Below are 72,089 nucleotides of genomic sequence, written 5' to 3' on the forward strand. Positions count from 1 at the left end.
GAAAATTACTAAGTGGTTCCTTGTAAATGGACTCTCTCTGAATTTTGATAAGACACAGTACATACAGTTTCGTACAGTGAATGGTATGACGCCATTAATAAATACCGACCTTAATCAGAAGCATATAGCTAAGGTAGAATATTCCAAATTTTTAGGTATGTCCATTGATGAGAGATTAAATTGGAAGAAACACATTGATGATCTACTGAAACGTTTGAGTTCAGCTACTTATGCAATAAGGGTCATTGCTAATTTTGGTGATAAACATCTTAGTAAATTAGCTTACTACGCCTATTTTCACTCATTGCTTTCATATGGCATCATATTTTGGGGTAATTCATCACTGAGGAATAAAGTATTTATTGCACAAAAGCGTGTAATCAGAATAATAGCTGGAGTCCACCCAAGATCATCCTGCAGACATTTATTTAAGGATCTAGGGATATTCACAGTAGCTTCTCAGTATATATACTCTCTTATGAAATTTGTTATTAACAACCAAACCCAATTCAAAAGTAATAGCAGTGTGCATAACTACAATACTAGGAGAAAGGACGATCTTCACTATTCAAGATGAAATCTAACTTTGGCACAGAAAGGGGTGAATTATACTGGCACTAAAGTCTTTGGTCACTTACCAAATAGTATCAAAAGTCTGACAGATAACCAACAAGTATTTAAGAAGAAATTAAAAGAATTTCTGAATGACAACTCCTTCTACTCCATAGAGGAATTTTTAGATATAAATTAAGAAAAAAAACAAAACAAAAATATTAAAAAATAAAAAAATAAAAATAAAAAATAAAGAAAAACAAAAAAAACACAAAAAAATAAAGTTGTTATATTAACTTAAGTATGTTGTTAAATTAACCTAATTGTGTCATGTATTGGAAAATTCGACTCGTTCAACATCATTACGAAATATCGTATTCATGATCCATGGAACTAGTATTAATCTAATCTAATCTAATCATCTACATCTGTACTCAGCAAGCCACCATACAGCGTCTCTCGGTAGTTACTTCATGTGTCACTGTTTCCTGTTCAAACCCAATATTTTGGCATTCCTGTACGTCTGCCTTCAGTATACCAATACGTCGTGTTTCCCATTATTCTGTCAATGAAAAGCAAACCTCAAATCTCTGCCCAAATTATTCTGCACCCTCCAGCATCCACCGACTCATATTCGTATTTTATGGCTGGAATGTACATGTTTCGGCTGCAGCTTTGTGTGTGCACGGTCAAAAAATACGGGAAATCAGCGAACTAAATAACATCTTCTGTACAGAAAATAATGGTTTTATTGAAAGCTGAAGAAACTCTGTTCTCATACGATTTCGTACACCTTCATTTAATGGGAAACAATAAAATAAGTTTGTTACTGAACAACATCGACATTGGGTTCGGTTCTATGTCATTTCTTGTTGTAAATAAAGTGTTATGTCTATATTAACTTAAAACAGATGGTCCGGTAGATCAGCCAAAAAGGCACCCATTTAAAAATGCGTATCGATACACCGGGAGACAGTTCATTTTGCGTCCGTTACAACCGCGTTTGAGATCGCGACAGCTGCATTAAGAACTTTAAGCTAAACATACCCACACTCCTGCGGATTAGTTCTTACAACAGTACATTGATTTTCATTTCTGGTCAAGAGAGAACAGCACAAGTCATTACTTCTCAGAATGCTTTACAAGATTCTCAAGAATTTCACTAATTTTTCTCGAGATTTGAGTAAGACAATTCCTGATGTCTAGACCTATGTTATCTGTGCATGTCTCTGTGGCATAGGAATAACAGATTTGTATAAAAAGATATTATAAATGACTCGTATCCATACGTAATCTCGATCATAAACACGTTGTCACTTTGAGTGCGATCCAACCAGGATTTAGGACGATAATAGCAACCATGATATCGGGATGAGATGTTACAATTTTGGCATCACATGGTGTCCACGTCAGTCGGACCATAGGACTCCTGTAGGGACGCTGCATCGTCTCCCTGTAACTCATTTACTTGTCCACACACTGCAATCACCATTATGCTCCTCACAGCATTCAACTGAAAGCGTTGCACGTTAGGAGACACTGATAAACACATAGCAATCAGAAAAAAGTTGGGAGTGGATGAGTTCTGTCACGAGCCCTTACGGAGTCCACACAGATCTTGTGATCAAGATCTTTAAGATAAAAAAATCACGTAGCTCCTGGCTGTAGCAGCAGTCTGGTGGTTTGTCCTGTTGTTGGAAAACAGATCTCCGTTTAACTGGACGACTCCAGTTGTACTGTCTGGAAATTGGCCTTGTCCATTAATATCAGGTTGGTGCATAAGTTCGTAGCGTTTTGCTTTTGCATGGTTCGTAACGTTTTAGTTTTGCAAGTTGGTATTCCGCTTGCTATGGGTATATTTATCGATTGTCATTTTTTATTTGTACTTCGCTATTGCTATTTCAGTTTACATACTGTCATTTGGAGACTGTGAGTGAAACTGTGGATGCATGAAAATTAAGTGCCACGTGGAGAGATCGGAACATTTCTTAACCAATTCTTCTGTTTGAGTTCGGTAGAGGGGTGATACCTGTGGAGGCAGCCAGAAACATTTGCGCCGTGTATGGGGACAATGCCATAGAACAGAGCATGGTAATAAAATGGTTTTCTCGTTTTAAGGAGGATCTTTTTGACATTAGTGACTTTCCATGTTCAGGAAGACCTTCAGGGTTTGAAGAAGATCGTTTAAGAGCATTAATCCACAATGACCGACGTCAGTGTACTCGAAAACTGGCAAATGTGATCATTCCACCTTCGTGTGACGTTTGCGTGCATTGGGAAACGTTCAAAAATCGGGTGTATGGGTACCACATATTCTGAGCCGAAATCACTGGGTACATCTCTGCTTGCTCGTCATCAGTTGACTCATGAATAACACTGTTCCTATCCTGTGTCCTTGCTGGTGACGAGAAATGGTGTATTTTATGCTAATATAAGGAAAAGAAAGGAATGGTTAAGCCTAGACAAAGCAGCATCCCCAAAAGATAAAGAACAACGACCAAGAGGACTGCGTGTAGTGATGCTACTCCACGTTAACGTCCGCCCGCATTCTGCTAGTGACAAAAAACACTATACAGGAGCTGGGCTGGGAAGTCATTCCGCACCCACCTTTTTCACATATTCTTGCGCCCTCAGATTTTCACCTACTCCGCTCTCTTCAGACAACCTTCAAGTAGCTTACTTTCCGAATGAAAATGCTCTCCGACCATGGCTTGACGAGTTCTTCGCTTCAAAACCACTTATTTTCTACAGTCGCGGAAGCGAAAAGTAACCCCTGCGTTGGCGGTTCATTGTAAATAGTGAAGGACAATATGTTATTGATTACTAAAGCCTCTGTTATGTGTGTCTATTATCTATTCCTTTGATACTAACGACCTGCCTAGTGTTTGCTTGCAGTTGCTCTGCTTACAATATGAAACCAGAGCTTATGCTACTGCTTACACATGAGTTAGTGCACTACTTATAGGGTGACAATTATTGAACTGTACGGAAAAAACGTAAAATAATTACAGTCTACAGCATGCACACACTTTATTAAATATGTAAACGCCACTACAGATATTCGCTTCGATATGCCTGCCATCATTGACGATGATATTGCGCAGACGAATAGTGAAATTCTGTATGAACTGCTGAAGTGTCGGAACATCGATAATGCCAATGACTTCCTGAATGGCTGTTTTCAGCTCAGCAATAGTTTAGGGTTATTGCTGAACACCTTGTCTTTAATATAGCCCCACAAAAAGGCGGCCATTCGAGGCCCGTGCCAGTGGCCTCTGCATACCCCAGAGCTAGAATGCGGTCCCAACAGTGCTCCTCCAGGACATCACTCTCCTGCTTCGATGGGGTCGAGCTCTGTCTTGCATGAACCACATCTTGTCGAAATCAGGGTCACTTTGGATAACGGGGATGAAATCATCTTCGAAAACCTTCACATACCGTTCAGTAGTCAACATGCCATCAAGGAATATCACACCGATTATTCAGTGACTGGATATTGCACACCACACAGTCACCCATTGAGGATGAAGAGACTTCTCGATCAAAAAATGCGGATTCTCATTCCCCCAAATGCGCCAGTTTTGCTTATTGAGGAACTCATCCAAATGAAAATGGGCTTCATCGTTAAACCAAACCATACAGTGCATACTAATTTCCATCACGCACTGCAGCTAATCATGCATGTTGAACATCCTAACACAAACCATTCAGAAGTTATAACGATTTTATTTCATATAGTTCAATAATTGTCACCCTGTATATTAACCTAGCTCAGATCTGTTGGACCTCGTTCACTTTTACTTTGTTTGCCAACATTGTATTGTAATGAATTGTAGATGTTTGTGAACTGGATACCGATGGGAGAGAGTTAAAATATTTTCACTGATCTTCACGTTTTCCTCCTTTTCATTCTGTCTAGTTGCTGAAATCAACAAGTTGACACTCTGGTTTCTCAACATTAAGAGGGTGCATCCAAAAGTAAAGCCTCCTGTGCAATAAAAATTGTTTATAGTGAACATATAATACCGGAATTCGTACAAAACATTGCCTGAATTGTCGTCTATACAACACTACCGTTCAACATAGTCACACTATGCATTTATACACACTTGCGCCATCGTTGAACCAGTTTGCAAAAATACAGGATTTTGCTTCTTGACACATGATTTTTAAAAACCACGTTTTGCTGTTGATTGCAACCTCTTAACGCGTCTCTCTCCGCGTCATGTTCTCGATTGGCGTCTATAACAGATGACAGCCACCGCAGTGTGATTTATTTGCAGTGTAGGTTTCTCCGTTGTAAACTTCTTCAACCATCGCCGCACATTGCTGATGTCTATTACAGCATCCCCATACACTTTTTTTCATGGATGAGGGGAAAAAGGCTTTAAAATCAAGGGGGCTAGAAGCGAAAACCTGTGTTTTTCCAAACTGATTTTGATGCCTGGGTTCAACGATGGCGCAAATGTGTACAAATGCATGGTGACTATGTTGAACGGTAGTGTTGGGTGGAGGACAGTTCAAGCTCTTATCATTTCGCTGTTTAATGATACAGGAGGCATTACTTTTAAGTCCACCCTCATAAAATTAGCTGGGTCTTGAAAATGGCCCAGCATTATAGCATGAGCTTGTGAGTCGCCCAGCAATGTACTCAATGACTCCCTATTACCACATTATATGGAGTCAAACCGAGGCTATGTAAACTGATGTGACGAAAGTGATTGGATACCTCCTAACATCGTGTCGGACCTCTAGCCCGGCGCAGAGCTGCAGCTCGGTTTGGCATGGACTCAACATGTCACTGAAAGTCCCTTGAAGAAATAGTGAGCTATTCTGCTTCTATAGCCGTCCACAATTGCGGACGTGTTGCCAGTGCAAGCTTTTGTGAACGAACTGACCTCTCGATTATATCCCATAAATGTTTGAAGGAACTCATGTCGGGCGATCTGGGCGGCCATATCATTCGCTTGAATTGTCCAGAATTTCGCTTCACTAATGGATACGTTCGTCGTATGTCCCACATTGATTTCTGCAGTTATTTCACGCAATGTTGCTTGTCTGTTAGCACTAACAACGCAACCACCGCTGCTCTTGGTCGTCACGTGAAAGCTGTCGGCCACTGCGTTATCCGTGGTAATACCTGGAATTTGGTATTCTCGCCACACTCTTGACACTGTGTATCTCGGAATATTGAATTCCCTCAAGATTTCCGACATGGAATGTCCCATACGCGTAACTCCAACTACCATTCTGTGTCCAAAGTCCGTTAATCCCCGCCGTGCGGTCATAATCAAGTCGGAAGCCTTTTCACATGAATCTTCATATGACAGCCCCGCCAGTGCACTGCCCTTATATACCTTGTGTACACGATAATGCCGTCATGTGTTATGAGCATATAGCTATCCCATGACTTGTCATCTTACTGCATTCGCTGTGCATGTCCTCCGATGAGGGACCTGACAAGTACTGCCGTCGCTGGCTACTTACAGCGTGGCACTACCCACTGCTTTCCATTAACTGCATTTTCTCGTCAGTCAATCAAAACAATGAAACCACCAGATTTAATACAAACAACAGGTGCTACCATCTGTCCCTGTAGCAGTGTCACTTTGCTCCTAGTTCTGTTCGATGAAATAATGGCGGAAGTCCAGAATCTTCACAACCTGTTTTCAACTGTCGTATATCCGTTCTGTTGCTTCAAGCCGCAATGTTCAAAAAATAGCAATGTAGCCGACTGGTGAAGTTTTGTTTGTACACTTGTGATCCCATGTTTTCGAAAATCTCAACATGAATTTTCTAGAAATGTAACTGTCTGATTAAAATATTTCATTAACTACCATGTTCTAGTGACACAGTACTCGCCCCACGACCCTGCTCATCGCTTCACGTTGGCCGATTATCACGTTCACTGCCGCCAGCGCAGCAGTTACGTTGCGATTAAATACCCGTGTACTGTTTTAAATCTCTGGTGCTGGCTTATTCAAGTGAGAGGAAGAAAGAAAAAAAAAAAAACAACAACCCCTGGGATATGACGAAATTAAGCCCTGGGTGTTCTGCTAGCTCTCAGTTATTAGTTTCATTTGGATACATCCATAATCAAATTCCACCTGAGCAATTTTCCGGCCCCAACAGTTGAGGTTTGTAAAGCAATCATCCCTCTTCGACATAAATCTCTTACAAGTTTCATGACTAGCAGCCAATTTTTTTTTAGATAGGTTAAACCTTTCATTTTCCTCACTACATTTCACACAATACAGTAACAATACACATGTAGTGTTTGTCTGTACAGATATCACAACATATGTATCACAACTGCTACATAATATTCCTTATTTGAAGGCTCACTTCTGTTAAGGGATGGCTCATCACATAAGTCCAATATTAAAAATATTTATGACTTTGTTCAATTTCCTCTGAACTAAGAACACCAGGCAGGTTTAGTTTTTATTTTCCAACAATTTGGTATAAAATGTGCCCAGTACCTGATAAATTGTGTGTACATTCTGTCCAGCCCTTTAGTTCATATTTTGTAGTTTTTTTAATCCTAATTCTTTTTTTTCTCACCCAGCAGCTATGCAATCATCTCTTGATTCAGTATCCATAATGACCAAATTAGCTGTGATCCCAACAGATGAAATCTGTAACTGATTCTTGTAAAGCAGTCTTAGAATTTCATGGATAGTTCAGGTAACTCACTTATTGGTTGTCTTTATACAGAGGATTGCAGGCTGCTGAAATTTGGCAGTTTTTTTTCCGGGCTTGGGAGCTTTTGGCATGATTTTGGTAACCATAACTTGCATAATACATTGACATGCCTTTGTAAGTGTAGTGCTTTCTGGTTCAAATCTTAAGTCTGCACATGGAAAAAACAGATTCTGCTAATTCTAATTATAGCCTTGACATGCTTATGCTTAATTTGTCTTTCCCCCTATCACATATCAAAGTATTTTTATTTCCTGTACTGGAACTACTTTGTGAGAAATTACTCGTTTTGCATTCTACAGTAAGCTCATTTACATCAAGCCACAAAATTCTCTCTCTATGGCATTTGGGATTGTTGGTCACTGCACTGTGGAGGATGTGTGTGTACACCTAGTTCTGCCATCCAAACAAAACTTACCTGTTTGAAAGAATTTCACTCAATTTGCCACACAACTGCTTGTACTGCATCCAGTGAAGAAGCCTGATGACATGCTGTTTCTATGGGCCACAACTGTAAGCTTTACTCTGTGCTGCCCACAAAATGCTGGTGGCCCCCTTACAAAACACTTCCACAACAGGAAAGCTGGTAGCGATACTCAGAATGGCAGGATTAATTTGGAGTTACAAAAATATATGTATGTTGTCTTGTGTCACATGTCCATGACGTGGAAATATTTATAATTTGTCATCAAACAGGTGCATGACACAAACCTAGACAAAACACACATTCCCCTTCCTCCTTTCGGGCTGACACTGGCTCTGTTAGAAGTGTGCATTTCTGTCAAGTGTTGTTTTAACTCAAATTATTACATATTACTTTTTACACAAAATACTGAATTCATTTGACATTCAGAAAACAAGTGCATTTTTTAACATCTTTCTGAGAAAGAACAAACTGCTTTTTCCATTTTTGTGGTGGATAGTAGTCATACTTTCTGCATTATTTATGATACTCAGCATTATATATGTCATTACATTATTGTAAAATTTACTGTACCTACAATTTTATTACATTATCATTCAACAGTCTAGGAACAAAAAACTAACAAACATGATTGTTTTAATGAAGGTATGAGTATTTACTAGAAACACATGAGCAGAAAATGAAATGAAAGAAATATTTACTGGCTAGGTTAAATTTTTCATTTTTATAGCTCTATACTGATGACACTGAACAGCTTAAAAATTTTGTGTTGATTCCCTAGATGGGACTCGCACTGATAATTCTGCAGTATGATATGCCCTGTAGAGGACATGTTCTCAGTGATCCATAATGTCTTTAATATTGCTGTTAAAGTATAAACACTAGTTTATTCACTGTACTTGTTGCCTAGATCATTAACTCCATGCACAAGGACTCTGGTGGAGGTGCCAACAAAAACCATTATTCTTCCAGAATGAGATTTTCACTCTGCAGCAGAGTGTGTGCTGATATGAAACTTCCTGGCAGATTAAAACTGCGTGCCAGACAGATTCGAACTCGGGACCTTTGCCTTTCGCGGGCAAGTGCTCTACCACTTGCTTGTGAAAGGCAAAGGTCCTGAGTTCAAGTCTCAGTCTGGCGCACAGTTCTAATCTGCTAGGAAGTTTCACCACTATTCTTATTTCATCAAAAAATTCATAGGTCTTATTCACCAACCTACAGAAGTAACCACTGTCTACAACTACATGCAGTCAGCACAGCAGAACAAGAGTGCTCAACCAACATGTCTGCACCGCAATCGACATAGTGACTACTTAGAGGCAATATTTAGTGTTTTGGGATGAGTCCCACTTCAGCCTGTCCTATATGCTCTAGTGGAGGCTACAAATTGACAAGCTATATTGTTTCACAGCACAGGGACAGAAGCAGTGAGGCGATTTGAGATTCTAACATAAAAAAGGCAATATGAACAGTAACTACTCAGTGATGTGGTAGAGTCAAAATACAGACTCCTTCAAACATATCCTCATGCCATAGTTAAAAAACATGCCTAACAACATTAAATAAATGCTCAAGCTTTCTTCAAATGAAGTTAGGTGCCACACCCCAAATCCACATATTCACCTGATACGTTGCCATTAACCATGTCTACAAAATTATCAGTTAACCTGTCAATAACAACTGCTGACTCGTTTGTGTATTCACATAGAAACTTTGGAAATTCCCACCGTAGCATACCTATGCTGTTACATTTCAGTATCTATGATTGCAAATTTTGTCAGAACAGTTACACCTCCATAATCTCAATAATTTGTGTATTGATGTGTATTATATGATGTGAAGTTTATATTAGTCACATGTGTCCTATGTGAAAATTTTCACAAATGTTAGTGTTTACATACTATGAATACTCTAATGCAATGTTGAAAATTACAGAATTTAAAAACTGCTTGTTATTCTCTATTTTTAACGTACTAAATACAAAAAGACGTTCAACAAACAGGCTGTTCTTTCTACAAAACTGTATCACTTCTTTTTTAAAATGCATGTATGAATACTAATTTTCAAAATAGTCACTATAGAAATTAAAAATACAGATGGGGTTTCTGGATAAACAAAGTGCTTGATCCAGCATACTATTTTATGCAAGACTAACTTCCCTCTTTATCAACACTTGCAGAAAGGATCAGTCTGTCAAACCTCACTACTAATTTAAGACACATTTGGGATATCCGTATTTCTGTCAGAAACAGAACTGCCAAACACCACTGTTGGCCTTTTCCTGTGCAGTTAAGCATTGTTTATTTGGTTACCACATTTGACCAATATCTGTCATGGGCTACTTCCATTCTGTGACCCAGATACAATCATCTTATAGTTTTAATTTAATTTCTAGGCGCGCGCGCGCGCCTAGAAATTAAATTAAAACTATAAGATGATTGTATCTGGGTCACAGAATGGAAGTAGCCCATGACAGATATTGGTCAAATGTGGTAACCAAATAAACAATGCTTAACTGCACAGGAAAAGGCCAACAGTGGTGTTTGGCAGTTCTGTTTCTGACAGAAATACGGATATCCCAAATGTGTCTTAAATTAGTAGTGAGGTTTGACAGACACACACACACACACACACACACACACACACACACACACACACACACACAACTGCTGAAAAATTTACTACTCTGACTTTCATGGTTTCTACTGTCTGAATCAGAAACCTCTCTACAAACACACTTGGCAACACCAAGTCGCTATATGCAACAACTTGTCTAATATACTTGCATTCTCAGTTTAGGTCAGCAAAGCATGGCGTTTGTGTGATCACAAACTAGACAATATGGCTAGTGTACACTGATCAATACACCTCTAACAGTAATTTAAGAACTAGATCATGCACGCATCGTCACTTTATAAGTAGGGTTGTCTGCACAGCAAGATACCCACTGTTTTAGCGTACTCCACGGTGATGGCATTAAAACATTCAGTCACTATAACAAGACAAAAAATTTAAGATTTCTTTCAATGCCAAGACCAACTGATGATCACTACTCAAGTTGTATCTTGTTGATACCTTAAAGATAATGCAACAAATGTGTCCACCTGGACAGTATGCAACTGTCTCCCATAATAGATTTGACCTCTAGGCATACATTATAAACAATACTAAAACACCCAGCACCATGGTGTATTGAAGTAGGCAAGGGGAAACACCTGGAATGGGCTCAATGTAGTCTAGTGTCCTTCACTGACAGGTGGATGATTTGTCTGAACCTGATCATTGAAGCTACTAATACATGCAGTTCCACCAAATGAGTGAATTGGGTCAAACCTGTTTTGGGCTCGTATCATGAATGAATGAAGCCTGTCATCACTATTGAGGATAATGTAATGACTAGTGTGACACCCCTCCCCTGCACTACATGATCCAAACAGTTCTGCCATTCAATATTAGTACCAGCTTTAGCAGCAATATTTGCATCACCTTGTGGACACCATGCTCGAGATGACTAACACATAATGTCCAAGACAAAATAGTACTGACTGCTATCCACCAGCAAATTTTTGTGCTACAAATGTGCACTTATGGACAGATTGCCTTTTTTAGTTTTATTTTTCAGCAAAGTTATCTTTTGTTTCATAAGGCTTGCTTTCCATCTCTGTGCGGCCTTGAATCTAAACACCCACACATTCAGATGTGCAAGACAAAACTTTTACTGCTTATATGCTACCAGAGTACATTTACACATTCCATGCTGCCAGAGTAATGAAAATTACACAACACAGATCTCTCAAATAAAATTTTTTAGTAGAGATCATCAACTCTACAAACTTCCAATATATTTTAAGTATTATTTCAATTCAAGTGACACTAAAATTCCATAATGTTATAGTGTCTCAGTTCATTGTGTAAAATTTGTTATATGTTGGTTGGTTGGTGTTGGGGGAAGGAGACCAGACAGCGAGGTCATTGGTCTCATCGGATCAGGGAAGGACGGGGAAGGAAGTCGGCCGTGCTCTTTGAAAGGAACCATCCCGGCATTTGCCTGGAGCAATTTAGGGAAATCACGGAAAACCTAAATCAGGATGGCCGGACGCGGGATTGAACCGTCGTCCTCCTGAATGCGAGTCCAGTGTCTAACCACTGCGCCACCTCGCTCGGTTCTTGTTTATGTCCTTTCATACATAGATTTGTCATTGGGGCATCAAATAGTCAATTGTGCGATTATGAAACTGGATGATTATTATTAATCAGTTTGGCTGACAACATTAACAGTACCAACATAGATTTAATGACCACAAAATATGATTAAATCTTAACACCTTTGGACTGTGTAAATGTTTCCCTAGTCACAAACTAATATTGCTGTATTGTACCAAGCTACATGACGAGAAGGAAAAGTCAGTTATCTGAGACTGTCATTTAACATGTTGACTGCCAGAAGGCCACTGTCAGACAGCGGAGGTTTATGCCTGACACCGTGTGACCACAGCCTCCACTGTTTAGTATAGTATATCTTTGGATGGTGTGTAAAATGCCCAAAAAATCAAAATGTTGGACAAGATGCTGCACCCCATTTCCTGCAGACCTGCATCAACTCAAGAAATACAAGTAAGTATCTCTTGTGATCATTGCCAGCCGCATGACATCAGGCTTTCAGTTCTGTGGGCCATGGTGGCCATATGGCAGTTGACAAGTTTAATTGTCAATTTGAGGGTTGGGGACAGCACCTCATTTGCAATTAAATATTTATCACCACCATTAAAGAGGGGATGTATTGTTTTAGCAAAAATAAATGGGGCTTCATATATTATAGTTTTTTCCATGTGGAAGTATACAAGCCAGGGATTTAATTTTCAAGACAAAGTCCTGACACTCAGACAATAGCTTTTAAGCTCCTATGTGGCATTAACAGTACTGATACAAAGCAAACCTCAAACAGATCAACTGCCACTTAAAGAGACAAATTTGAAAGAGCAAACTGCTTAAGTTTACTATATCACTCAAAAGTAGTACTTGTTAATTTTCAACAATACCGTAAAAATTGAGCAAAATACCTCCCTGTATGCAATAACTGATCTCACCATATCTTATACCATAGTATGGAAAGTTCCACCACTGAAATCCAACACTGACAAATGTCAATCTTTTGGCAACAGCCGCGCGGGATTAGCAGAGTGGTTTAAGGCACTGCAGTCATGGACTGTGCGGCTGGTCCCGGCGGAGGTTCGAGTCCTCCTCCGGGCGCGCGCGCGCGCGCGCGCGCGCGCGTGCGTGTGTGTGTGTGTGTGTGTGTGTGTGTGTGTGTGTGTGTGTGTGTGTGTGTGTGTTATTGTTCTTAGGATAATTAAGGTTAAGTAGTGTATTCACTTAGGGACTGATGCCCTTAGCAGCTAAGTCCCACAAGATTTCACATACATTTGAACATGTTTTGGCAACACCGTGTCTGACCTAATATAATAATTTTATAAAAAAATTCATTGAACTGAATTTTTCTGTTAAACATTCAGTACAATTTTAATTCCTCAGTCACTAGCTGGTATTGCATGCGCAGTGTCAACTGCTCAAGCACCAGGCATTTGCCCACCTAACAGCAGACACCCAGCTGCCTGAATGCTCACTTGATTAGACTGCCGACCCCAGCTTATGCACACTCATCTGTCTATCTGCTGGCACAATGTGGTAAGCCATGGTGCAATGTGTGGAATTTGAGATACTTCAGAATATGACTGAAGGGTCAGACTCACAACTGAAATATTTAAGGCAGTCTTAATACAGATCACGTCTTTACACAATAATATTCTAAGATTACCCTCCAGCAGTCCCCCACAAGAGGAAATACACATAGTTAGGGCACCCACACAATAATTATCTTAGAAACATTTCACTGAAGTTAAAACACTACCTTTTGAATGGGAAGAAAATACAAGACAACTGTTAACATGAAGAAACATGCCAGTTAAATACTCAAAGAATAAAAATGTTTTATCTTTATTAACTGTTGTAATATCCATTTAATGCCGTTACATTTTTGGCTTTAGAGTTTACCATTCCATTCTTTACAGCTTTGTTGCATTGCCAATTGTTTGTACATCACTAACTACTTAAATTAAACAGTGTAACAAAACTAGTAACAAGATAATATAAAAATAAAAATGAAAACAGGAATAATTTAGTTGGTAAGTTTACAAAATGCAGTTGACACTTGCTCACGAATTTTCTACAAATTTTAACACTGATAAAGTCATTACATTACAATACCCCTATAATTTATTAAAGCTACATTTCCAATATGATTCATAGTTTCATTTAGAATCTCTCTTTGCTGTCACAGATCATCAATGGTGCAGGGGTGAAAGGTGGACACACACACACACACACACACACACACACACACACACACACACAAGAGAGAGAGAGAGAGAGAGAGAGAGAGAGATTTGTGTGTCAGCACAGTGTATGCATTCAGTTACAGTGGAGAACCAACTTTATTGGCAGAACATCCCACAATAATGATACACACTTCTGTGACAACATATTAACATGCTTAAAGTAATGAAAAACTGTCCAGAACACCATAGGCTGGCTCTTCTCTCTAGGCACTTGTTTCTCCAACTTCAAAATCAAAGTAACTTCTTATATTCAGTGGTGCTTACAGCATTTTACAATAAGTGTCCTGTCATTTTCATATAACTGTTGCCTTAAGAGTGTAAAGAAATTGAACCGATAAGCATATCTGTACCTAATTTACACTGTAACAAATGGATACCAAACAGTAACATGGCTCCACTGAGAAATAAGCTGTGGTGAACTACACTTCCAGAGGTTACAATTTTTTTCACTGTATGCCAGCATGCTGGTCTCAAAAGAAAATTTACTAATAGTACACTAACTACATTACAGATCTGCAAGTCCAACTGTTTTCCTTCATCACTGACTTACTTACCTTTATCTACATGCTACTCTTGTTTGAAGATAATATGCAATCGCAGAGTTATTACTGGAAGTCTTTCTGATTAAATTATACAATCCTTTGCTGTAAGACAGCTTTATGTAATGATGACCCTGTGAAATAAGTATAGATGAAACTGTGGTATCCCAAATTCAACCCATTATTAAAACAACTATGTAACTAGTGGAGGCTGGCTGGCTTGTGTTTTGATAAAGATACACCCACCCTTCTAATTCAATAGATTTTTACTGAAACTACTGGTGTTCATTTATTTATGGATTTTAAAAAATAATGAATAGATAGCCTCTGTATCTACAACAGGAATTCTAGCTCTTGAGCAAAAGGTGACCAAACTTTTAAGCAACCTTTTATATAAAATTTCATTTTATCACTTTAAATACCATCTTTTTCTTTTTTAAAAAAAGAGTTCATCCACACTTAATGAGTATATCACGGCAGTAACAAAGATACTAATACATATTATACCCATGCTGAAATAAGGATTATTAACTTCCTCAAAATTTGTTATATAGAAATTTATTGCTTAACTGGAAATTATTCCTCTTCATTTACAGCCAGTGCAGGTCAGTTCGAGGTAGAAATATTTCTTACATACATGAGTAACCACATGTATATTTCAAAATTACTTAGCAAAATGTCTTAATTATTAGATATTTAAAATGTGTGCGCAAAAGGAGATGGCGCACACACAGGTGTGCTCCAAAGAGTGTGATAAGCCAGATTATTAAGAATAAATGACTCCTGAACTCTGTACAACACTGGCTTGTAACTACACACAACTTTCGTAGCAATCCAGGTACTTTTATTTCAGTAGTAATGTAACAGTGTCAGCTTGGCACTTAAGTTCAATAACGCCAATAAATTTGTACATTAACAGCATACTTTCCATCCGATCACCTTTTAAATTACTTAACAAAAATCCACCTTTTCTGTGCAAGTAAAATATACATGGCTATTTAAAACTTTGCAACACTTGGAAAAATCTTGGAGGTTAATAGCCTGAGTTAAAAACTTCAATGGGCTGACTGTATAATTTCAAAATAAATAAGCTTTAAAAGCTTAAATGAAATGTAATATTGAAATACTGAAGATATTTTTAATATGGATTTATTTACAAACAATGTCATATGAAGTAATATCAATGGTAACAGTAATAGCAACAAACTGGACCTGACAGTCGTTTGCTTTGGAATGTGGTAGACAAGAATGTTACAAGGAGACAAAGATAATCCAGCAAGACATGTCACATCCAGGATTCGTGCATATACAGCAACTGATCTTCTGCCAAACTCACATTTATAACGAAACAAACATCTTTCAGATTTTGCAATTTCCTTATGAGTTATTTTTCCTGCATCAGCCACATTTAGAAATGCCAAACAAATATATTTTATTTGTTCTGCAGTACTCAACATTAAAATTGAAAAGATTCTTGCAAAGTTCAATAAAACAGAATTTAAGACTGAAGTAGTTAAAGCTGATGATACTCTCATTAAGATAGAAAATTTTTTAACTGACAATTTTCTTGATTTATATAACATCCAGTCAAAGGATAACAAGAATTTAACACCAGCTCATCAATACCTATTAATATATTAAATGTATTTTCAGAACTGCAAATCTGTGCATCAAAGTTACTCATATTCCATTTCAGAATCTTATTAAAGTCACAAGACTTATTTTGAAGCAGACAAAGCCCTTTGTGAGGAAAAGCAGTTAACTTGCGAATATGAAAAAACAGTGAATGACTTATTTTCCATAGCATGAATAACTTCGAAACCAGTTTCCATTTTTCATAATAAAGAATAAGTCCTTGAATTACAGTAGTTTGTTTCATTGCTATCAGCACATCACTATAAAAAGATCACAGTTGACCGTATTACCTGAAAGAGAGAGAGAGAGAGAGAGAGAGAGAGAGAGAGAGAGAGAGAGAGAGAGAGAGAGAGTGTGTGTGTGTGTGTGTGTGTGTGTGTGTGTGTGTGTGTGTGCGCGCGCGCGCGCATTGTTACACCAATTAAGTTTTTATATCAACTGCTGATTCATAGCTTTGAATAAACTACGAAAGTCTAAAATTTTGTTGAATAACTTTATCCAGATTGAAAATAACACTTTAGTGTTAAAAACAAGTGTCTACAAAAATTTCAAAATATCACAGCACTAACATTGAATTTAGATGTATTAGCTGCCTTGATTGTTTCACAAACTTCGTAACACATGGGCAGCCCAATTATACTCCAGAAGGTGGAATAAAACACAAAACACAGTTATGTCAAGAGCCACATTTCTCCCATTCCTTTGAAACACTTCAGTCACCACAAGTGATCGTACCACTTATTTTTTTGCACAATACCCACTTAAGATTGTGAAAAAACAGAAAAATTTTCATTCTGAAATAAAATCTCTTGTTCTGATCTAATACTGGCTCTCTACCAATAGATTCAAAATTTTTGTGCTCACTGAATGCAAGTATTAATATTTTAGTCAAACCTGCTATTAAGTCTATTAAATTTTGTACCCCATGAAGTTGCAAGTAGCAATTACAAACACACATTTGTATTTTCCACTGTAATATTCAGGAATCAGTAATTCATATTAAATAAAAAGTCATAAGCATAAACAATGTACAAAAAGTAAATACTTGTACTAACTTTGTGTTAATTGCTGCATATTCCAGATTTAATAAATCTGCATGTACAATGGAATGCTTCATAATATTCAAGCATTGTTCTACAAAATAATTTTGTTATACCGTATGAATCACTCACTAAACAATTATTCTATTATTGACAAAAACTGCAAATGTTTCCAAAGAAAGAAGTTACACTTTTCAACAAAAATTAGTTCATACAGTAATTTGGACTTTTTCTTTAAAACACAAGAAACTTACTTTCAACAGTCAACATATTACTAAAGCCTCAAAAACAAAACTTTAGCTCTTTCCACAATGCAAATTTTTATCAGTTTGATACAAATGTTCGTAACTGCACATTCATGCTGTTGCTATGCCCCAAATTATGACCAATTATTTAACAGTAACAGGTTTTTAAAGCCAAAAATTGTAATATCACAGTTTCTCATTTTTAGCACACAGTGAGGACTTTAACAATCAGAACAGTTCAGGTAGTTCTCAACAATAAACAAGTGCTTTAAAGCCTGCAATTATGCACACTATGATCACCCAACACATGAAATTTTCAACAAGTTAAGAAGTAAAATTTCCACATTTTTAAAAATATTGCAGAATATATATTTTACACAGTTTCAAGTACTAAACGCATATTTGAGAGTACCTATGAGGATCAGTTGAGTTTGTTACACATGCAAATTCTGAGCACAGTATATGTGATTAATTTCTGTTTGAACTTCAACACAAAATGAAGAATTACACAAATTTGGAAGCAAAAAGCAGTTTTCTTACATTTGTCACAGGTGCTTAACTTTTTCTGGATAAAGTTAATACTTTATGATAACCAACAAAATTTTGAACATTATAACCGTTTTCAAAAATTTACAAAATGTGAATTACTCAGTACCAAATATACCGCAATTAACAGTGCCATTTAAAAAATTACTGTTTATACTCTTATCAATGCTTCAATGTTTTTGTAATGAACACATCAGGTCACAAAACGGGAACTAAGTGAACTGTAGAAACTAGAAATTTACAATTCATATGAAACATTAAGGTACATTTAACTTTTGTGGAAAGATGAGAATGATGGCAACTACTGTTCTGTATACAAGGATCAAACTGTGTTGAACGCAAGTCTTAACACTGGCAAATAAGTTATCCTTCAAGATATACTGAACTATAAAACTGTGGTCATTCAATAAAAGAATTTATTGTAGTGGTTTTGTCAGTAGCCCACTTCAATTCCACCCATAGTAGTTACAAATGAAACTGGTCCTGGGCACATCACTTTCTACTGTAAACATCAGGTTACAATGTAAGATCAATCCTCATCACACCACCTACCACAGAAACCTGATTCTGTGAGTGTCTATGGGGTTAAACACTTGCAATAATGGGCTGAAGCATCATCTAACAGCAACACTCATTTTTTCCTGAGGGGGGAGTCCAAAAACTTCTGTAAAAATCATTAAAGCTGTATAGGTACAAAACTTGACATAATGGATACATAAATGTTAAAAGGATAACTTTCAATATTTAAATTCATTTATGTGATTTCCTTACATGAATGTCTCCCAGCAAATTCAATTTTACACACAAAGGATTACTTAGCACCAAACATTAAAACACTTTGGACAAAGTTGCAAATGCTGTTTGGGTGACCATATCCAATGAAGACACTAACATAAACCAAACAGCATAAAAATGAAAATAAAAATTTGGCGCTGAATTCTAGTATAGACTACAATTAAGATGTAGTATATACTAAATAGCATAGCAACATTCTGGCTAAATACAACAATTCTTTTACATATACAAAGCACATTAATTTGGGGCTTAGTCTTGTGCACTGTAATGCACATTTATAAACAACCTGTTTAATTAAGCAAAGAAGTTTTACAGTCTTAACTGAACACTGTTAACTTGCAGAAATAAAATTCCCCCCCCCTCTCTCTCTCTCTATTCCCCCCCCCCCCCCAGACACACACACACACACACACACACACACACACACACACACACACACACACACACACACACACCCCTTCCGAATATGAAATTTGTTGACTTAGCTAAATGTTTGTAACTGACACACTGTAGGCCTCAATGTATCTTAGTATACATCACAAAAAATTTACACTAATGAACAGCATCACTCCTTATCAGTCACCTTTTCATGTTCCTACTGTGGGCTTACATCTTTTTGTTCACTTTATTAATGTGATTTATACCAAGAGAAATGACCTACAAACTTACATATCACCACAACTAACAATCCACACTGTCAAATTCCTTTTTGCAAGTATGTGCCAGGCCAACCTCCAATTTGCAAAAATTAGACTGCATAAACTACAAATGAACTTAAAACATTTCAAAAATGGTATGAATGATTATTAAATCTAAGAATTTCAATCATCCATTTGTCAATTTCTTTTTGTCCTCTGGCTTAGGTACATACATGAAAAACCTTTTCATTTTTTACATTATTTCCAGTAATCAAGCACACTACTGTCACCCATATCTCATTCAGCAACTTTTATCATCAGACAGAAATCAGAAGTCAGAAGTCAGCAAATATTTAAATAAAAATTTATCATAGACTTCATTTGACAGGCAAAACTACTGTGCAACTGAAATGAAAGTTTTGACAGCAAAATGTTTACTAATTAATGCTGGTGTGAAACAAAGGTTCTCCACCTGCACATTTTGAAATGTTTACTTTTTCATTCCCTCTCTCCATTTCTTTTTTTTGTTTTTGCCTACCTGCTCTGTGTTGCTAGTCCTACCAAAAAGTATAACCTCCTTCACTTCCACCAGCTAGAAATGAGCCTTTCTTTTGAGAAAGGGCAACATTGTGACCAGCCATGGCAGCAAGTTGAGCAGCATTAGCAGGCACACCAGGTGGTGCTGGAGGTAGTACAGGCTGAGCTATGCCATCAAAACGAGCACCAGCATCAAATCCATTCTGAGAAAGAGAACAATTAATAAAACACACATATCAATTAGTGTACTATACAAAACAGTTTTCATTTACAGTAGATGACAATAACTTTTCCATTTCGCGTTCATCTGTGGGTAACTTATTCCATTGGATTCTCTCTCCAATTGGTGCTAATCCAATATAATTTAGTCCAAACCACAGGCTCAGTAATAAAGCGAAGAAATTCAATCTAATCTGTTACACAAGCACTGACAACTGACTAGTAAAACCCATACTGAAACATGAAATCAAAACTACAAGATGAACTGTATCTTCACAAGCTTATTTTCAATCAACCCACAGTGCTCATCACAACTAAATCATAATATTTACAGCTGCTAAAAAATACTACAACCATAAGAAGTCTATGAGTGTAGGAAGGAGTCATTTCATTATTACAAATTGAAGGTTTCTTCTCTAATGTGTGTGGTCTTTACAAAAAAAAAAAAAAAAAAAAAAAAAAAAAAAACAGTCAATGGAGTTTGATAATTTCAACCATTTTAACAGACCCAGAGAAATGGGTGTGCATGTTTTTCATGCTAAATTAACTTCTGCTGGTCCTGAAAAGTGTGAAACTGAACAGAACTGAGCATGCTCTCACAGTGTCAGACCCTGAACAGTCAATACACTACACAAAGGAAGCGGCTACTCTGGTAGGAGAGTACTTGCACATGGGGGTTTTTTAGGCTAGGCAGTAGTGCGAGGTGTCCTGATGAACACACCAGTCGACGTGCAGGCAGGGAAATCAGGACACACTCAGTGTAAAGACACTTCTTCAGCTATTAACATATTAACAGTAAATTTTCAGAGTGTTCGGAATAAAGTTCCTGAATTTACTGCCCCCCAGGAAGCATGTGGCACGCAAATTATTCTCGGAACTGAGACCTGGCTGAACCCTGAGATAGGAAGTTCTGAAATATTTAGTGAGAGTTGGAACTTGTATCAGAAAGACAGATTAGACACCGTAGGAGGTGGTGTCTTCATTGCAGTTGACAAAAATATTGTGTCTACTGAAGTCGAAGTAGAGTGTGATTGTGAAGTTATCTGGACACATTTAACAGGGCTAGGAGAAATAAAGTTAATTGTTGGGTGTTATTACCAGCCACCAGGTTCCACTGCAACAGTTCTAGAATCATTCAAAGGGAGTCTACACTGTATCGCAGAAGTACCCAGATCATGCTATATTAGTCAGAGGCGACTTCAACCTACCTAGTATAGACTGGGATGTCTATGGATTCATTACAGGTGGTGCAGACAAGCCATCGTGTGAATTACTTTTGAACACAATACCCGAAAACTGTCTTGAGCAGCTAAATCGACAGCCAACCCATAATGGAAATATTTTAGATCTGGTAGCCACGAACAGACCAGACCTCATCGACAGCGTCAGTATTGAGACAGGGATTAGTGATCATGATGTTGACATTACGACTATGGTTACAAATTTTAGAAAGTCTGTCAAGAAGGCTAGGAGAGTATTCTTACTAGAAAGAGCAGATAAGCAGTTGTTAGCATCCCACTAAGTAAATGAATCGACTTAATTTACTTTTGGTATGATGGACGTGGAAAAATTATGGGCAAAGTTTAAACACATTGTAAATCACGCATTGGAGAAGTATGTGCCGAAAAAGTGGGTTACGGACAGAAAAGACCAACCGTGGTTGAACAGCGCAATTCGGAGAATGCTCAGGAAGCAAAGACAGTTGCACTCGCGATACAAGAAAGATCAGGAGAATGACGACAGGCAAAAGTTATAGATTCGTGCTGCTGTAAAAAGGGCGATGCGCGAAGCATTCAACCACTACCACCGTCATACCTTAGCAAAAGATCTTGCTGAAAACCCAAGGAAATTCTGGTCTTATGTAAAATCGGTAAGCAGGTCGAAGGTTTCCATCCAGTCACTCACTGATCAGTCTGGCCTGGCAATGGAAGACAGCAAAATCAAAGCTGAAATTTTAAATTTAGCATTTGAGAGATCTTTCACGCAGGAGGATTGTACAAACATACCACAGATTCCCGTATGGAGGACATGGGGTTGTGAAGCAGCTGAATGGGTTGAAAATAAATAAATCATCAGGTCCTGATGGGATTCCAATTCGGTTTTACAGAGAGTACTCTACTGCATTGGCTCCTTACTTAGCTTGCATTTATCATGAATCTCTTGCCAACGTAAAGTCCCGAGCGACTGGAAAAGTGCAGGTGACGCCTGTATATAAGGAGGACAGATCCTCAAAATTACAGACCAATATTCTTAACATCGGTTTGTTGCAGGATTCTCGAACATATTCTCAGTTCAAATATAATGAATTTCCTTGAGACAGGGAAGTTGCTGCCCATGCATCAGCACGGCTTTAGAAAGCATCACTCCTGCGAAACGCAACTCGCCCTTATTTCACATGATATCTTGTGAACCATGGATGAAGGGTATCAGACGGATGCCATATTCCTTGACTTCCGGAAATTGTGACTGTGCCCCACTGCAGACTCCTAACTAAGGTACCAGCATATGGGATTGGTTCCCAAATAAGTGAGTGGCTCTAAGACTAAGTAATAGAACCCAGTACAGTGTCCTTGATGGTGAGTTCATCAGATGTGAGGGTATCATCTGGAGTGCCCCAGGGAAGTGTGGTAGGTCCACTGTTTTCTATCTACATAAATGATCTTTTGGATAGGGTCGATAGCAATGTGCGGCTGTTTGCTGCTGATGCTGTGGTGTACGGGAAGGTGTCATTGAGTGACTGTAGGAGGATACAAGATGACTTGGACAGGATTTGTGATTGGTGTAAAGAATGGCAGCTAACTCTAAATATAGATAAATGTAAATTAATGCACATGAATAGGAAAAAGAATCCCGTAATGTTTGAATACTCCATTAGTAGTGTAGCGCTTGACACAGTCAAGTCGATTAAATACTTGGGCGTAACATTGCAGAGCGATATGAAATGGGACAAGCATGTATTGGCAGTTGTGGGGAAGGCGGATAGTTGTCTTCGGTTCATTGGTAGAATTTTGGGAAGATGTGGTTCATCTGTAAAGGAGACCGCTTATAAAACACTAATACGACCTATTCTTGAGTACTGCTCGAGCATTTGGGATCCCTATCAAGTCAGATTGAGGGAGGACATAGAAGCGGTTCAGAGGCAGGCTGCTAGATTTGTTACTGGTAGGTTTGATCATCACGCGAGTGTTACGGAGATGCTTCAGGAACTCTGGTGTGAGTCTCTAGAGGAAAGGAGGCGTTTTCATGAATCGCTACTGAGGAAATTTAGAGAACCAGCATTTGAGGCTGACTGCAGTACAACTTTACTGCTGCCAACTTATATTTCACAGAAAGACCACAAAGATAACATAAGAGAGATTAGGGCTCATACAGAGGCATATAGGCAGTTATTTTTCCCTTGTTGTGTTTGGGAGTGGAACAGGGACAGAAGATGCTAGTTGTGGTACGAGGTACCCTCCGCCACACACTGTATGGTGGATTGTGGAGTATGTATGTAGATGTAGAATGGCAAGATGACCTACACTGAATTTTACAGACCACTGGGAAGAACTGAAGGAAGACACTGAAGCAATTCGAAAGTGGGCTCCTACATTTGCTACCAGTAGGTTCGAACAACACTAAGGTAATACAGGATGCTTCGGGAACGCATATGGGAATACCTGCAGGCAAGGCAATGTTCTTTCAGAGTAATATCACTGAGAAACTTTAGAGAAGCAGCATCTGAAGCTGACAGCAAAACAATTCAATTGTCAACATAGGTTTGCATAAGGACCACAAGGATATGAGAAATTAGTTCTCATGTGGAGGCATATAGATAGTCCTTTTTACATTGTTCTCTTTACAAGTGGAAAAGGATAACCTCAGGTACCGTTCATTAAGCGCCTTATGGTGGCTTGTGGAGTATGTAAGTACTTTCAAAACCAATGCAGGTGCTTACAGTATGATTTCTGCATAAAATGTTAGAGGGCAGAAACTTATCAGTGTTTCAATTCAATAAATGTATGAGTAAGTTATCTGTCCAATAAAATTTGAACACTGGCTTATTCCCATTCAAAACTTAACATTCATGAAAATTTTGTTCTGAACTGTACACCTTTCCATCATATATGAGCATCATACAGCATTGCAAGCAGTGTGACAACGTTATTTTCTTTCAGTATGGTTCCCCAGATTCTACAATTTTTTTTAAAAGGACTCCATCTTACTTTCAGCTGTTAGAATTTTGTTTTGCAATTGCAGTTGCAGTTTTGGCATCAAGCCATTGTCAAGCATCTACAAAACATATTAAAATGTAAAGAAATCAATTTACAGAGAGATGAACAGCTGGCACAACCAGTTTGTAGATTGAGATTCATATATTGTACTTTCAAGATTTTGACTTAAGTAGAGAATGTAATATGTACAATTGTAGAAAGAGCAACTAGTCAGAAATACTAGTCAATATTCCATTTTATGCACTGCAATTCTGAGTGGATTGTATATAACACACAACTACAAGTGTGTACTTCCAATACATTAGAGTAAAATTTCAAAAACAGTCACAAAAATTTTTGTTTGTGGTCTATTTGTTCAGTGAGTAAGAATTGTGGTTCTTTGAAGGTGCTTAAATTTCAATTCCTTCTAGAGCATTCATTAATCTGCCTTTCTCTACCTTGTGTAGTACCTTTAGCGATTTCTCAATGCTGCTGGTTTTATTGTTTCATAGATGTGCATTAAATGAAGATTTACAGTTTTCACTATTTTCTTGCATGCTCAATCTGTCCCCCACACAAATTTTCCAATTCAACACATTTGATTTTACAGATCCCTGATCATGTAAGTGGTTTTTTGTGGGTTGTGTGTGATTATTGTCGCTACTTTGTTCATGTGGAGCCAGATTCCTACATTAGCTCTACAAAAATTATTGGCTATTCTGTCTGTTAGAACAGCTGGCCTGGTGACTATTGGTTTGGAGCATACATAACAGGACTTCCTTGATACATTAAGTAAATATGTGATAATTGAAAAAGGCTTTACACAATAAAACTTTATTAATGTAACACAGGCAAGAAATAATATAATACACACTGCGAATCACATGCTCGTTCGACTGAAGTCGAAGTTAGGGCCTTTTTAGCTTCCTGCAGAAAGTCTTGAGAAAGTTTTGTCATAACAGTAATCAGAACTCATGGTCTTCAAAGTAGACTCCATTGATTCATTGGACATGGATGATCTGAACACACTTCTATTTTCCTTCACAAGGTTGAAAACACATTCTGGGGTATGGTGAGAATAGACAGCATTACTCGACAAGTTCAGTTATATATATGAAGTCCAGCAGCTCCATAAATTGTTGATATTTGTGCCTAACTGGAATCACTTGCAGCATCTTTATTTGCAGCCAAAGTGTCCTCTACCCTGAAGAGCTGTGAACTGCCTCTGAAGCTCACCACCACATTTGTTTCATTCTCTTCCTTGCATAACATGATAGGAAACTTTGCAGAAAAACTAATGGAAGAAAACTGTGCATCTTCAATTTTGTCTACCCTAGCAATTTGAGTACACTGTAACACATCATCCTTGAGTGGAAACTTAATTATGTACTGACAAACAGTGCAAAAGTAGTTTCTCACTGATGAAAAGAAAAGGAATTTATCTGTATCCTGGATATCATCCATTATGTTCGAAATCTGAATGCTAATAACTAACGTATCATCACTTCTTTGATTTTGAATCAAGTTTTACTCAACTTCAAGCAATGATGAGCTTTGGACAATTTTTGGCTTAAACTTGGCGAAGAACTGTTTTTGCAAATCCATTAGAAGTTCTAATAAAAAGTGACTTCAATATTAATTGTATAAGTGATTGTGCAAGGAAGACGGTGCTGGTAGACCACCTTAATTCATATAATCTTATGCAAACTGTATTCTTTCCAACGAGAGTGCAAGGGAACAGTAGAACAACCATATACAACATTTTTGTTCATTCCTCATTACTAGAAGGGCATTCTGTTAGCAAAAAGTTGAATGGCCTTTCAGATCATGATGCACAAATTTTAACTCTAAAATATAGTTATCAACTGTTTAGGAAAGCTGATCCAGTTGCTGTAGAGACCTTTGTAAACCTTATCAAGGAACAAGAGTGGCAAGATGTTTATAGCGCTAATCCAGTAGACAATAAATATAATGCTTTCCTCAAGACTTTTCTCGTGCTCTTTGAAAGTTGCTTTCCGTTAGAATATTCAAAACAGGGTACTAGCACAAACAGGCAGCCTGGGTGGCTGACTAGAGGGATAAGAATATCTTGTAGAACAAAGAGGCAATTATATCAAAACGTTAGAAACAGTCAAAATCTAAATGCAGCAGCCCATTACAAACAGTATTGTAAGGTGCTTAAAAATGTTATTAGGAAGGCAAAAAGTATGTGGTATGCAGATAGAATAGCTAAGTCTCAGGATAAAATTAAAACCATATGGTCAGTCGTAAAGGAAGTGGCTGGTCTGCAGAGACTGGTCGAGGATATAGAATCAGTGCGTAGTGGGAATGTCCGTGTTACTGATAAGTCACGTATATGTACAGTATTTAATAATCACTTTCTGAATATAGCAGGTGAACTAAATAGAAACCTAGTCCCAACAGGGAATCACATAGCGCTCTTAGAAAAGTGTTCCGAGACTGTTACCTGAAATGCTCCTCCATGATACGGACAAGAGGGAGATTGAGTTAATAATTAAATCACTAAAGACCAAGAACTCTCATGGATATGACGGGGTATCTAGCAGAATATTGAAGTATTGTTCTATATATGTTAGCCCAGTACTTAGCCATATCTGTAACTTTTTCTTTAGGAGTGGTCAGTTTCCTGTCCAATGAAAGTACTCTGTAGTGAAGCCACTTTATAAAAAGTGAGACATTGATGATTTTGACAATTTTAGACCTATTTCTATGCCATCGGTGTTTGCTAAAGTTATCGAGAAGGTTGTATATACAAGGTTACTGGAGCATTTAAATTCACATAATTTGCTGTCAAATGTACAGTTTGGTTTTAGAAATGGTTTAACAATTGAAAACGTTATATTCTCTTTTCTCTGTGAGGTTTTGACGGATGAAATAAAAGGTTGCGAACGCTAGGTGTTTTCTTTGATTTGACGAAGGCTTTTGACTGTGTTGACCACAAAATATTACTGCAGAAGTTGGACCATTATGGAGTAAGGGGAGTAGCTTACAATTGGTTCGCCTCTTACTTTAAGAACAGAAAACAGAAGGTAATTCTCCGCAATATTGAGAGTGGTAGTGATGTTCAGTTCCAATGGGTCACTGTTAAGTGGGGCGTTCCCCAAGGGTCAGTGCTGGGGCCACTGCTGTTTCTTATTTATATAAATGACATGCCTTCCAGTATTACAGGTGAATCAAAAATATTTCTGTTTGCTGATGACACCAGCTTGGTAGTGAAGGATCTTGTGTGTAATACTGAAACAGTATGAAACAATGTAGTTCATGAAATAAGTATGTGGCTTGTGGAAAATAATTTGATGCTAAATCACAGTAAGACTCAGTTTTTACAGTTTCTAACTCACAATTCAACAAGAACCGATGTTTTGATCAGACAGAATGGGCATATTATAAGCGAGACAGAACAGTTCAAGTTCCTAGGCATTCGGATAGATAGTAAGCTGTTGTGGAAAGCCCATGTCCAGGATCTTGTTCAGAAACTAAATGCTGCTCTATTTACCATTAGAAAAGTATCTGAAATAAGTGACAGCTCAACACGAAAAGTAGTCTATTTTGCATATTTTCATACGCTTATGTCTTATGGTATTATTTTTTGGGGTAATTCTTCCGATTCAAAAAGGGTATTTTTGGCCCAAAAACAGGCTGTTCGAGCTATATGTGGTGTAAGTTCGAGAACCTCTTGTCGGCCCCTATTCAACAGCCTGGGAATTCTGACATTGCCCTCACAATATATATTTTGTTTCATGTCAGTTTGTTGTTAGCAATATTAGCCTATTCCCAAGAGTTAGCAGCTTTCACTCAGTTAATACTAGGCAGAAATCAAATCTGCATGTGGAATGCACTTCCTTGACTCTTGTGCAGAAAGGAGTGCAGTATTCTGCTGCATCCATTTTCAATAAGCTACCACAAGAACTCAATCCTAGCAGTAGCCCAAACTCTGAAGTCTAAACTGAAGAGTTTCCTCATGGCTCACTCCTATTCTGTCGAGGAGCTCCTGGAAGAGCTAAAAAATTAAGTAAATTCCAGTGTTACATTGTTGATTTTCTTTATTTAAACTTACGACTTGTCATCTGAATATGTTTCTTTATATTCCATTTTATCTGTTTCTAATATGTTATAATTTTATGTATTGACTTGTTCCATGACCATGGAGACTTCTCCTTAATTTGGTCCCACAGAACAATAAATAAAGTGAACTTGTGGCAAAGTAGTCTTAAGAGCAACATTCAATTTTTCAAATACAGCAAGTCACATGAAGGAAAGTGCAAAAGGCCTTGTTCAAGTTTGAGGACAGGAACAAACAATTTTTCCTCACATGCAGCAGAAGTCTTACTTTTCAGGGTCAGTTTGTTACATTTGGAAGCACATGGTCTCTCTCAGGGAAACATATAGTAGCGAATCAAGAATTCTCTTCTCTTACTCTGGATCCCTTCTGTTCAACTCTAGGTATTCTTTTTTGAGTATATAATAATACTTAATTGAAAAAAGGAAAGAAGTAGACACCACTGGTTAAGAATTCTAGCCAAACATCTGCCTGAAGATAAGCACCTAATACATACATGCTTCAGAATTTTATATTTCTTTATTGTGCAAGTTCCGAGGTTTCCGACGGTAGTGGTTTCTTCTGACACTGCTCAAAGAAATAAAATGTATTAACAAGCATCTCATGCACTCTACGTGTTAATATTTCAGCAACTTTTTCAGCTCCTAGATTAATCAGATGGCACAGGTAACCTATGTTGCACCCAACTGGGATGAAGCATGGACCAAAATACTTGCATTTCGAAGTTATTTGTTTCACAACCCCAAGGGTATCTACTTCTAAATTACTCATGATGGCAACTGTTCTCTGTTCAAAGTCTCTATTATTTACAGCAACATCTTTCATGAAAGTAATTTGGAAAACCAGATTTATGAACTCTGCTTTAATGACACTATTTTTGGTAACATTACATTCATACAGTGAAGGTATTTACTGAGTTTTGCCACTGGTGTACTTTATTTAGGACCAGAAAATCTGGATTTTCTCACAGACTTCCACACAGCATTTCTTTGTGAAAACTATTAAAAGCATTTTTGCATCTAAGTCCATGATAAGTTTTGAGCTTCTGTAAAGCACTGCAAATCTGAGATAATGCGTTCTTTGAATTGGCATACTGCTTTCACTACCCCTGCAACAGAATCCTAACCTGTTTTGTGTACTCAATTTACTTGGTATGAATATCAATTACCATTGACAAACCTTTGAACTGAAGCTCCATCTAGTTGTTGCTTATGTGGTCTGGATGTAAAGGTGATTGTCTTTGGTTGAGATCATCAGAATTTTAATCTGCTGTTTTAAACACATATCTGGCATTTATTTTGGTGATTCTGACCTTACAATATGCAATGTCACTAGACCACACTTGTGGTCACTAATCCCTCGATCCGTCAACGCTTCCTATTTGCTCATGACTGTCACTATGAGATCTAGTGTTACCCCAAACATGTATACTTCATATGGGCTCCTAAATAAATTGATCAAAATAATTTTCAAAGAAAGCATTTAGTATAGCTTCAGCTGATGTTTGATGCTTGCACTGACTTTAAACATGTATTTTACCAACATATCAAAGGTGAATTTAAGTGGCCAACTGCAATTGCACGAGTCACCTTCCTATTTGAAATGATCCCTTCCCCATCCTCCATCCAGAACACCAAGCGTTGTGTCTAAGTTTTGATCATAAGAATAAACTGTGTAAACAAACAAATGGGATGATTGGTCAGCAGCTGTAGCATACGTACACTGGTGTTATGCTCTTGGCCATAGGTCCTATTTACACATTGGATATCTTGTAACTACGTTACAAGAAATGAAACCAAAATAAAAATGGCACAAATGGCTCTGAGCACTATGGGACTTAACATCTGTGGTCATCAGTCCCCTAGAACTACTTAAACCTAACTAACCTAAGGACATCACAAACATCCATGCCCAGGCAGGATTCGAACCTGCAACCGTAGCGGTCGCAGAGTTCCAGACTGTAGCGCCTAGAACCGCTCCGTCACTTCAGCCGGCTGAAACCAAAATAGTCTAATGTTTTAACAGTCGCCATTTTTCCTTTATCATACTTTGCCTCTGTAGTTTATTTCAGAATTTGTGTAGTCACATTTCTGTACTGTAGTGCTATTACTGTCATGCTGTTTAATACACACATCAAAAAAAGTTTGGAATCACCTCAGTTCAGAGAGTTCCAGAACCTGGACAGAAAATTGGAAGAGAGATCAACATGAACATAATTTTCACCCTTTTGTTGCTCATGAAAACCATACATTGCATGTTGTACAACCATACAGTGAGACCTTCAGAGGTGGTGGTCCAGATTGCTGTACACACCGGTACCTCTAACACCCAGTAGCACATCCTCTTGCACTGATGCATGCCTGTATTAGTCGTGGCATACTATCTACACATTCATCAAAGCACTTTTGGTCCAGATTGTCCTACTCCTCAACAGCGATTCAGTGTAGGTCCCTCAGAGTGGTTGGTGGGTCACATTGTCCATACACAGCCCTTGTCAATCTATCCCAGGCATGTTCGATAGGGTTCATGTCTGGAGAACATGCTGGCCAGTAGCCAAGCGATATTCTGAAGGAAGCCATTCACAAGATGTGCACGAATTGTCATCCATGAAGACTAATGCCTCGCCAATATGCTGGCAATATGGTTGCACTATCAGTAGGAGGCTGGCATTCACTTATCTTACAGCTGTCATGGCACCTTCCATGACCACCAGTGATTTACGTCAGCCCCACAATGTTACCCAAAAAACAGCATGGAACCTCCACCTTGCTGCACTCAATGGACAGTGTGTCTAAAGCATTCAACCTGACCAGGTTGCCTCCAAACACGTCTCTGACAATTGTCTGGTTGAAGTCATATGCGACACTCATCCGTGGAAAGAATGTGATGCTAATCCTGAGCAGTCCATACAGCATGTTGTTGGACCCATCTGTACCATGCTGCATGGTGGTGTTGCAAAGACAGACCTCGCCATGGATGTCAGGAGTGAAGTTTAGCATCATGCAGCCTACTGCGCACAGTTTGAGTCCTAACACGACATCCTGTAGCTGCACGATAAGTATTATTCAATATGGTGGCATTACTGTCAGGGTTCCCTGAGCCATAATCTGTAGGTAAAAGTCACCCACAGCAGTAGTGGCCCTTGGGCAACCTGAGCAAGGCATGTCATCGACAGTTCCTGTCTATGTATCTCCTCCATGTCCAAACAACATCACTTCGCTTCCTTCCGAGACACCTGGACACTTCCCATGTTGAGAGCCATTCCTCGCACTAAGTAACAATGCGGATGCTATCAAACTGCAGTACTGACCGTCTAGGCATGGTTGAACGACAGACAACACGAGCCGTGTACCTCCTTCCTGCTGGAATGAAGTGATGGGCTGTCTGACCACCAATGTCGAATAGGTGCTGCTCATGCATTGTTTACATCTTTGCATAGGTTTAGTGTCACCTCTGAACAGAGAAATGGACTGTGTGATACAATATCCACAGTCAACGACTATCTTTAGGAGTTCTGGGTGATGCAAAACTGTTTTTGATGTGTGTATGTAGTGTGAAAAATGGCCAATGCTGCTTCCTGCTCCCTATTGAAAAAACATGAGAATGCAGTTAAAAAGTGGCTTCAATATTTTACTGTATGTCAATATCTCAAATATGCTTTTACATCACACACAGCTAAGGCAGAAAAATTAACCTGTATTTAAGTCAGGAATTATAATCAGTCTTTTTAAATTACGATACTGACAGCTAAGAACAAGAGCATATTATGCTTCAAACCTGGTCCCTTAAGAAGCTTGCAGTATTGCTAGAGCTTTGCTGAAATCTGTTAAATGTCCTTGTTTCTCTGCTCCTCTCTTTTTATATCTTAACTGCAACTATTCACATCATTGCAGTTTAGTTGGACCAGCTGGCTGGCATGTGCTGTCCAAATTAAATATGCTTGTAAAGCTGTCCCATATCACTGTCAATGTGCACAAAATGCACAGCATAGAACGTCTCTAATCTTGTACTTACACAGCTTGGCTTCAGCTTTATGTGAAGCATAATTCAATGAGATTCTAGCAAACCCGCAAGAATATGTGGTGTAATGTTTACATGTTTATTCTTGTGATGAACACAATATACAATCACAGCTTCCTGTCTGACAGCAGTCTTCAACTCCACACAAGAATATCAAGTTTCACTTTTAATACGATGTTATGTCATCCCCTTGTTTTCTGCCTTAAATGAGCCTTCCTTAGTACTAGCCTGAAACTTTCAGTAGTTCTCTACTGATTTTACAATCATCTTTTCTGTTTTCCTGTCATTCCAGTCAGTTCTTTTAATTCACGTCTAACCGAATTTATTTGTCCTTTCTCAACACTGTTAGATCCTTGGTAAAAACTTCAGCCACACTTTGGCTTAAGACAGCATTCAGTACCTGTAACTTCCTGTTCCAGTGTTTTCTACAAGCACTTAGTGATCCGTTTCTTTCTGAACATACGTATCAGAATTTAGAATTATAATGCCAATGTTTCCTACATTTACCCTCACCCTATGCTTGACCTACATCCCTAGAGGCTGAGATTTTTAGTTTTCTTAGATCATCTAGCTTCGAAAACCATCCAGTATACTCCACACAATCCTTATTACCTGTATAGCCACCTATTGTGTGCAATGGATCCCCAATCGAAAGTAGACCCTGATACATTAACCACAAAACTGAGCTTTTGAGTTAATTCAGCTCTATGCTGAAGGTCCACTATCAGTCCTGTCTATGCTGAGCGCTACCTTTATCTTGCAAGCAATACTGGCAGTCCTTATACCACATATAGCAGCAGGAAACTAGAGAATCTGTTCTGATCCAAAGTGACCCATATTGTTCACACTTATATAAGCCATCACCTACAAGTTGGCTACAGCCTGAGTGAGCTCTACATGGTACCCAGAAGAAACCATTCCACATCTGGACTCCCCAATATGCACACAAGTATAGACAATTTATTTCTTTCCCTCCATGGAACACATTTCTATGGGGCTCCTTCATGAGTTAAACACTAGAACTCCCAACCACCAATAATTCCACTGTCTGAATGTCTGGACCCTTGAAGGGTCCTCTTAAACAAAAAGAACTGCAGCTGACTCAGAACCTCAGCCACAGACAACACGAGACCTGAGTCAGACAACCAAGGGACGCATTTAGATCAACCCCACGAAGTATTTCACTGTCTGTCATACCTCTAAACAACCTCCTGTGATAAGGGTCAGCCTCCAACACAGACAATAATCAGGCCAACCATAGCAACAGCAACAGATCAGGGGGGGGGGGGGGGGGGGGTGTCCACATGGAACATGCGGGATATCCCTCTGATTCGAAGTCTGGCTATCCAATGATGTCCACTGACTACAGCCTCCAGCTGTGTGATCAAAACCAGCACATGTGGAGCTGTGTGCTAATGAATTCCCATCTCACCTCACATCTTAACACAACATTCACAATCTCAATTTATGGGAAGTATACTACACAAACACACAATATTTTAGATTAAACTACAAAAAGCAAACAGACAAAGCTAAATAAGCAATATGCATCTATTGAGAAGCTTTGGATATAATACACAAAGAATGTATGCTTCTGGTGTTGATTGAATGCTGCCTTCAGTTGTTTGTTCACTTCAAACTGAAGTGCAGCACGAATTTGAACCTGTGCCAAAACAATAATATTTGGAAATTTACAGTCATAGAATTTTGTAAAAGACCTCTCCCCTCATTTATTTGACCTTATTTCGGTGCTCAAACAGCTAAATATATCTTCTGTGAAATGCAAACAGCAACTGATTTGACAGATTTCTTTTATCTCTAAATAAGACAATACCATAGCCTTGAATTACAAAAGAACAATGTACATAAAAATTTAAGTTTATTCAATTTCACACACTTCTGTTGGAGGTAAGGAAGACTGGGTTTAACAACCTCTTGCCATTGAAGTCAGAATAGAGGGAAGGAAAATTGGCCATGTCCTTTCAAGAGAACCATCCCAGCATTTGCCAAGAGCGATTTTAGGGAGGTCACGAAGAACCTAAATCCAGGTGGCCAGACATGGATTTGAACTGTCATCCTGACACATGCGAGTCCAGTAGGCTAACCACTGCACCACCTCTCCTGGTACTTTTGTTAGAGAACTGAAGTATCAGTTTGTCTTCCTCAGCAACAGCAGAGGCTGTACTAAAGAAAAAACAAACAGTACAGAGCAGCAGATTGTTAATGCAGTGACGTGCAATTTTTTCTTGTAGGGCACTGTGTGGAATGCAGAAAAAAGTTCTATGGCCATACACAAAAATTTGGATGAATGTATCTTCAATAACTATGGGCATATCTGGAAAATATGCAAAGCAAAATGACTGTATCCAGAATGAATTTTAACTCTGGAGCGGAGTGTGCACCGATTTGATACGTCTTGGCAGATAGCTCTGACAGACTGGGACTATAACCTGGGACCTTGGCTTTAGCTGGATCAAGTATTCTATGGACAGTTATACGAGCAGAGCTCACAATCTACCCCCACTGCTTTACATCTATCAGTACTTCATCTCCTACCTTTCAAACTTCACAGCAGTTCTGCATACCTTGTGGGACTAGAATCCTTAGAAGAAAGAGTACTGCAGAAAGATAACTTTCCCACAGCCTGGAGAACTGTTTCCAGAATGAATTCACTGTACCCTTATCTCTTACAAAATACTTACATATTGAGCAATAACAGTTGGAGGCTTTAGTTATATTAACCTGACAAATGTCGCCATAAAGTACAGTTGATGTAATAAACATTTATAGTCCTTTCTTTTATATGAACACATTCACACAGTGTATTTAAATTGTAAAATTACTGCCAATCACATATCAGTATGTCACATTAACTTCATGTTTGTATCCACAACACTAAGCACAGTTTTAGGAACATCACTATGAAACCCTTTCACCTGTATCACCACGAACACTGAACTGGTCTCACCTGTTCTTAGACAGGACCACAAATTGCAACATTTTTATTGTAATGCACCTTACATTTATTAGACTTACCGGCACCATTATTGTTGGCCTTAACTGAGCTGGCTGCATTCCTGGATATGAATATGCAGCAAGAGATGGGTAGTATGCCTGCATGGGACTATATGCCGGATACCCTAAGTAGCCAGGATACCCTTGAGCATACATCTGTGCAGCTGCAGCACTCTGTGCATACATCTGTAATTAATAAAATAGTGCTCCAGCAACAATGAACAGGAAATGGGCTTAAAATATTTACAATGAGCTTGTATGCTGTATAAAATGATCTTCATGAAGATCTGACATCCATATAAACTTGCAAGAATTCAACATTATCCTTAGTTGCCATTGTTAGGAAAATAACTTCATGGAGCCAAAACTAATGTAAATGATGTTCTGTATTCCAGGATAGTAAATTACCATTAAGTAAATGCAAGTATTTCATTTTGGAGAGAAGTCAGTATGACAACTAGTCAATATCTGACACTGGAGAGTGCTTCGGTCACAGATTGAATATGCATGCATGTACCTTGTGATCATTTCTGAACAGCCACCAACCACACTGTAAACAATACCCACTTCATTAAATAACACATCTCATGTGATGGCAACATGGGGCCAACAGAATTATCACATTAATTGTGCAGGAAAGAATTTAATTTACTTTTGCAAGTTCATTTACATAGAGGCTTGCAACATTATGTTACACGACTTTTATGGAATCAGTCTATGTCCAATAAGCAGTTTGTGTAGCCCTTACCAACCATCACAGTATACAACACTGTTTCCTATGATACACATCAGTCATTTTGAAAGATGAGTCCAAACTTTCCTGAAGAAAATTTTGTTCATACAGCAAATTAGACATAAAACACTACAAACCCACCAATAATTTAGAGCAAATGTATTAGTTGTTTCAATATGTTACTTTATGATATACTACTTTATAAACTACAATTGGACATGGCACCCATAAAACACTAACAAACGGCTTATTACAAATCCATAAACATTAACAGAGATTAACAGCAATGTTACCTGCTGATTAACTGCTGCAGGGTGTGCCAAAGACTGGTCATATGTGGGTGGTGGCCCTTGTGCAGCTGCTGCTGCAGCATACAAATGGGCTTGTGATGGAAAAACACCATAGGGAGCTGCTCCAGGCACTTCAACAGAAATTATAATAAAATAATTAGTCTCATTCAATAACAAGGTAACAATTAACTTTCATTGGATTTCAATACTACCTTCTGACTGTTCACTGAGCATCATAATAATGGGATGCAACCACGATCAATGATCTACAGATAATATAAATGATAAATCACATGATAGTAACTGAAGTACTTAGTACTGTCATTTGGTTCTTTCTACCAATTTAGTGAACAAATCACCCTGTAAACCACATTTAGATTAACAATGCCATGAAGAATGATAAGTGAAGATGATACATGATGAAGGCAAACATGTTGACCCCTGATCTCCAAATTACAGAACTAGAGTTTACCATTTAAACATCCTTCCCTGATGTTACTCTATTTTAAGTCACTTTTCTGGCAAATTATATAGAAGAAAGCCCCCTCCATTTTCTCAATGTCATCAAGTTTTTACTGACCGCTTATTTGACTAACTTGACTGGTAAGGTTAACTAGCTTAATAAATTCTGGATCAAAATAAGACACCAACTGTTAATTTTCATAAAATCCAGTTCTGTAGACAATCACTTTGCTTAAGTTAATGAAATACTTTGCAATAAAGTTGTTAGCTGCACAAATTTGAAAGCAAATCAGACAAGTCATTCACAGTGGTCGCAGAACTCACAAAGTTATGTTTCTGCATACACTATGTAATTTTTCCACAGACAATGATGAAACGTTAACAGTTAAGATTAACGTGCAATAAACCCTGATATTGCGAAATTTTATAATAAGCAAACATCTTACAAGTGCACTTCTATGACATACTATCAGTCTGACAGTTGTCTCTCAAGACCGAATATAATACTAACACTTTCACTGCTACATACATGCTCTCAGCATTCCTTGCTAATAGAAAGCATTCCAGCCAATATCAAATACTTATAATCCAATTTTTCAGAAACAATTAGGTGAAAAACAATTTTATTTTTGCTAATCTTACAGCTCAATATCTTCACTCAAAGAACTGTCTTGTTATTTGTCATACTTAATTGCATCAAAATAAAACATTGCACAAAATTTTGAAGAGTGTAGAGATAAAAATGCAGACCATCAACTTTGCGTATGGTCGACATGAGATTTATTTAAAATTGAGGCCCGCATCTCGTGGTCGTGCGGTAGCGTTCTCGCTTCCCACGCCCGGGTTCCCGGGTTCGATTCCCAGCGGGGTCAGAGATTTTCTCTGCCTCGTTATGGCTGGGTGCTGTGTGCTGTCCTTAGGTTAGTTAGGTTTAAGTAGTTCTAAGTTCTAGGGGACTGATGAGATTTTCTCTGCCTCGTTATGGCTGGGTGTTGTGTGCTGTCCTTAGGTTAGTTAGGTTTAAGTAGTTCTAAGTTCTTGGGGACTGATGACCATAGCTGTTAAGTCCCATAGTGCTCAGAGCCATTTGAGCCATTTTTAAAATTGAGCGTACAATGAAACCTCATTTCATTCTGCATTTTATATATGACGGACACACAAGACACTTATTCACGCCCTCACGCATCATGAATCATGTGGTCATAATTGTCATCTCTAACTATTCAAAGAGTTGAAATTAGGTTTTTTGCAAACATTTAATACAAAGTGAGGTGCATATGTTGTACGATAAATACTCTCAACTTCTTCATTCATCGCAATACGGAAGTAACTCGCCTGGAGCAATTAGAGGTTGGTGGCTTAATCCATAGAACTGTAGGGTAACACAAACAGCACACCTACCGAAGTCCACAGCAACTGGGGAAATGTGCAGCAGGACGTAAATACACATCCACAGCAGTGAAAGGTTAATTAAACTAGTATCGTAAGACTATTGTCTGCTTGACCAGACATTTGTTGCACTGATATAAATCTGAATGTTTATCACTTAATATTAAAATTTTGATTCCAAATTTTCCATATTATGAGTGGGCAATAAAGAAACCTGAAAGATGTCATCTTTCTGTGTACTGCACAACTTCACCAATGTTTACAATAACTTCTTAGCACTCAACAGTTATCTCACTGTCTTAAGTAACGACAACCCCCCATAGAACACCGGTAACTACCAATAATCATTTCTATTACGTGCACTGAATTTTTAACAGGTAGCTGCTGAAGTTCAGTATAATATATAAAGGAAGGATACAGTTTTTAATATCTCAACTGAAACACCTAAGCATAAGTCCAGACTAACATGCTGAAGCGAGTCAGCTACAGCCTTTCGGAACTAACACAGGATTTGCCTTCAGTGATTTAGGGAAAATCAAATGATTGTACACAGGTGGGTATTTTAATTCCATTCCTCAAATAAGAGTTCAGTTTTAACTATGGTCTTCTCAACTTAAAGAGAATTTATTTTGGCAACTGCACTCTACTGTTTGAATAGTAGTTTTACCATACAACAATTACTGTTTCAGTTTTTCAACATCAGCACTCTTACACAGCAGATATACAGTATGGTAAATTATTTTGATGTGTGTGGTTAAGGGACTGCTATATGGAATCCCTAAGTTCCATAAACTAGACCAGACATCTCCAAATATGTAATATGCATCCCCCCTCCTCCTCCCTCCCCCCCCCCCCCCCCCCCCTTCCCCAAGCACCACATATTAGCTTTTCTTACCTCCATAAGTACCAGGTGGAGGTGCTGGTACATAACCTGCTGGTGGCTGTCCTGCAACAGGGTAAGCTGCAACACAAACCAGTCCTTATTGAAACACACATTTATAGTATGTAAGTAGCTGACCAAAGCAATAATAACGCTTTGTTACACAACTACTTCCAGTTTTGTCAGACATGGTGAGGGAAAGTAATTATGGACACCTAACACTATCACTTTGCAAAATTTTGAAAGTTTCAAATCTAAGTCGTCTTATACAAGTAATGCTTTGCCTAAATTTTGGAAACAATGTCCTGGTAATTTTAAACAAAAGCTGATAATTTCTCACCAATTTAACTGACACTAATTTCTGGCAGTATTTTATCTTTGAAAAGTGTTCCTATTGTCACCTTAGTAAGTAGTAACAGGAGAAGAGAAACAGGCCCTCACCAGACAAACAGTTTCAACAAGGCTGTCAATATGTTTAGAAGTAGCTCCGTGTGTTTTCACATCAACTTGCAAAACAAAGTGGCATGAAAAATAAGCAGCTCACTATTCTCAAAAATTACACATTTATCTATACCTGACCAAATTTGCAAAGGCAGTCATCATATTACCAATTTGTCAGCCTTGTCAATCTACTGTAAATAGTGGCCTACTTCTCTTTTCCAAAGAAGTTTTCAGTTAGTGACTCCTGGTTACAATCTGACAGGAAAAATTACATAGAACATTCTACCACAAAGTTCTTTCCAGCATTGTACTAACATTATATGACAAAAAAAGGAAATTAAAACATTAAGCTTAATTCTGCTGCCAGAATATTCAAGAATCTTACCAGGACATTTCAAGAGTTCAAAATTGTTCTTTACAATGCTAATATGGAAAATTATGTTTAACACTGAAAACTGATGAAAAGGGGATATCAAAGATAAAATAAAATCTTAAAATTACATAAACATGTTCAAAACAGAAATAGTATACATGAAACATCTAGGTGCAGAATACAACTCACATTGCTTTGTTCAATTACACAAAAATTAATCAACTTTCAAAAATTAAAGGTCAATTTCTACAGCCCACACCAAAATTAAAAATGTACACAAACTAGATGGACCCCACACAAAAAAAACAAAGCTCATCCCAAAAAGCATGCTTTTTAAACTTCCACAACTTTAAGTCTTAAAATTCAAAATAAAATGCTTGTCATGCAACTAAACTAACATGCTATGCACTGCAAGAGTACACCTAACCAATAGCAACACAGAAACACATTGATGCAAAGCAAGTTTTGAACATGCATGTTATATCTATATTTGTATATGAACACTGGGATACATGCTCGCTCGCTCTCTGTCTGTCTGTCTGTCTGTCTGTATATATATATATATCTCTGTGTGTGTGTGTGTGTGTGTGTGTGTGTGTGTGTGTGTGTGTGTGTACCTGCGCATTTACACATGCAAGTGCATGCATACTTGCATTAACTTATAGACTATAAAATATTTACAAAGAAAACAAATATACCAATTATATAATACAATTGCAAACCAAATGTCTGAAAAGTTTCAAATTCCAAGCATTACATGAAATATTAAGGTGCATTTATTATGTCTAGTAACAGATTTAGAAAATTCCAGAGGTCTCTTTACAAGTCAGAATTTTGAAGATGTATTAATAATGTGGGTTTTAATTACTAGTCAACTAGTGTCCGTAAACATGACACAGTGAACTAGTTGAAATCATCTTTCGTCAATAGTGCACAGCAGTATTAGCTTCTTAATGGCAACTGAAGACGGGGGAGGGAGAGCGAGAGAGAGAGAGAGAGAGAGAGAGAGAGAGAGAGAGAGAGAGAGAGAGCACAAAACATTTTTATACATATGACAAACATTCAAACTTGATAAAAATCACCCAAATGTAAATATGTATGTGTTCAACATGGTGTTTTACATACTGTAATACCAACATCAGACACAGAACTGCAGGAGTGCAACACATTCACATGGAATGTATTACATATAAAATAAATCCTGTAGTTAAGTTCATAATAAACATGCACCATTTAAAATACTTTTGATCCAGAATAGTTTCATACAGCACCATTTTTAACAATTGCCTTCTTTCTTTGCAGAAACTTTTGCTCACACTGTTCTCAGAGTTCCTTGAAACTAACTACCGCATATAATGGCAAAGATACCATTGAAACATGCAATACTTGTCACTCAGGTATGGCTTCAACTTTATTAACTATAACCCAAAATGACTACTGAAGCAGATACCATTTTGCACTAGTTTACAGCAGTGTTAAATTTTAAGACAAACATCAATGTTTCTCTTCACAAAAACAGTTTCAATTGTAAACCATTTTGTCCTAATATTCAGAAAGACCAGAACCATTTCAAAATACCAGGGGAATTCAACCAAGTCCAAAGTTATCACTGAAAAACCTGCTTTTGTCTTCCACAATGGCAGTAATTTTAACTATTCCTGCTTTCATAGCACTGGAAACTCTTCAGATACCACCATGAAAGAAAGCAATCTACAACCTAACCCATGTTGCCCAACAATATATTTCTATTATTCTTTCAACACACTGCAACTCATCTGAGCATTGCAGTAATACTTGAGAATATGGACTTTGGAATACAGGAAGTTAACAGTCATCCTTATAGGTTTAAGGAACCTAATGCAGAAATGGACAACAGACATTTAAGAAAACAATGAACATGATAGTAATCTAACAAAGAAATTTTTGGATGAGCATGTGATAATGTGGAAATCTTCAAAACTATGAGAAAGGCAATGGAGAAACTTCTATTTGGTCAAGAACATTGAATGCATAGAAAAATTCTACACATATCACTTAGAAATTAAATCACGACGGTAGAGACTTATAGCAGTCCAGGTGTAGCAGCCAGGAGAAAGACAAGGGTAGCATAAGGAAAAATACTTTTGGCAGAACATCTTGCTATCACATGCTCTAGTGGAAAAACATAGTGAGAAGAAAACTAGAGGTAAGTAGAATGAATGAAGTACACAGAAAGGAAAAATAAGAAAAAAATGAAGTGTTACACTACTGCTGTCCCAGTAAACTGAGAATTTATGTAAAAACTGAGGTAACAGAACCAAAATACCAGCCAAGATGGTGAAAGCAAAGATGATGTAAGGGCAATGTAAAACACTGCCTGTAACAGACAGCGCCAACTTCCCAATAAAGTATATCTTGTTCCACTTACACCAAGGTCAACAACTTATAGCAACAAAGTTAACACCTTGAAATGTTGCGTTAAGTGATACACAAAATGCACAGGACAAATTCAACGGGGAGAGGGAGCCAGAGAGGGGGGGGGGGGGCCCGAAAGAGAGAGAGAGAGAGAGAGAGAGAGAGAGAGAGAGAGAGAGAGAGAGAGAGAGAGAGGGGGGGGGGGGGCGGCAGGAAGGAGAAGTATCAGCTTACAGAAAACTAACACACAGTGTAGACAATGATGTGTAACACTGCACATATTACACCAACAGCATCTGCAGTAACTGAAAAACAAGTATGGGTCGACTTGCAGAGTTCCCACACAGTCAAAGCGTTCAGGAGTAACATGTACAGTAAATTTAATTCCCGACATCTCATTACCTATTTCACATTGACATGAAAATTAATGAAATGTTGACATCCACAACTTACTACATTAAGTGCACTGATTACTAAAAGACTGTCAAAAACTGAGTAAGTTAATTTGATAAAAGTAATCTTCTAGGCCTTCTCAACAAATAATGTAGCATTAGCACCCATTTGTAATGCAATGACTGTACAGCAAGTGTTTACTGTATTAATGGCCTGGATGCTGTCCATAAGCCATCTGCTACACTTCCAAGTGTCAATTTCTGCTTAATGTCAAACAGACTGCACACTGCACTAAGACTTAAGAGGGTCATTCCATGCCAAGTGGCCTTTTTGATACTTTCACAGAGTACTAAACAATTATAAATTATAATGAAATATGTCAGATGTAATTTAAGTACCAGTGGGATAAAGGCCCATTTTCAATGCACCTCCACCTTGTTATGGGTTTGGGCATTAGATGTTTCCACTACAAAACCAAATAGTCTTAGGTGATTTAGAACATGGTCTTTCTGATGAAAATGGTTATAGAAAGTTTGCATAAGATTTTTTGTAAATGGGGGCCAAAAGTCCTTTTCAGCATATTTTAGAAAAATTGTCATTTTCCTGCCCTCACATTGTACACTACTGGAAAGCAATAGGAAAATTAAAATTTATATTCTAAGATCTTGTATTGGTAAGCTATCTCATGCAAAGTACCCCACAATTACTTCCAGAGATATAAAAAACTTCACATTTTTCTAATCATCTATTCTTTTCGGCATAGCAGAATAGTTCGCAGTTTACTTGCCGTGTTAAATTTGGATAAAATCCCGAGCTGTCAATGACTACCTCCATCATCTTCGTCAGGGGTAAAACTGACTGTCGTGGACCGGTGAGGCTTCCACTTTTTGGTACAACCTCCTTGTCGCGAAAGACTTCGCAGTCGTACTTTTCAGCATACTTTGCTTTAAATTATCCATATGCAAGTCTCTCACGAATTTTTTTATTATTCACTTGAGTGCAAAAAATTTAATAAGATGGCCTAATTTTATTTCTCTCAAGAAAATCTTGCCAGCGATGTCTGACATTTGCTGAAAACTCATGGCTGCACTGCTGATAACTGTGCTATGAGGTCAAACAAATGACTATCTGTCCAAGTATTAAATTGGCAAAAGTAGAACTTTAGCAATGTTTATTGGATACATGTGCGGATGTTCACACAAAATTTCATTAAAATCTGTAATGATCCTGCAGGAACTTTTTCCTAAATTTAACCATTTTGGCATGGTATAGCCGAAGAGTAGGTTTATAAGACTGTATAGTGAATAAAGTATAATAAGCTGATTTGTACCAACAATGGAATCTGCTGAGAGTTCATATGGTCCTGTCCTTGTTTGGAAGTTTATTCTCTACATGGCAATGAATGACAAATTTGATGAATAATGCAACACTTAGAACCTACATCGACAGTACAGCACTTTAAAAAGAACAGCACAACAATTATAAAGGGGATAGCACATTTTTACAGGAAATCTAGTACAATAATTTGATGATAGATCACAGACACCTAGCCTAAATCTAACACCTTACATCACAAAGCTCCAATAAAACACCTGAAATTTTAAACTTTTGAGATACTGTTTTATAGTTTCCATTAATTATAATTTACACCTGCAGGTAATTAAAGAAATAGGAAATTAAACTCACCCTGTGGTTGGTTGATGTGTGGCCGTATATTTTTATCAGTGTAGAAACCCCCCCCCCCAACACACACACGCACACAGATTCTGACAATCTAGTGAGAATGCTGCAGTCTATTTACAGCTAGGTAGTAATGGTTTCTGCTTTTATCAATTAGGATGTCCTTAACTACACCACCTATTCTAGCATTGTCTCAAATTGGAGCACTTTAACAGCTGCAGATGACCTTACCAACAGAAAGTATTAAAAGACCAAGGCAAGATCATCCACTAAGACAATGTGCACTCAAGGCAGCAAATGCACAATATTTGATAGCAGTGCCAATGTACTGCTTTCTCTTCCACACTACACTCTTCAAATGTTCTCACTGGCAACTGAATCAGACATTCTTTCAAAAAACTTGTTCAAATTAAATCACTTATGTAGTTACTAGCACAATACTTTGTCTTTTTCCTTTGTGTCAGTCAAACACTGCAATGGCCAAATAGCTATAACCTTATACACCAATAAAAAAAATCAGTGTTTAATGTTCAACCCACTACCTGAAGCACATTCTAGACAGTTACAGTAAAATTATACTGGTTGGTTTGTCACATGGTAGGCTAGTATTTGCTACTGTGCACTACCCCACCATGCACCTTATGCATACTTCAATACTTATGTTCTGTCTACAGTTATATTCTTATCACAGCACATCATAAGTGACAGTAGGAACTGAACCTGCTGTGGGCCTAGCAAACTCAACAGGACACTTAACCCTTTGTATCACCACAAGGCATTTCTGCAACATACCATTTAATCACCATACATAATTTTTTCTCATCTTATACCATAAAATTTGCAGTGTTCCAACATTCTCAGAGACTACATCAAATATATCTGCTGCAAGTAATCGTAAACTGTTTTCCATGGATACAAGTTACTGGTGTCAGGTTTTTTTACATGCAAAATATCTGAAAGAAGTGTTGTGCAAGACATAACTGACACTATATTTAACTAGTGTCCTATTTTATACATTCTGATAGATACATCTGGAAAATGATACTGTTTTATGTATATAAGTGAAGTTATTTCTATGTTTTAGAAATGCACCACTGTGCAAATAACATCTTCAAAACTCAGCTATTTCATGCATGATACTCAATGTGAGAGACCTGCTTCCTTATATGATAAAGCAATTTGCTTCATTCTACAGACTGATGTGGGATTGTTCAGACTAAGCCTGTGGCAAACTCAATGAAGCATTTGGTAACGTGAATCTTGACAAGTATCTGACTGTTTAACAAGAACAAATGCTTTTCAGAAAATCGACAGCAAAAAACATTACATGCTACACAAACAACCACACAAGTGGTGTTATAAAAGGAGCTTTAAGCTCAGCAGCGCATTTGGGTTTGCTTACAAGTTTGAAGTTAAACAGGCAAAGAGAATTTCAGAGAGAACCAAATATAGTAGCTTCCTCAATTATAGTTTAAAGGAACATATATATTTGGTTAAGTGTCCAGCCGACATCCACAATCTGTGGAGTAAATGTTTCTATGGTTGGTTGGAGGGTTAGTAAGATAGCAAAAGTCTAGCATCAACATTTGCAGAGGAAACACCTATATCACAAGTGCAATGCTATGACAAACTACGAAAAATATTTCCACTGACAGGCCATAGATTGTTGGTGAATATAATTGACACAGGTGGGGTGTATCTGATCAACAGTATTATGGGAAGATATTCCTAGGAGCAAAAGATGGCATGTACATATGTTCCACTACTTCCCTCAGATGACTAGGAAATTTCTGGTTACTATACAAATGTGCATAGAAGGAGATTAAGTTTTCTGAGGAAACAATGAATTCAGAAGAATTCCCACTTTATCTGGCACAAGTATTGTGCAATACAAACATAACACCACCTGGAGGCTGAAAATCAAGGGGATTCAGAGGATGTTCAAGTAAAGAAACAAACATGCTTACAGCATTTGCCACCAAAAATCTGTACACCAGGACCAAGTTGGTCATCAGCCAATATGGATTAAAAAGTGGATTAGTTACAAATTCCTTTAATGTACAGGTTATGCACACACCATGTGTGAGAATTTGAGTAACTGTTTCAACAACCCCAACAACTGCTTCAAGAGGTTTCATATCTAGCAGCACACATGAAATGCTATACTTCATATGTAAAAATTATGCCTTGGTATCAATGTCTGAGAATTTCAACACTTTTTTCAATAAAAACTGTTCTTTGAAAGAAATTTATTATTTTCCTCATGTCATGCTTACTGAAGAACAATTTTAGCTATTACTCAAATTTAAGTTACTCAGCTACAACAGGTTAAGTTAACACTGACCACAATCTGCAATAAGAAGACTGCACAAGTGCAAGTTTTGTGCCCATCAAGTGTATAGTACAAAAGCAGCATGTAAAGGAATAACATATGGGACATCAAACTGAGCAGTTTCTTTCTCCCTCTGCCTTCTTTTTGGCATCACAAATTACACTTGGGATGATGATTCAAGATGAAAGTCTATGTCAACATACATACCCTCCAGTTGAATTCCACTCAATGAAAAAGTTTTGGCTTTGAGTATTTTAAAAAGAAAATGTTTCCCATTTCATTTCAAAACCTGGAAACTGTTCTTATGAAATGATATAGCCCTCAAAAATTCTGTCATGAACATTACACAGCTGGAAAATAGTATTACCTGTGCAATGAGACCACATACCATCCTAAAGAAAAATATTTACAGCAGCTAGATGCATCAAAATTCATCTCAGAAACCGACCAATATATAATACTAACTATTCAACTAACTCTTCAAATGATGATCTGCCTACAGAATTACAAAAGTTTTGGCCCTAAAAAAATAGCTTGAGCATCTGTACAGAAATCCGTACCACAACATGGGGTACTAGCGATCACCATAGCAGGTAAGATGTGTATATTATGTTCAGATATGTCCTATCATATTTGGCTCCATGTAGTAGCATTAGCAACAAGAAAATAAACAATTCTCACATTTTAAGGCAATTTATGCACAAAGAAACTTACTGCCTGTGACACTTTGAATTTAACACAAATGTGATTTGGGAATACATTATTTCCCATGCATCCTGTGTGTGAGCACCATATAGACTTAAGTCACGACATTGTTCAAGAAAAAGTTATACGAAAAAGTTCTTGAGGAGACCAACTGGAAATTTGTCTAATAAATTTAAAACTTTAAATATTTCATGTAAATCTTACATGACTAAAAGTTACATGACAAAGTTACATTCCATACTGATAAAATGAAAGCCAATCCAAGTGTATTATGCACTGTCCACCACTAACTATTAATCAAATGAGATATTTTAACAAGCATTATAGCATGCAAATTACAGTTAATACATCATTACAAACCAGTCCTTCACAGCAGATTAAAGAAAATTTCTTCCACAGCTACCCTGTTTTCACTAACATTCAGTTCAAAATCAGGTACCCCATTTTCACTAACATTCTGTTCAAGAAATACACTGACAATTTCAATCTTTAATCTGTGTAGGTACTGGTTATTACGTAAAACTGCTAAGCTGAACAGTGCTGCAATGTGGAATCTTCACTCAAACAGCCTGCTATACATCTTAAATTTTTAACTTTTTTATATGAGTTAAGCAGCTATAGTTTATCAAAGACGAAGATTCCAAACTGTCAGGACTCATTCCTCTTGCTACAAGTTAGCTATATCTTTCACAGCATTAAAAACAAGTGCAAAAAAGCACTATAACACACTGAGACAACATGCGTCAACTAACTTATAACACAAAAACTGGAGATCATCTCTGACATTAGTACCGTGAACTGGCCAAATAGACAAACAATATTAGTTCACAGAAACAGCAATTATGCAAACTGCCTAGCAATTAAATAAAATCATTTATTGTGATATTGGCAGAAAGAACAGAAAATTGATATGACATCTTGAAATTACAGCTTAAGGTATTAATTGTTCCTGGAAGATCTCAACAGCTTGCGATAGTTGGAAAGGACAGAAAGGATCAAAGGTTCATGAAAATTAACTGTATCGGCATTAATGACAGATTACATATGCAGTTTCACAATTCACCGAATGAAGATGGACGAGATCACCACTACACCATAACATAGAAATTAGAAACTAACAAAATTAGATCTGACATTTAGTGAATCGGGCCAGTAAAACCACAACAAAATTAACAAATGTGTGGCTACAGAATATGTAAGAGATTATTCAACCTATTTAATTTGGCACAATATCCCTAACACAAGCTTATCTGAGAATCGAAAATTTCTTGGCAGGAAGGGGAGTTTGAGAATGGGGTATACTAGGATTAGCAAAGTAAATACACTATGCAGTTCAAGTGAACATTTGTATAGTTTTGATTAGATGTACCCTGACACACACACACACACACACACACACACACACACACACACACACACACACACTTATGGCCAAATAACTATTTGCTAGAAGTAAAAATTTGTGACATCTAATCAATTTTAATACAAATGGCAAGTCTAAATAATCAGCTGTGAAACACTGCTTGTGCACAACCAAATTAATGTCCACATAGAAGGTATGGAATTTACTTCTGATAGCATTCAAGACAAACCATTTTTAAGAATTAAATTACACATTCATTACTGCCTGACTTCTAACCCTGCTCTCCAATACACATATTAGTTTAAATGCAGCATGCCTCTTAATATGCTCTTATGAACAACTTGATAAGCAAGTATATTTATATTGCAGTTACAGACAGTGCACGACTTAACTACCATGAAACTATGCCACCAGCAACCAAACAGCTATTCAAATTTACATCACACCACAACCAGTGAAGTCACAATACTATCCACACAAAAATCCAGGAATAATGGAAATTTATATGCTTAAAACACCAAGCGGAAAACTTCTTCGGCCATCACTCACCTAGGTAGTCAACTGTGATCTCACATAGGTAAAGGTAACACTGAGCAACATATTTGATGACAAAGCTGCAGATGTGAGGTAGTACAACTTCAGATTTATATTTAAGTAAAAAAAGGATGCAATTCTAATGTCCAAAGAAAAACAAGTGAGTTCAAATTAAAGCTTCAAAAAGTGAGAAATCTAAAAAGCTTTCACTTTTGCTCATGTAATTGTGTTGTCCATTACTCTTGGCACCCAATTACATATTAGGACAAGATACTTACGAGGGACTGGAGATACACTGGTGTGCAAAACTTGAATGTAACTTTCACACAATGCATTACTGTCGCATAACAAATCTATGGAACTTGGACCGTACATAGAAAGAACTGCAATATGGCACAGAAAACAATGAATACACAATGAGATGAACAGCAGTAACTTTTATTCAAAGACAGCAACTATACAGAAGTCCCCACAATTTATGATGGTTCCCTAGACACTACAGAAGGTGGGACATTGTTTTAAGGGGTTGCATGATCACAAAAGATGGCACTGAATGCTCAGCAATGTGCTCCCATGCTTGCAATGAGGTTGGTGAGGAGTTTTTGTGGAACAGAGTACCATTTCCCTACCAACACAGTTGGCCATTGATGAATGTGGATATGTTGCAGTACACCTCCCCATCACATCCCACACATGCTTGACAGGATCTGATTCAGGGGAACAGACAGGCCAGTCCATTTGTTTACTATGTTCTTGCTTCAAGAGCTGTTGCACCTGCACTGTTCATTTTCATCCATAAAAACAAAGTCTGGGTCAAATATGCCCCTAAGAAGTTGCACATTGTGAAAGAGTACAGTGTCACAATAACATTGACAGGTGAGTGTACCATGTTCAAAGATTTGGACATTGGTATTTCCAGGCAACATTATGCCTCCACACAGTGACACCAGGACCACCAAAACAAACATGTTCAACAAGGTTCCTAGGTGCATTACATGTTCCCACCTCTCACCATATGAGAGAATCCATTATTGTCTAACAATCATTTTCATCATCCACGTGTTATGATGTGAGACAATAGTACAATCACCAGTCAATGTTACTGTGACAATGTACTTCTTTCCCATGCACACACTCAGCAATGCAATCAACCTGACCATTTTTATGAATGACAATGCAAGGCCACATCAAACAGCACAGGTGGAGCAGTTCTTTTCATGAGGGTACATTTGGCAAATGCTTTTACCAGCCTGTTCCAACTTTGTCTGGGTGAGGGGGGTTATGGGACTAAACAGTGAAGTCTTCAACCCCTGTTCAAAATTTAGTGACTTTGACCATGTATTTGATGTGTTGGGGAGACATTCCATAACTTCCACATGCAGCATTACCAACAATTGACTGCACTGGTTGAGAACATCCTATTGTAAGAACTCCTTACTAATCTTCTCTTGTGGCCAGCATGGAAGAAAGTTGCAGAGCACACACTGCCATTCATGGTGATCACAAATCATACATCCTATTAAGAACCATGCTCTACCTTTTGTAATGTTCAAGAGACCATCATGAATTTTAGCCACTTCAGTGTAATTAGTCTGAATAAAGGTCATTTCTGTTTATCTGATGGTGTATTCCCTCTCTCCTGTGCTACACTGTAGCAGTTCTTTCTACATATGGGCCAAGTTACTACATTACTTGGCAGTGACATGTGAAAGTAACTTTCAGTCTTACTTTTTTTACACCCAAGTATATTTAAATAGGGCCTTCGCAACAAAAACAATGACATAGCTAAAAATTAGAGGGACCCACTTCCATAACGGGAATGAAACTGGACACTAACCTCAGCTTCAACTGATAATAAAATATGAGTTAACTCAACTATAGGCTATGCACTTTATAGATGTAAAATTTAAGTAACATTGGGCACACTTGTAGAATGTAGTAATTTTTTTCACTACAGGTATTTTGGGGATAAGGGCCCCTTTTCCCACTGTGGGGCACCAACCTATCACAATTCAGATCGTTGAACCATGCACCAGCTCATCACAAAGCTGATCTATCAGATACAATTGGATGCAGTTTATATGAACAATGAAACTTGCAAAATGCAGAAAAATACAATCTGCTAACACCATCCAACTTCTTTGGCCCATGACATCAAACTTGCACACACAATCACTGCCATCCAGTTGGCATAAAGTGTGCCAAACTACTATTACAGTTATACTTTGTCTCATTCATTAGCTTTAACGGCAACTGAATTATCACCTTTCAACCTAACCTAGCTATTAGACTATGTTACAGATCAGTTTTATCACTAGTAATCATGGTCATGCCATACAGAGGCAAAAAAGTGTTTTATCTCTGTTAGCATGCATATGATCAAAAAAATTACATCACTACAAATCAAAACTGACATCTAGTACCATCATGTTAAATTGACCGAAAGGACCTGTCCTCAAATATGCAGAAAGTTTCTTGTAATTAGTTCTAATTTAATCTATTTTGGCAAAAATGATAGTTTTTCAATTATTCATATGATGCTTTCATTACTGCGAATTACAATTACACTTTGATGGCAACCACTTGACCACACAATAGTATGCGCATTACTAACTTCACAGGTATCTGCTCATACAGAAGTGAGTTAATATTAAAGGCCTCATGGTTGGGTTATTTGTTTTACACTAGCTGAAACAAAGCCTTCATTTTTCCAATATGCTCATAAAAAGCATAAGAGAACAAGCTAGAAATTGGCTTAATAGTGTAATTTCCATGAACAGATCCATAAATAAACCATCACTTAAGTAGTTACAGCTCTTTCAACACCCTCATCCTCCCCACAAAAAATTGGGCTTAGTTTCCTGTGAAGAATCTTTGGCAAAAAATGAGAAATCAATATTAAAACTGCTTTGCCAAGGGAAAAGTTCAGTGCTAAAACAAAAGATTGCCTAAAAGACACAGGCCACTTCACCCCAGTAAGGAGTGCTGTAACTGCCATCAAGTAAGTTTGTTATGGTAAAATAACTTGCTACCTATTTCATATAGCTGCCAAACTAATTACCTAAAGCAATATTAATGCACAACAGTGAAATTATTTCACACAAAAATCTGTTAGCTGCTAATGCAAATTATATTTAAAAATGTCATTTCTGCCATGCAGATCACCAAGAGTTGTTTTCACATGTAAAACATCAGATCTGCACAATAAAGAAATTAAAGAACTATAATCACCAGAAAATTGCTGGAAATTTCCATCAACTGTTAAGATATTTTGTAAAATATATTTACAAGCTAGTTACCACCAACAGTAAGTGCCCAAGCATCCCTGGATTTTCTGTTCCATATTAAAAAAGTCAAACAATGTTATCAAGCACTGCATGCATGTAATGTGAATGCAATAATTTGTCACAAACTTGTATGCTGTGGGACATTTTCATGACAAGTGCAGCAGTTCAACAGTAAGTAGCGTACAGAACTTTTTTTACTGTTGTTCCCTTGAAACTCATACCAAATCTAACAACTACTATGCAGGTTTGTTAGATCATGTATTTGCTCAAATATTCTTAACAAAGATGGTCACCTCTTGGTGCAAGGACTACTGAGATTTATATGACCTCAACTGCTTATGACAGATAATCCACCATTTACCGAACTGCAAAAATAAGGAACAATAAAGTTAAAAAAAATAAATGCAAAATGTTTTCATGAGTCTCTGAAAAGGAATCTGAGAAACAATGAATATAGGTAGTTTTGAAGGAAGATTTGAAATGTTAAGGATATGGGAATTTTGTTTCTCAAGGATTTCGCAAGCATAGCATGAACATTTTTATCAGTTCTGAAGTTTCTGCCAATGGATGTACCCTTAATTTAAGTGCCAAAGAACACCACTGTGACACTTCCTTTATTAACCCATAAAACTACTGTACAGCAAAATCCATTGCAGAATGCAGGAATGACAGTGCTACAAATGAAATCCTACATACTACCAATGTGATGAGTGATGGCAAAAAAAGCCAATACTCAAAAAATCCAGTGTTTATAAATATTGCAGTTTTGAGGTCAAGTAAACTGCAGCAAGATGCATGGCACATATTTTCTTATACAACACCTGCACAGACAGCCATACCCAGGGAATAAGGCGAGTCATGCCTTTCTTATTTCCCCAACTACAATTTTTCACATCTGAAATTCCCAGAAGCAGTATAGCATCAACATTACCCATGCTTATCAGGATTACTCATGTGATGGATCTTGTAAAGATTTTTTTCCCACAATATCTATACAAGTAACACTGACAATGTTTTTAGTATAGTACAAGCAAACACCCCTCCTGCCCAATTAATCCTCACTAAAATGTACACAACTTTAGGATTTTCAGTCACTGCTAACAGTTGTGTGCATTGCAGAATACAAATTTCAAATTTTCGAGTCTTCGTTTCAGGGACTGAATGAAACAAAATCCATTAACAGCACCATTTTTGTTCCAACAATGGACCACCTGAGAACAAAGATTTGGCATATGCTCTTAAGAAGTATCAATAACAATAGCATTATTGATACTCTGCCACTTCATGTACAAATCAAAATGATGAAACCTGCGATGACTTTGCAAATGCATAACTATTTCCTTTTAAAAATAACCAACTGTTATATATTACTATTTTTCCATGATTTCCAAACTATATCGTTCTCAGACAGCATCCCATAGTTCATAACCTGATAATTTTAACACTGATGGGAGATGAGCAGACAATCAAATCCTACATAGTATTTTTGAGCATACCCAACTTATCAAATTGCCTAAATTTACATCTCATCTTCTAGAACAATCTCAAAAAGACTAGCAATTTGAAGTGAATATATAATCACAATAGCTGTTAAATTCAGGTCACAACTGTCTTAACTTTTTTTTCAGAAAAAAATTTATGGCAATGGCATGCTATTTCCTACATGAGCAACAAGAAATATTGTAAGGACACTGGTACAAATCTAAATTGCTGCACCACAGTACTACAGAACTCCGCAAGAGGAGCCAAAGAAAAATTGCACAGCCAACTGATAAAGTGGAGTATCAAACAGTAACTAGTTGTTGGCAACCATGTCAGGCCAATCCAGACTGTTGATGGAGTTAACTGGATTGTTCCACTGCCACCACAAATTACGTTGCAATACTCCACTTTATCAATAGGCTGCACAATTTTATTTTGTCTCCTCTAGTGTCATGTTACCATACTGTGACAGGATTTCAAAGTGAACAAAACAGCAGACTTATCTGTAAACAAACAAAAAGTAGCAAAGGTTCTTTACAAAACAAAAAAAATTATGTTCTGAGGTGCAATATAAATCTTTATGACTACTCATTTATGGTCACTACTTGCTTTGGAAATACGGAAGCATCCGATCCCACCCGTCTGCTTTGACCCATGACGTCACGAATATGGCGGAAACAAAAACAAACACACACACTTTCCACAAGAAGCCGAATGACACTAACGGGACAAGCGCGGGAAATGGGGTGTTTTGGGTGGGGGGCAAACTAAATATAAACAAATTTAGACGCCTTGCGTAGCTACAACGTGTAAGTGAAGACAGCCATGCATGAATACCCACCCACCTCCCAAGGGGTCGTAACCCCTGCAACCCATGGAAGATAAAGATGCTTCAGTAGCTGATTAGTGTTTTTTTTGTCTTTTTTAAAAAAAAATCTCACGGGATAGAACGAACAGATCAGAAAGATAAATATAATAAACTAAAACAGAAATTCGAGGAAACATAATTAAAATAAGTAATAAGTGTTTTTAAATTAAAAAAAAAAAATCTCACGAGATAGAACGAACAGATCAGAAAAGTAAATAAACTAAGATAAAACGGAACTGGAGACAGCCACACTCAAACCAAACTCCACGCCGTCATGACGTCACACACGACAACACCCTTCCGTCACGGGTCAAAGCCGACGCGTTGGATCGGACGCTTCTGTCGACCCCTTGCTTTATCACATTTTGAAAATTACAAATGAACTGGTAAAAACTGAATTATGTTTTAAGCATTTTCCACACTAATATTCTAAACCAAACAGCACAGTTTTTTGACCACATAAAAGGTTCCACATTCTTTGTGATGTAACCAGAAGTGCCAAATTACATATTTCTTCAAAGTGGCTTCTTCCATGTTATGTAGCTATACAGAACTGCCCCAATAAGTGAGCTCTTGACTAAGTAAAGCTGAGATATACTATCTCTAGCAATTTTTAACTTTAAAATTATATCTCTACACTGAAGTATTCAAATCCTAAAGTAGGATGTTGAGAGAGGGAGAATAATGTGAACTTCTCTTTAAAAGAATTTTTTAAAACTTGTTCTACCTCAACTATGCAAAGGTTGACAACAGGCTTAAAATTTCTACTCTCACCCAGTGGCAACTTTGTTTCTCCTCATTCTTAAACTATTTAATCAGTCATATCTCAATCTGACAACCAAATCAGTAGGGCACAGAGTAATAAAGCAGACAGTCCTGCTTGGACCAACAAAAATTGAATTTGTGGCCACACATTGTGTGGAAATGGAAACTAGAGCAAGACATTTTTCGCACTTCTCATTACTTAGCACTAAAAAATCAATTTGTGATGGTTCCCATTTTAAAGATAATTCATTAGCGAGAGTGAAAGAATATAAATGGTCAGGATGACCAGTGAAAGTGAACAGTGCAACTCAGCTTTGACCAGAGTCGCACTTAACAATGCAACTCTGTCAGCACTATGTAACTACTTGGCTGATTACACCAAACAATTTAGAGTTTTTTAACTATGAAGGTATGCATGTGATACATATGAGGCACCCCCTAAAAAGAAAGCGTCAATCTATTAAATTTTGTTTGCTGCTCCCATATATATGACATGAAATTTGGACAGGGACATTTTGTCATTACCTAATATCAAACCAAAATGAGGAAACAGAGGTTATCAAAATGAACATCAATAGATGTCACAGCCTAAGTCCCAATTCCCTAATTGGTCCAAGCAGAATGGCAGTACTACAGCATTTACTATACCCACAATAACTTCTACATTTACTCTCTCAAAGTAATATTTTATGTTTAAAATTACATCTTACTATTGTACAAAACCAGCCTGCAAAAGTAAATGTTTTGACCCAGAGGGATAAATGTGTAATTAAGTTCAATGATAAAGGTGGAAAAATTTCAAAAGCCTTTATGGATGGATCCACAGCTACTGTAAATTTCTTCAAGTAGGTCTTTCCCATAGAGATGTCTTTTGAATTTAAACACTATCTTTGTCCAGCAATTGGATAATTCAACCCCCTTGCATATTAAGCTACATAATAGAAATTATACAAACAGCTTGATCTATTCCAGACAAGTGTGGTGAAAAGCACATGTGATGGTGGCATCCATAACAAGTTTCACACAACCATAGTAGGCACAGACATGTATTACAGGTTAGTCCATGTACAAGATTTAAGAAGAGCAATCATCACATGGGTTGTCACTGTGCCAGTATATACCATAAAATCCATAAACACACACGGCATATTTTAAAGTCATGTATGCTGTTACAGTAACAAAATCCAAGACAAGGATTGCACACTCATTTTACAAATGGGAATCACATCTGCAAAGGTTGTGATCATACCCACTGTGGTTATGCAAGACTTAAGGCAGCAGCAACCATCAGATTTGTTGTTGTTGTTGCTGCTGCTGCTCCCCCCCCCCCCCCCCCACACGAGAAAGAAAAGCATTGAGTTAAAACAGTATTTTTTAATTAATTTCAATGAACAATATGTCCACAAAAAATAATGGAATTTACTGTCAACAATACTTAAAGTTTAAAAGAATATTTCAATATAACTTTCACAGAAGTAATTCTTGATGTCAAGCTTTCTAAAGTATTACATTGTTGAGTTGTGCCACTGTTCTTGCTAGAGTGCAATATGTAGAACATATTATGCTGTAAGTGTAACAGTACTTGTTATGTAGCTTGATAGTGCTCAAGGGGTCAAAATTAGCAAATTGCTAAATAATGAAAGTTATTTGGGAAATACTCCCTTTAAGAAAACTAATTTTACTTGCCCTGATTTGATGTGCTAATCATGTGAGCAATAATCTATACCAACAGTTAAAGAGCCTACCATTCTGCCTCTTAGAAATAGTGATGCTTTAAATCATTAGGAATGTAACAAACATCTATTATTTGCCCTGCTACTCCTGTTCTTCCCCACTTCACAACCTGACAAAACCTTGACCATGCCAACTATGTGCTTCAGACTTGTCTGCAATTGGGACTTTCCCCACTTCCTCTTTACATGCAACTTATTTAACAATTTCAATTTATCTATTTGCACAGATCTGAGTTCCTGCAGTGACAATTCAAAAGACAAAAGCCTACTGTACAACTTTTTCCTCCAACTTTAAGCAAAATTGGATTTAAATTTCCCATCACTTTTCCTTAAGCAAAATGTGCACTGCAAATTATTATATCATTTGCGAAAGATGAGATGGGTAAATCATTATTTTATTTTCTCCCATATACCTCACAGGTTTCACATTTTTGAATAGTTTTCAAGAAATGGTTGAGCACTTCATGATTAACATTTAAAATTCCATTTTACCACTAACAATATATCAGTATTTTCTGGATCCATATTTTACCTTATACGCTGTTCCAGGCTGCTACAACCGCACTGATTAGAATTTGAGTTATCACAAGAGCAAAACAAAATACTCCTGGTGCAGGAGTGAGAAATTTAGAAAATTTATATGCTGAAGTGTCAACATATAGTTTGAGAGAAACCTGTACATAATTTCATTATTCCTAACCAAATCAAAGTGTAGTGGGCTGAGAGATGTGCCTTAATTTTAGTAAGCCTGAAACAACAGGATTGAAACAGTAATTCAAGTGACTGCACAATCCAAAATTAAATATATGAAATCTGTAAGACAACGAATAAGCTATGAAAGGAAAATGGGTATCTTACTACTTATAAAGCAGTAACGGTAGTTGTCACTGTACTGTGATCGTATGAACCACATCAGCATACCCATGAGAAGATGTGGCAGTATAGAAAGGGAAGTGGGGGTGGAAAAATTAGACGTGGCTTCGTTGGTAAGGGACAACCAACGGTCTTACCAGCATTAATAAAGACGGTTGGTGGCAACAAAAAGAACTTTTAGATTAATTGCTCTGTAATAATGTACATTATCTCACATAGAAATGTGACTTATTTGTGAAGAGTTACATTATCTGGCTTCGGGGATTACTGTGGAGGTAAAATTGCATCTAAAAAAGTTGCAACAAAATAAGAGTTTTAATGTTCAAGCTTAAAAGGTCAACAGGAATGTAAAATGACTACCAACACTTAAGATGAACTTATCTTACAGATGATAGTTTTGTTCAGTACAACTACATTGTTATGTTCTTTATCAAGTACTATAAAGATTACCAAAATTTTACACTAATATTAATATTTTGCCTTCAAACGTTTCTGAACTTTTACCAGAATTGTGTGCTCTTTGCTATCCAATACCTAATATATTAGGCACTGATAACAGAAATAGCACAAGGTTCAGCAATGCTCAATAAATTACTGCTACTTATATTTAAATATTTCTTCAACGCAAAATACTGCAGCATGAGTTGCAGTTGCCATACTGTTCACCACAACCTTCATTATGGAAGCCATGGAAAAATAGTGTATAGATTAACGAAAGTCTTGCTGCAGTTTACGACTTCAAATGCTGACATTAGTCTATTCCTGCATTCCACCCATGCAAAAATGTCTCACATATTGACAAGAAAAATAAATATAACAGACGTTTGCACTCCAATTTGCTACACTAAGGAGATCTAGTGAAGGAGAATGATAAAGACAAGCAGCCAGCCAGTTCGGAATAACACGTAGAAGAAGAATACGTTTTGTGTTTAAATACGCTGCCACTTTTCTAGAACAGGCCAACGAGATTATCCCCGCCAAGAAACATCCACAACAGGAAAGCTGCAAGGAATAATTATACAATGTTTACCCTGGACAAAGTTTTGTTTTTAAAATGCATAATTATCTCTTTCTTTGTTCAAGTTGATAGCCCACGGGGATCATGTTCAAATTTGCCATGTAGGCTATTTGATGAACTGCACTTATACGCCTAGTGCACGAGAGTAGCTCTCTGAAATAAAAAGACAACAAAAAGCAGCACTAACAGAAATAATATGGTAAAGTTGAGCTTAAGAAAAAGAAACACTAAAAGCCACTTTCAAATAGGCTTTGTTAATTTCATTTGAAGAGTTAAGATTTCTCTTAGAAAGACTTTTTACAAATTACATAATTAGTACATATGATAACTCTCACTGAAAAGTATAAAAAGACTCAATAATTAATGGAGTGAACACACAATCTTTTGACAGGATAACCCTAGGGGCCATTTTGTTTATCCCAAAGTATTGATTATCTCATACAGTGAAACACGCAATTCTTATTTCATTACAATAATCAAACTTACAGCATATACATCGATTACCGTCTGAATCGCTTACAATGAGTATTGATCTGAACTAATAACATTATAATCGTAAGACGTAAGAAGTAACACTCCCTAATAATGAAACCTACTATTTCCTCAATAAAGTTATATAACGGAATTATCTCTAATTCTCATTGAAATATTCAGTTTTCTTTGCTTACCTTTCTTGTCAGACATTATTTCGGTATCACAAAGTAACGCGTCTAATGTGCAGAACTCAGTTGCCTCTAAAATGGCTTAATGGCAGCACAAAAAGTCGAAACATGCATAGATGCAAACAAATTGTCGACTCCTACACCCCAATGGAACCTCTGAAAAACAACCAGCGCCTTACGTGGCGGTTATCAGAAACAAAAGAAAAGGCGGCGTCATCAGCACTTGCGTAGTTTGCGTTGTAAGTGAAACTGATAACCATTCTTTCTATTTGATTCAGTGTAAATAGAACGAAATGATTACTAAATAATTTCGTTAATTTCACGAGGTAAAAATAAAATTTGTCTCATTCATCCTGTTGTTTAGGTTAGCTTTTTGTCTGTTTTTACTTTCAAATATACAAATCGGTTCATTGTTGTTACTATTTCTACAATAATATTTTAGTATGTAGTAAAATATATGTGAATTAATTAGTTTGTTGATTTTGTATGCTATTCTATTTTGTATGCAACTATTGCAATGGCCCATAAGGATTGGCTTTTTTTAACGTTTTTAACAAAAATAAACAGGAAACGGACAGATAAATAATCAATAATATATTCTCAGTCGTTGTTTACAACTTCGTCCCAACATTCAACAAGCTGTTCAGTGCGTCGACGGTAGAAATCTCCTGGTTTTCACTCGAAGAAATGCTCCAGCCAAGCCTTCAGTCTACGTCAGTATTAAGCGAAACGCCACGTAATGAATTCGAGAGTGATCGGAACAGTTGGAAATCCCAAGGCTCCAAGTCGGGAGATTACGGAGGATGTGACAACAAGTCTCAGCCAAGCGTCTGAATAGCTTCCTTGGTGATATGAAGGCACTGTTATGTTGCAGAAGAAAGCCATGCCAAGGGAGAGTTCGTTTTTGTTGGACAGCGTTGTTGAGTCTTTGCATTTGGTGGACATAAAGTTTCGCATTCACTGCTTGGATTAGATCGTTTTACATGTCTTTGAGGTATGAATTACCGTCTTTGAATTGAGTAAACGAATTTTCAGCTGTCATAAGAGGCATCGCTTGTTCGCCATACTGTTTACAAATGTCTCAAGCAACTCCCTATGCCTTTGGCACCCCGATTAAAAGGTAACTGCAGAAGGTGACCAAAATGCTCTTTTGTGTCGACTTGACTCTCCTATTAATGACCTGAATACAACAGAAAGTATATCTGCATAGAAAACTAAACACATTATTATAGAGAGCATATAACTATCCATAGAATAATATAAAACGATTTGCCAAAACATTTTAATTCTCACGCAAAATTTTCATTAAGCGAACGCCAGGACTTGTGGGCTAACCTAATACATAGACAGTCTGGGATATCAGTCACGTGTAGGTATTCGGTACCGTTCTAACGTAAAAATTAAATAAAATACTCATGTAGAGTCTCGCCTCATGTGTTTCATTCCAAATATCGCACTAACTAACTGAGAATTACTTTATCTTCGTCATTATTTGTATTTCATATGACATTCAACTTGCACATTCTTGGCCTCCCAGACATCCCCTTCTGCAAATTTACTGATGCTGTCAACATCAGTTTCAGGATGCTATGAAGAAATTTCAGTAACACAGGAAATGTACTGTGCAAAGATCTCCAGAGAATGGGCAATTACTAAATAAAATGGACCATGCAACCTAGTGAACTAAAGATAGAAATAATTACAATCCATCTCCATAAAAAAAAGGAAGATTAGACTGTAGAGTTCTCTCGATGATTAGGTCATTAGAGATGGAGTACTAACTCGTATTGGAGAAGATGGAGAAGGAAATCGGCGATGCCCTTTTCTGAGGCCATCCCAGCATTTGCATTAGGTGATCCACGAAACTCACAGAAAACCTAGATCTGAATGACTCGACGGGGATATGAACTCATTTTCCCGAATATGAGTCCACCACTGCACCACCTTGCTACGTCCTATCCCAATAGTAGGAAGGCAAACTACAGACAATATTCAGTTTGAGAAGTCACAAATTATAGTATACAGATTTTTAACCTACCAGTGCTATCTTCAGAAATTAGCTAATTAACTTAAAAGCCATAAGAACATCATGGGAAGTAGATGCAATGAGAGTATGAAGAACTGATTTAGCACTGTGAAAAAGATCTGCTGCATATCTGAATAACGTGCACACTCCACTAGTTGACATGCATCTGCGCCATATATTGAGAATTATATCTGGTGCAACACTTTCCACTCTTGTCTTACGTTTATTCACACTGAGCAACGTCGGGCCTCTTCGCATCTGGTGGCGAAAGGACCTCATCAGATAATGGTCCTGGGAACTGAACCACATCTCTTTTCCAATCCATCAGGAAACAGAAGACAGTGCCTGGAAGATGGTTCAAGAATCAGCTGTCACGTCCTTTATATCAGGCGAAGTGTGGGAACAAAAATTGTCTGACACACATCCTTACAACATCAGTGACAAGCACTGGACATATACACTCCTGGAAATGGAAAAAAGAACACATTGACACCGGTGTGTCAGACCCACCATACTTGCTCCGGGCACTGCGAGAGGACTGTACAAGCAATGATCACATGCACGGCACAGCGGACACACCAGGAACCACGGTGTTGGCCGTCGAATGGCGCTAGCTGCGCAGCATTTGTGCACCGCCGCCGTCAGTGTCAGCCAGTTTGCCGTGGCATACGGAGCTCCATCGCAGTCTTTAACACTGGTAGCATGCCGCGACAGCGTGGACGTGAACCGTATGTGCAGTTGACGGACTTTGAGCGAGGGCGTATAGTGGGCATGCAGGAGGCCGGGTGGATGTACCGCCGAATTGCTCAACACGTGGGGCGTGAGGTCTCCACAGTAAATCGATGTTGTCGCCAGTGGTCGGCGGAAGGTGCACATGCCCGTCGACCTGGGACCGGACCGCAGCAACGCACGGATGCACGCCAAGACCGTAGGATCCTACGCAGTGCCGTAGGGGACTGCACCGCCACTTCCCAGCAAATTAGGGACACTGTTGCTCCTGGGGTATCGGCGAGAACCATTCGCAACCGTCTCTACGAAGCTGGGCTATGGTCCCGCACACCGTTAGGCCGTCTTCCGCTCACGCCCCAACATCGTGCAGCCCGCCTCCAGTGGTGTCGCGACAGGCGTGAATGGAGGGACGAATGGAGACGTGTCGTCTTCAGCGATGAGAGTCGCTTCTGCCTTGGTGCCAATGATGGTCGTATGCGTGTTTGGCGCCGTGCAGGTGAGCGCCACAATCAGGACTGCATACGACCGAGGCACACAGGGCCAACACCCGGCATCATGGTGTGGGGAGCGATCTCCTACACTGGCCGTACACCACTGGTGATCGTCGAGGGGACACTGAATAGTGCACGGTACATCCAAACCGTCATCGAACCCATCGTTCTACCATTCCTAGACCGGCAAGGGAACTTGCTGTTCCAACAGGACAATGCACGTCCGCATGTATCCCGTGCCACCCAACGTGCTCTAGAAGGTGTAAGTCAACTACCCTGGCCAGCAAGATCTCCGGATCTGTCCCCCATTGAGCATGTTTGGGACTGGATGAAGCGTCGTCTCACGCGGTCTGCACGTCCAGCACGAACGCTGGTCCAACTGAGGCGCCAGGTGGAAATGGCATGGCAAGCCGTTCCACAGGACTACATCCAGCATCTCTACGATCGTCTCCATGGGAGAATAGCAGCCTGCATTGCTGCGAAAGGTGGATATACACTGTACTAGTGCCGACATTGTGCATGCTCTGTTGCCTGTGCCTATGTGCCTGTGGTTCTGTCAGTGTGATCATGTGATGTATCTGGCCCCAGGAATGTGTCAATAAAGTTTCCCCTTCCTGGGACAATGAATTCACGGTGTTCTTATTTCAATTTCCAGGAGTGTATTTATCTAGAAGCGTTCATGATGGGAGAGACTGTTCACATGGTACACAGTCTTTGCGCAGAAACTTCTAAGGACAGAGTGACTACTGCACAACAGGTGCAAAACAAAGCAAGTCGGTAGAGCACTGCTAAATGAACAACTGCCAAAGAAATTCTTGTCACATCATAAGGCTGCCAGTGGCACTACAGTTAGTATCCAAACACTTGTGGATGACACAGTAACCGAAATTGAGGGTAGCAAAGCAACAACAGCAATGATGATCTCCGTTTTCAAATATTCCTTTACAAAGAAAGATTCAGAATTGCTGTCTCAGTTTAAATCTAGCAATGATGAGTGATAAGGATGTTGGTATCAGTAGTGTTGAGAAATGGTTGAAATCATTAAAATTTTTCAAGGCTCCAGGACTGAATGGAATCCCTACCAGATTTTGTACAGGTTCTGCGACTAAATTAGCCCAACTCTTAACCATAATATACCACAAATCAGTCAAAAACAAAAAAAAAAATGTGTTCAGTGGTTGGAAGTAAGCACAGATTCACACCCTGTCTTCAAGATTGGCAGCAGATGTGATCCACAAAAACTATGGACCAATACTTGCTATAGATTTTTGAACATATGCTAAGCTCAAACATAATGAGGCATCTCATACAGAATGACCTCTTCTATTTCAACTGGACTGGCTTATTGAAACGTTAGTCATGGGAAAGCCTTTCTTCTCATACGACATCCTGATAGTCATGGATCAAAGCACACAGGTGGATGTATCGTTTCTTGACTTCCAAAAAACATTTGATTCAGTACCACAACGACGCTTGTCAACGAATGATCACATGAGGTGTTAAACGACATTTGTGACCAGACTGAGGATTTATTAGCAGTGAGGACACAACATGTTCTTGTGGATGGAGAGTCAAGAACAAATGTAGACGTATGGTAACTTGAGGTGTATCTGAAGACAGAGTGTTTGGACCCTTATTGTTCATGTTTTTGTGTGTATGCTGCCTCAGACCGGCGTCCAGAAACTTTTCCTTGGAAACGGCACATCCGGTCTTTTTCGGTTGAAATGCGTCCTAGGCGTTTCGATAAGGTTGAATAGAATGGTGAAATTTATATTGCCTGGAAGCTGCTGGAGGGGGAGAAAACAATCTTTACTTCAGAATTCCAAATGGTACATTGGTAGAAAGCTATAGCAGTTGAAAAAAGCTTTCAGAACTGAACATTTTTAACTAAATTTTTTTTTTTGTATTTTTCGTCGCTTCGATGATATTAAAAAATCTCTTCCTGGCAACACTCCACGTCAAGCTATTCAATCATAGTGAACCTAAACTTATCACGCTAGGAAGAGTAACTTGCATGTAGCCTACTCATTGCTTGGGTAATTACTCGCATCTAACAAGAGTAGTTTTGGTTATCCATTGGTAAAGGTTACTCTGCTAATCTTCAGTTTGTTTATGTTATTCGTTCAGTAATGGATTATTCCAATTAAGAGATGCTGGATATACTTATTGTACTCAGGGAATGTCGCCAGAATTATATACGAGCAGAGTGTATTTATGCATAGTGAAACCAAGATTGTTCACGCCAGTAACTATATGTTTTCGCCGACTCGAGGCACGGATTCGAAATAGTAGCAAAGTGCAAGCCAGCCAAAATTATAAAAAACAAATCGGAAGACGTATTAGAGGCTTTATAAGTGCAGATATCCCTGTTCCACATCTTTCTCTACAGCGAATAGTACAAGATTCTGTGGTGAACAGAAGTACTGCCTTGAAAATGCTACATGATAATTGTTATCTATCTTGAAGCAACAACCAGTTCTAGTTTTTCTGCATTTTGGTGAGACTTCTCCATGAATAAAAAGCTGTGGCCGCTTGTGCTGCCTTTCTGTCTATACATTCAATATCTCCCATTAGTCCTATTTGGCATTAGTTAGTCCTGCCTGAGTAATGTCACACAGAGTTTTTTTAAGCAACCTCCTTTGTAGACTAGTTGCATTTTCCTAGTATCCTACAACTGAACCACAAAATACTACCTACTTTACCTACAACTGAGCATATGTGATCATTCCAGTATTCTCACAAATTGGAGCACCTACGTATTTTTATTAGTCGACTGATTTCTATTGTGACTCATTGATATCATAGTTGTATTTTACTATGTATCTGCATTTTGTGAAGTACACAATTTTACATTTATAAACATTTAAAACAAGTTACCAATATTTGTACCACTTTGAAATCTTGGCTAGATCTGACTGGATATTTTTCTATTTCTCCGTAATATGTTTCATTATAGATAGCTGCATCATCTCCAAAAAGTTAAAGTTACTATTAATATTGTCTATCAAGTCATTATATAAAACACAAACAACTAGTGTTTTAACACTCTTCTCTGGGAAATCCCTCAAGTTAGTACTACATATGTCAGTGACTCTTTTTCCAAGATGGGGCTCAGTGTTCTCCCTTCCAAGAAATCCTAATGCAAGCCACAAATTTTATTTCATCACCCATATGATAGTTTTTTGTTAACAAATGTTGTTGTGTTACTGAGTCAAAAGGTTTGCAAAAGTTAAGAAATACTGCATCCACCTGATTGTATTGATCCATAGCTTTCAAGATGTCATTTAAGAAAAGTCTGAGTTGGGTATCACATGGCTAATGTTTACAGAATGCATGCTGGATGACATGAGTGAGATCCGCCTGTTCAAGACCCAACTTATCGTCAACGCCATAATGATTACCTACAAAATAATCATAGTTACATTTAAATCGTTTGTTTTTGGTTACATCACGTATGAGTTTTTCATCTGTTTATATTTTAACAAATTGTTTAGCTTAAGACGAATTACATGTTGCTGCCAGCCCCTTTTGGTGGATGAAATAGCATAAAGACAAAATGGGAGCATGTGCACGGTCATTCTTACCACACTCCATAAGCGAATTGAATGGAAAGAGACCATAATAAGCACACTGGACCAAACATTAGTCATCCCAAGGAGATCTCAATCTAGTACTGCACAACATCGCCTCTGGCCTCAACAGCGGCCTTCGGCGAATATAAGAGTCCACATGTTTCCTCAGGTACACCATATCCACTTGAAAACACACTGATGATTAGATCCTGCAGAGTAATTTAAAAGCCGGCCAGTGTGGCCGAGTGGTTCTAGGTGCTTCAGTCTGGAACCACGTGACTGCTACGGTCACAGGTTCCAATTCTGCCTCGGGCATGGGCGTGTCTGATGTTCTTAGGTTAGTTAGGTTTGAGTAGTTCTAAGTTCTAGGGGACTGATAACCTCAGATGTTACGTCTCATAGTGCTCAGAGCAATTTGAACCATTTTGAGCCATCAAAGTATGGAGTTGTTCATAGCTACATTTCACCCTCTGTTCCAAAAAGTCCCAGAAATTTTCTGTGGGATTAAGATTATGCAATTAACCGGGCCAGTCGAAGTGCGATAGAGTCTCTGAGTGTTCACAAACAAAGAATGTATGTGTGTAGCTCTGTGAATATGGTCCAGCCGGAGTGGCTGTGCAGTTCTAGGCGCTACAGCCTGGAGCCGAGCGACCGCTACGGTCGCAGGTTCGAATCCTGCCTGCCTCGGGCATGGATGTGTGTGATGTCCTTAGGTTAGTTAGGTTTAATTAGTTCTACGTTCTAGGCGACTGATGACCTCAGAAGTTAAGTCGCATAGTGCTCAAAGCCATTTGAACCATTTTTGTGAATATGGCTGTTGTCTTAGTGGAAGGGAGTGTCCATAGTGAACCACATCATGAAGAAATATGGTAGGGGAAAGCGCAACACTAGGTCATTGAGAACATTGAAGTAAACATCTTGGTTCATTTTGAATGTAACCTGAAAGAGTAGACCCAAGTCATAGTATGAAAAACACTCCAAAACATCACAGAACCACATCCAACTGAATTACTCTCTCCACACACTGTGGATATAGCGCCTAATAGGGCTTATTGGAATGGCAAAATTATGACTCATTGGACCATCATTCGCTTCCTGTTAGCTGGTGTCCTGTTTCTGTTTTTTGGTTAACTGAAGTCTTGCAGCTGTAATTGCTCCTGTGGGAAATGGACTTACCCTAGGTATCCACAGAAATGTCCATCAGATGCAGTTGCTTCAAAATTTCGCTTTGAAAGTGATTAGTATGGACTTGCATTCTTTGGAAACAACAATTCCTGTCCGGTTTGAAGTCGATTGTCATTGACAAGGCATGACACTCGTCTCCTGGCCCTGTCAGTCAGGATCTTTTTACGACCTCCGTTCCTACGCGGTTTTACATGGCTGCGAGTTGTATAACATACCCTGCAGACACTTTCGACAATTCACATTGACAAACCAACAAATTGGGCATCTTCATTCACCGCATGATCATGGGCAAATCCCAACACAATAACTCATTTCTACCATCCTGTCACATCTCAAAGTCGACCCATCCTACTGAGCAGATTCTTTAAACTGGCTGATACATACACATCACTTCACTCCCATTCCATGTGTCGGTGGTCTATGGTCAGAAGGTAGCATGGCACCAGTTCTATACCATTTGCAGCGTTCCAAAGTGACCAATATATTATTATTTTGTCTGACAAGCTTTTGTAATACTATTAGAAGTATTCTTTTCCATAACTGAACAAAACTAAGAAAGATGTGCTGTGGTGTGGAAAGAAACGCTTCTGCTCTATGTCAGTTGAGCTAGCTGAATTCTGTTTGTGATTGTGGCACTGATATAGACTCCATGATGTACGTCGAAAGCGAAGTTCATTGCAAGCATTCAGTACTTTAATAGAAGAGCTAAATCAAGTACCTCCTGGGGCACTAATTTACCTGCAAGAATTTGGTATTCACCTGTGAATGACTGGTGGAGAATTTGAAACCTGTGATTTTGGCTTTATTTAATTTTCTGTATTTTATGTAGATTTGTACACATAACGTTTGTTCTGATCGATTGCTATTCTTGCATTGTGTACAAAATAATAATCTCTTGCAATTTATAACATGTGAGTGGATGTCTGCAAACGAAAAATTAAATGTGTAACCAAAGTTGTGAAACTGGTAAATAATATTATTAAGTAAGTAGTTTTGTTATTAAATTCATTGTTAATTCTGATGAAAAGGGATATAAAAGCTGAATATGCTGAAAGACGCTTAAGGGGGGGTAGGACGTCAAAAATTTTAAGAAAATTAAAAATTCGACTTTTCAAAAATATGCCTATTTTGTAGTGCACACCTTCTTGAACAGTCTGATTATAAAACATATACATTTGAGAGGTTATACTGCACGTTATTCGGTCTTAAGTGTACCGAGATGCAGCGCCACACTCCTTTGCACAGCATTCTTCTGTCATACATAAGTATATTTCTGCTATTGATGGAAACCATCAGACCTATGTTCAGGGACCTTGCAAATGAAAACTTATTGAAGAAATGTCTTCATGGCAGTACCCAAAACCCAAATGAAAGTTTTAAGCAATGTGTATGAGAAAGATTGCCAAAAACCATTGTTGTGGAAAGAAATAAACTTGCTATTGATGTTTATGATGCAGTTTCATGTTTTAATGATGGTGTGCAAAGCAGGAAATATATTTTAGAGAAAATGGGAATTGAACCTGGACTGAACTGCATCAAAGCTTTGTATGCTATGCGACAGACAGAGAGCGTGTAGTGAAAGCAGATAAATTATTTTTGAAGGTGATATAATCAAGAAGAGTGCATCATAGGAATGTGAAAAGGAAGAAAACGGATTTATGGTGCTGGACAGTTGTAAAAGAATGACAAATACAAGCAGAAATTTCAATGGCCATTTTCCACAAAACAGCAATTTCTATACTTAGGTACATGTAACATCCAAAATAAGTTTCCTATTACTTTCAAACTTGGTATGCTTATTAACTACAAACTCCTTAATGCAAAACTCTAGAATTTTCCAAATCTATGAAAAACTGTGGTAAAAATTAAGATAATTAACTATAAAATTTGAGTTTTTTCTAAACATGAAGTTTAAAATGTAACAACTCATTCGTTTTCTCATAAATTAAATAAATTCTAGAGTGTCTTACACTTGTAAGTGAGGTTTGTGTGCTATGCAAAATTCATCAAGGAATCTTTCTTACTTCTGAAGAAAAATGTATCTATAGCAACAAATGCAGCCAATAGTAAGTGAAAATATGATGAAATTTCACATGTAAAAAATTATTTCGTTGTGTTTTTGTACTTCCACTGCTATAAGTGTGAATCCTGAATCCTTCCTGGTCATGGTGACAAAGTTTCATGGATTTATTTGTAAAAGTATAGACAATGGAAATTAAAATGTCTTGTGGTGCCTCTCCTGGTCCAAGTCAACCCCTTTGACGTTCTACCCCCCTTAAATCCTTTGCTATGAACAGAAACACAGTTCTTGAGGATAGTGTAGAAGTGTGAGTGTGGACAGCTGTTCTCTTGTGGAGGATGGTGGGCTGGGATGAGTCACAAGTGGCTCAGTGTCAGTAGTAACCCTTATTTACACCCCAACAGTATTTACAGGAAGCTCATGCCCACAACCCGTGGGTGCTGGAGCAGCAGGCATCGTGATCTCTGTAGCTGATGCACAAGAAGTACTGATGACACAGCCTGGCTGTTGCTACGTCTGGCTCAGCACAGCAGAATGGAGACTTAGAGATGTCTGCATACTCAGGCTGCTGGCCATCCTGGCTCAGTTGTGATGCACAGTGGCATTGTCAGGCTCTGGCCTCAGTGAAGCTAGCAGGTTGGCAGAGTGTGACACTGGCAGATGCTCGCTGGCTCTGTGGCTGGAATGGTCTTGGTTCGACCCTCAGCCCATCAGTGCTGTGGTAGGAGCCACTGGCAGGCAGTCCTGTCAGGATGATGGTAGAGTGCTAATGGCTTCATGACAGAAGACTGCACTACAGAAAACGCCAACTCAATGACTCGCCAATTCGATCCAATGACTGACCAGGCCAGGCCGCCAGTATTTAAATGTGTCAAAGCAAGTTTCTTGTGGTGTGGCTGCCACAAATCTCATGCATGCCATGAGGTGAAATGTTCCTGATTTTGGTAATCAGTTGGTCACTGGCCGATAGGTGGACTGCCATGCTTAGTGCCACTACAGCCCATTGCAGCAAGTGGCTGCCTGTGGCAACAAAACCTCTTACACTAGGCTTGCGACATTACACTCTTTCCTCCTCAAAGAATTTTGCATCTCCGATTTCCCTCTGCTGCTATACCTGGAACTACATAACTTTCAACAGTTCATTTTGGACATATTTTGGCCCATTTGTCAATGTTAATGAAATTCTCCAACAGCTGTGTAGCTAAGATCTTATTTTGTATTATTTTATTTGATGACAACCAGTTTCGGTATTCCACTTTGCCATCTTCAGGCCCCAGACAACCTGACGCAAAACCCAACTGCCGACGACATATTAAGAGAAACACAGCATGCAAAGTGCACGCTAAGAACATTCACAAATACCTTGTGGGCCTAGGTTATACAGCAAAGCGAAATAAAAAGCTATTATTTGGTATCCTTTATATCATTTAACAGGTCGGTGTCTAGTTCCGATCATTTTAATGTTTTTACGTGTTCTCTTATAAATCCGTGGTGTTAAATAGTTTAATGACTAACATATATGTACACATCTTTTAGACTATTGTGCTGGATGTACACAAGGATTTGGTTTAACTCCACTACTTTCATTTTGTTGCTTTAAGCGCTTTCATGATTATCTCGTCACTTTCTGTAAGCTTGCTTTCTACACCCTGATATACACTACATGTATATTATTATGCAGGGGCCTGAAGACGATGTAGAGGAATGCTGAAACTGGTTGTCGTCAAAATAAAATAAAATAAGGTCTTAGCTGCACGGCAGTTGAAAAATTTCATTAATACTGACAATTACTTAACCAGATAATGTCCTTGGTCCATGATGGATCAACAGAGA

At 38.0% G+C, this 72,089-nt stretch overlaps 1 protein-coding gene across 2 annotated transcripts; it reads right to left on the reverse strand.

Moving 5' to 3' along the window:
* Positions 1–13,640: 13,640 nt before the first annotated feature.
* LOC124723050 (DAZ-associated protein 2-like) lies at positions 13,641–60,381 on the reverse strand. Of its 2 annotated transcripts, none has more exons than XM_047248232.1 (6): positions 60,240–60,381; positions 39,346–39,411; positions 36,603–36,730; positions 35,598–35,762; positions 20,050–20,251; positions 13,641–14,746 (listed from the first exon to the last, which is right to left on the reverse strand). In XM_047248232.1, the coding sequence occupies exons 1-5, from the start codon at positions 60,253–60,255 to the stop codon at positions 20,069–20,071; spliced, it is 558 nt and encodes a 185-aa protein (XP_047104188.1). In that variant the 5' UTR covers positions 60,256–60,381; the 3' UTR covers positions 13,641–14,746; positions 20,050–20,068. The 2 variants fall into 2 exon arrangements, with proteins under 2 accessions (XP_047104188.1, XP_047104187.1); XM_047248231.1 differs by having other exon boundaries at positions 13,641–18,742.
* Positions 60,382–72,089: the final 11,708 nt, after the last annotated feature.

Source organism: Schistocerca piceifrons, chromosome X (genome assembly GCF_021461385.2).
Source record: "Schistocerca piceifrons isolate TAMUIC-IGC-003096 chromosome X, iqSchPice1.1, whole genome shotgun sequence".
NCBI classification, from domain to species: Eukaryota; Metazoa; Arthropoda; class Insecta; order Orthoptera; family Acrididae; genus Schistocerca; species Schistocerca piceifrons.

Bases quoted from the DNA above. Each gene is read 5' to 3' on its own strand.
- LOC124723050 (XM_047248232.1), bottom strand. The intron at 36,731-39,345 runs GTAAGAAAAGCT...TTTCTGTTGAAG, and splicing joins TCCACCTGGTACTTATGGAG to TGCCTGGAGCAGCTCCCTAT. The intron at 35,763-36,602 runs GTAACATTGCTG...TATTAATTACAG, and splicing joins CTGCAGCAGTTAATCAGCAG to ATGTATGCACAGAGTGCTGC.